This window comes from Ammospiza caudacuta, chromosome 23 (genome assembly GCF_027887145.1).
Source record: "Ammospiza caudacuta isolate bAmmCau1 chromosome 23, bAmmCau1.pri, whole genome shotgun sequence".
NCBI classification, from domain to species: domain Eukaryota; kingdom Metazoa; phylum Chordata; class Aves; order Passeriformes; family Passerellidae; genus Ammospiza; species Ammospiza caudacuta.
This window is the reverse complement of record NC_080615.1, coordinates 6,359,881-6,420,828: the sequence shown is the minus strand read 5'-3', so window position 1 is coordinate 6,420,828 and position 60,948 is coordinate 6,359,881. Positions and strand designations below refer to the sequence as shown.

Genomic DNA, 60,948 nt, shown 5'->3' with positions numbered 1-60,948 from the left:
TTGCTGTCTGCTTTATCTTACAAGAATAAAAAATGTACAGAGGTGTGACCGTGTTCACAGGGGTCTGAGGATGAGGGGAGAGATGAGGATCTGACTCCATGTTTCAGAAGGCTGATTTATTATTTTATGATGTATATTACATTAAAACTATACTAAAAGAATAGAAGAAAGGATTTCAGCAGAAGGCTGGCTAAGAATAGAATAGAAAGGAATGATAACAAAGGTTTGTGGCTTGGCTCTCTGTCTGAGCCAGCTGACTGTGACTGGCCATTAATTAGAAACAACCACATGAGACCAATCCCAGATGCACCTGTTGCATTCCACAGCAGCAGATAACCATTGTTTGCATTTTGTTCCTGAGGCTTCTCAGGAGGAAAAATCCTAAGGAAATTATTTTTTCAGAAAATATCATGGCTACATTGAGGAGGTTTACTACTGAGGTTAAACCAAGGTGCAGATAGGAGTCGCCTCTGGTTTTCCTGCTTTTGAAACTCCAAGTGTTGGATTCCTTGTGGAAAAAACCCCAAAAAACCCCAGAGAAGTACTAATAAAATGGACACTGAGGTAGTGACTAACCCCTCCTGGCTGAGAGGATCTGAAGGACCAAGTTTGTGTTCTAACAGTGCCCAGCTCCAGCTTGGTCACTAAAAAAGCTGCACCCACAATAACCTGCAGAGATGTGGGAGATTTAAACGGGGTTATTCTGCTTCCAGAGCAGGGGAAGGGGACAGGGAGGGCAGAGCTCAGTTCCACACCCCAGGCTGTCTCAGAGATCAGCAGCAATCCCTCCTCCTCCTCCGGCCTATTTCCCTGCGTCCTCAAACAGCGTCTCTTCCTTTTCATTTTTATTTTGTTTTCTTTTTTCTGGCGGGCACGCAGGGCTCTGGCTGCCGGGCTTTGTAGCTGCTGCTGCTGCTGCTGGCTGACCTAAATCTGAGCCGCGTTTGGAGCCGGAGCTCCGGCGGGGTTTGCCCGGTGGGGGGGGGATCCCTGCCGGGGATGCTCTGGCCCCGGGGGGATGCTCCAACCAACCTGGGGGATGCTCTGGCCCCGGGGGATGCTCGGGCACTGGGGAATGATCAAGCCCCAGGGGATGCTCCAGCCCTGGGGATGCTCCATCGCTATGGATGCTCCAGGCCAGAGATGCTCCAGCCCCGGGGGATGCTCCAGCCCTGGAGATCCTCCAGCCAGGGGGATACTTGGACCCTGGGGGATGCTTAGGCACCAGAGATGTTCCAACCCCCGGGATGCTCCAGCCCCAGGGGATGCTCTGGCCACGGGGATGCTCCAGCCCTGGAGATGCTCCAGCCTGGGGGATGCTCTGGCCAGGGGGATGCTCCAACCTGGGGGATGCTCCAGCCAGGGGGATGCTCCAGCCTGGGGGATGCTGGGGCACCAGGGGATGCTCCAACCTGGGGGATGCTCCAGCCCCAGGAGATGCTCCAGCCCTCGGGGGATGCTAGGGCACCGGGGGTGCTCCAGCCCCCAGGGAATGCTCTGGCCCCCAGGGGATGCTCCGGTCCAGGGGATGCTCCAGCCCTGGGGATGCTCGGGCACCGGGGGTGCTCCAGCCCCCAGGGGATGCTCCAGCCCCCAGGGGATGCTTCAGCTCCCAGGGGATGCTCCAGCCAGGGGGTGTTCCAGCCCCGGGGATGCTCTGCCCCGGGGGATGCTCCAGGCTGAGGATTCTCCAGCCTCGGGGGATGCTCCGGCCCCGGCAATGCTTTGGCTTGGGAGATGCTCCCTGCCAGGCTTGTGGTCGGTTCTCTTTCCTCTCCTGTGAGCTATTGCATAAGAGGGATTTGAGGGCTTCTACTTGGTTCTCCCCCCCTCCCTCCCTGCCTGTCTTCTTCCAGAATCAGTTCCTTGTTTTTGCAGTGTTTGGCTTGCTGGAGGTTAAAGCAGCCCCTTCTCCAGGCGGTGCTGCTCGCTGATCCCGGGGTCAGCGGGAGCTGCAGGGTATCAAGCCTAAGAAGGGCTTATCCTGTATTTTTACAGCTTCCCAAGGCCCCAGCTCCGGGGTTAGAGCCCTGGGCTGAGCTGTGGCGTGCGAGGGCTCAGGCACGCACTGCTCTGCTGCATCCACGGCCGGGCTGAGCTGCTCTCCCGGCTCTCCTGGCTGTCCCTGCTGGCTGCTGACAGCCACAGAGGGTTTGTCCTGCCCTGTCAGCTCCCCCTGTGCTGCTGCTGCGAGAGCTTCCCCATAGAAACAGCGCTGTGCTGGCAGATACCGCTCACATGGGAATAACGGGAATAACGGGATCGCGCGCGGCTCTGTGTGTGCTGGAAAGCAGCAGGGAAACGTGGAATATCCTGGGCTGGAAGGGAGCCAGCCCTTGGCTCTGCACAGACACCCCAACAATCCCAGGCTGTGCATCCCTGAGAGCAATATCCAAACACTCCTGGAGCTCCTGGGGCTGACACCCCAACAATTCCACCCTGTGCATCCCTGGGAACAATATCCAAATGCTCCTGGAGCTGTTGGGGTTGTGCCCTGTGACTGTTCACAGGGGTTTTTGAATGAGGGAAGAGACGAGGATCTGACTCCATGTTTCAGAATGTTTCATGATTTATAATTTTATGATATATATTACATTAAAACTATACTAAAAGAATAGAAGAAAAGGTTTCATCAGAAGGTTGGCTAAGAATAGAAAAGAAAGAATGAATAACAAAGGCAGCTCTTTTGGACTCTCTGTCCGAGCCAGCTGACTGTGATTGGCCATTAATTAGAAACAACCACATGAGACTAATTACAGATCCACCTGTTGCATTCCACAGCAGCAGATAATCAATGTTTACATTTTGTTCCTGAGGCCTCTCAGATTCTCAGGAGGAAAAATCTTAAAGAAAAGATTTTTCATAAAAAGATGTCTGCGACAGTGCCCTGCACAGGCACCTCAACAATCACACCCTGTGCATCCCTGGGAGCAATATCCAAACACTCCTGCAGTTCCTTGGGCTGTGTCCATTCCCTGAGGAGCCCCCAGCACCCTCTGGTTGAAGAACCTTCCCTGATATCCAGCTCAACCTCCCCTGAAGCATCTCAAGGCTGTCCCTTGAGTCCTGCCATGGTCACCAGAGAGAAGGGATCAGTGCCTGGCTCTCTGCTTCCCTGTGTCTCATCAGCCTGGATCTTAAAACACGTCCCAGTGCTTGGTTTGAGTTTTCATTCTCATCATCCCCTGAGTCCTGTTTGCCTGAGGAAGAACAAAGGGAAAATTCACCCTTTTTGGCACATTCTGTGAACATGTTCAGGAGAGATGGTGCTTTTTTTTTTTTCCCCAAAGTCTGGTATTCCCAAGGAAGGGCGGCTTGAGAGGGTGTTTGCTGTCCCTGGAGTGAGGCTGTGACTCAGGGTGTCCTTTCATTGGCGTTGCAGGTCAGCCTGAATGATTCCCACAATCAGATGGTCGTTCACTGGGCAGGAGAGAAGAGCAACGTGATTGTGGCCTTGGCCAGGGACAGCCTGTCCTTGCTGGGCCCCAAAAACAGCGATGTAAGTAACACACCCTGGCCCTCTGCAGGTGCACCAAGGTGGTGGTGGCTGCTGAGCTACAGCCTGACTTGTTCTTGTGTCCTGAGACACAAAAAAAGCCCACAAGTTTGGGTTCAAAGGCACAAAAGCATTAAATATCACAAAAATCCCCCACAAGTTTGGGTTCAGAGGCACCAAAATATTAAATATCCCCTGTGCTGCCCCATGGGTTCAAGGCATGGTTGGGAAATCTTTCCCCACCTTGTAATTCACTGAGTTTTCACCAGATCTGTCAGAAGTGAGATCAGAACTTTGTGCTTCTCACCGTGGGGCTTCTCCTTTGCAGGTTTATGTGTCCTATGACTATGGGAAGAGTTTCAAGAAGATTTCGGAGAGGTTCAGCTTCGATGGGGGGAACAGCAGCGAGGTGGCCATCGCCCAGTTCTACCACAGCCCTGCTGACAACAAGAGGGTGAGGGGGACATGGCAGCTGGGCCTCTGTCCCTGCTGTCACAGGGACAAAGATTGTTGGGGTATCTTCATGTTTTGGCCATCCAAGGGTGTCTGGACACCCCTTGGGCCAGGCACTTCTTGTGCCTTGGTGATGGTCAGAGTGTGGTGGGAGCAGGGAAAACTTTCCTCCTCCAAAGTTTGCCCTCCCAAAGGCTCCCCTGGGATGTGCACCTCCATCGCTGCCAGCCTGGGCTCTGCTCTGACCTTCTGCCCTGTCTGTCCCTCCACTCCCAGTATATCTTTGTGGATGCCTTTGCCCCGTACCTCTGGATCACCACCGACTTCTGCAACACCATCCAAGGCTTCTCCATCCCCTTCCGAGCAGCTGACCTCCTCCTGCACAGCAGGAACCCCAACCTCCTCCTGGGCTTCGACAGGTCTCACCCCAAAAAACAGGTGAGCACTTTGCTCGGGTGGGGAAGCAGCATCACACCCTGCCCTGTGGGATGTTCCTGTGGCCTCTCACAGCTGAGAGCCACCGCGCCTGGTGCTCTGTGGCTTCGTGCTTTGGCCATTCAGGGTGTCTGATCTCACATGCAGAGCTCTCCAAATCTGCCAGGTCACTCCCTTCCCTACAGTCTGTCCTGTTCTCACCTCTGGAGAATGAGGACACGATATGGGAGCGTGTTCACAGGGGTCTGAGGAGGGAAGAGACGAGGATCTGACTCCATGTTTCAGAAGGCTTGATTTATTATTTTATTATATGTATTACATTAAAACTATACTAAAAGAATAGAAGAAAGGATTTCATCAGAAGGCTGGCTAAGAACAGAAAAAGAAAGAATGATAACAAAGGTTTGTGTCTCAGAGAGTCGGAGCCAGCTGACTGTGATTGGCCATTAATTAGAAACAACCCCATGAGACCAATCCCAGATGCACCTGTTGCATTCCACAGCAGCAGATAACCATTGTTTGCATTTTGTTCCTGAGGCCTCCCATCTTCTCAGGAGGAAAAACCCTAAGGAAAGGATTTTTCATAAAAGATGTCTGCGACGCTCTGGCCATTCAGGGAGTCTGATCTCACATGCAGAGCTGTCCAAATCCATCCCTTCCCTGCAGTCTGTCCTGTTCTCACCTCAGGAGAATGAGGACACAATACCTGCAGGCTGCCTCTCTTATTTCCCTTCCCTTCTCCTCCATCCACGCTGCTCCCAGCCACATCCATCACCCCAACCACCGTGGCCATAACTCACCACAGAGCCCTGGCAGCTGAGGCAGGGTGACCTCTGCAGTGTTTCATGTGGGCCTGTGGTTTGCCTTTGGGTCCCGAGTAACAAATTGCTGCTTGAATACAAACACTTTTTTTTTTTCCCCTTCTGGAGCTGCTGGGTAAAGATTGAAAATAATTACAGCACCTTGAGATACACACTGAGTAAAACCTGGAGGTAAACAGTGGGAAAACAGGTAAACAGTGGGAAATCCTTCTGGCAGAAGGCTAAAGGATATTTATTTTTTTTTGCTGTTTGGGTTATCTGTTATTAACAGAAAAGCTGCTGTTGCTCCAGGAGCTGCCACATGAAAAGCCATGAGAGTAGCCATGGATGGACACGCTGGGTGTCTTGAAGGATTGGGTCTGTTTGTGTCCCAATCCTGCTGGCATCTCTCACCTTTGTTGTTGCAGCTCTGGAAATCAGATGACTTTGGCCAGACGTGGATAATGATTCAGGAGCACGTGAAGTCGTTTTCTTGGTATGTACTGCACCCAGCTCCTGTCCTTCAAGAGAAGAAGACACTTCTCCTGCACTGTTTGCTGCCCTGTGAAAATCAGAAATCTGGGTACCAGGGTGTGCTCCAGCCCTGCTCCCCTCACCCTGCACTGTGGGTATGGTGTCAAGTGACAGCCTGGCACCCAAGGGTGTGATGGTGTTGACAGGGGCCTGAGGATGAGGGAGGAGACGAGGATCTGACTCCATGTTTCAGAAGGCTGATTTATTATTTTATGATATATATATTACATTAAAACTATACTAAAAGAATAAAAGAAAGGATTTCATCAGAAGGCTGGCTAAGAATAGAATAGGAAGGAATGATAACAAAGGTTTGTGGCTCGGCTCTCTGTCTGAGCCAGCTGTGATTTGCCATTAATTAGAAACAACCCCATGAGACCAATCCCAGATGCACCTGTTGCATTCCACAGCAGCAGATAACCATTGTTTACATTTTGTTCCTGAGGCCTTTCAGCTTCTCAGGAGGAAAAATCCTAAAGAAAGGATTTTTCATAAAATATATCTGTGACACAAGGGTGCTTCCCATTCCCCCTACCCCATCTCCTTGCTCCTGCTGCCTTGTTCTCCCGTGTCACCGTGTCCCCTGTGCCCCCAGGGGCGTTGAGCCCTACGACAAGCCCAGCACGGTGTACATCGAGCGCCACGAGCCCTCGGGGGCCTCGACCGTCATCCGCAGCACAGACTTCTTCCAGAGCCGGGAGAACAAGGAGATCATCCTGGAGGACGTGCAGGATTTCCAGCTCAGGGACAAATACATGTTTGCAACCAAGTCTGTGGTGAGTGAATTCGCTGCCGAGGGTGGATGTGGTGCAGAACCACAGCGGGCAGGAGCATCTCTGCTGCGCCTCAGAGCCTGCAGAGCTCGCTGGTTTGTCACAGAAGTGTCGCCCAGCCCGCCAGCAGCTGCCACCCCTGTGGGCTCACAGCATGGCTGCCCGTGCTGCTCTCCCCGTGGTGTTTCCATGCCCCTGCCTCGGGCAGGCTGGGCAGAAGTAGGTCAGCCTGCAGAAGGCTGGGAGCAGGGAAAAGGCAGAGGGTGGCTGGGAACATCGGGGAGGGGGTGGCAGGGGAAGGGGGATGTGGCTCGGCAGCTCGGTGGTTAAAGGAGGCCGCTTGTCAGAGGAGATTACCATCAAACGTGGACCAGCTCCAAGCAGCCTCATGTGCTCCAGCCTGGAAGGAAAGCTGCATTTTCAGTCTGCTTGCCTAAGAAAAGAGGATGTGGGCGAGCAAAAGTGATCTTTTGGTCCCTTTGCAGCCAGAGCCTCTCTGTGCTTTTTAGTTCTTGGTAAAATTCGAACAAACCTGAAAGAAAGCAAGAAAGTGTCAATGCTTCCTCTGAGGGCCAGGCCTTTCTAGATCAGAGAGGGATAAAGTCCTGATCCTTCTAGAATGCAAGCAGCAGCTTTCTTTTCAGAAGATGCATTTCTCCCCTGCAGCTGCCATCGAGTACTTTAAGAAGGAACCCTTTATTCAGGGGTGGCTGCTGGCAGAACCAGGGAGGGTTTCCTGGGCAGTAGGTGACACCTCCGGCCCCCTGAGCGGGCACAGCGGTGTCTGACACAGGCAGGGAATGTTTGCAGAGCAATTTCAGTTTCTCAGAAGTCTCCCTTGCAGGTAGTACAGCCTGTGCCTCCCAGGGCCCATCCCCTTGGCGCTGTGCCTGCTCTGTGGTTTGCAGGAGATTTTATCGAGGGCTCGGTGCTGGTGCAGGGTGAAACACTGGGGGTGGTTTGTGTCTCTGCAGGGAAGACACGCCACTGAGCTCAGGGACAGCATCCTGAAAGCTTGAGGAGGGTTTGGGCACCATTTGGGGGTGCTTTGGAGCTTTTGCTGCTTCTGAAGCACTCAGGGGCCAGCGGGCAGCACGCCCTGCTTCCTCCTGCAGCTGTAGTGATTAAACATCAATAAAATCACCCGTATTCCACCCCACAGCAAGCACTGCTGGGAAACACCGAGACAGAGGGAGGCTGGCTGCAAACCCCTCATTTGGGAGTCACATCCCCAGGTCTGGGATGAGGCATTGCCTCCAAGCCTGGCTGCAGCAGGGGGGAAGGACAGGCTGGGTGGCAGTGGCGCCCAGGGCTCTGACTTCTGCTCCTTTCCGTGGGAGGCGCGGTTGCTTAGTGATACAGAGGATGGGGAAAAAAAAGCAAAAAAAAAAAAAAAAACAAACCAAAAACCAGGCCGCTTATTTTTGGAGCCTAGATCTGGGTTTAGGTCCTCACCATTGGCATCCTGTATGAAATAGGGTGCCCCCAGATTTTTTATTTTCTCGGCTTCGCGCCGGCGCCTTTCGTTTTGCGCAAATCGATAAAAATAGGAAGGAAAGGTCAGTGTGCTCTGAGGAGAAAGGAGGAACTAAACCCAGCCTCCTTACCCCCACCTGACTGACCAGGAAGGACAGTTTGTCTCCTTGCTGAGCCCTGGCTGTGGCAATTTAAACCCTGAGTGGGGATCACTGCTCCCAGCGTGGCGCAGCTGCCACGCTTTGCCCACATGCATGGAGAGGGAAGTCCCAGGCACTGGGGGATCCCAGTGGAGATGAGGGTGACTTTTTGGGGTGAGAGCCCCTCCTAACGTGTCCCTGTGCTCTGCACAGCGTTTGCTCGGCAGCTCACAGCCCCCCTCAGTCCAGCTCTGGGTCTCCTTCAACCGCAAGCCCATGCGGGTGGCACAGTTCGTTACCAAGCATCCCATTAAGGTAAGTGGTGCTTCCCGAGCAGCTTCCCAGCTCCCTGCCTTGCCAAGGACACCCTGCAGTGCCAGAAGCAGCTCCAGATGCTGCAGGAGAGGGAAGGAACCTCATATGACCCTGCTGGGGGGTGGCAGAGCCAAGGCCCACATTGGGATGATCTCGTTGTTTACACGATGGCACCTGGACAGTCACTGGGGATGGGGCTGGCAGCAAAGCCCAGACACCAGAGAGGGGCTGATCCCACTGCTCTGACTCTGCTTTTGGGGACTTTACCCCTTTCCATGGCGTGGGGTGCACTGGCACGACCTGGAGCATCCAGTTCTTGCAGGCTGAGGAAGCCCAGGGCACCGCCAGAGCTTGCAAAGAGTCCCTGATGTATGAACCAGATATGCTGTTGGTGTCCCCAGGCTGGTGGGATGAAGGAGGGCGTGAGAAGCAAGTTTTGGTGCTTGGCAGAGCAGTGGGGTGCACTCCCAGTCTCAGGGGGGTCCAGAGATACAGCACACATGGGGCTTGGGAGACCAATGCTGGGGGCTTTGAAAGGAATCACTGTGGGGGGAACACAACAGAAAAAACAAAGTGGAGAATTTTCACCTTCTGAGTGGAAAAAAATACAAAAAAGTAGAGGCAAGATAAGAGGAAATCCAAACCAGCCTGTGTGCACACACACACACAAAGCCTGTTCTTTGTGCCCCACAGGAATATTACATTGCTGATGCCTCGGAGGACCAGGTGTTTGTGTGTGTCAGCCACGACAACAACCGCACCAACCTCTACATCTCGGAGGCTGAGGGCCTGAAGTTCTCCCTGTCTCTGGAAAATGTGCTCTACTACAGCCCAGGGGGAGCTGGCAGCGACACCTTGGTCAGGTAAGACAGGACTTAGCAATGGTCCCCTGAATTGGGAATAATTAACATTGACTCCATGATTGCAGAAGGCTTCAATCTATTATACTATATTATACTATAATTTTACTATAATTTTATTTTGTTATACTATATTATTCTATACTATATTACTATTATACTATATTATACAATATTCTGTTATACTAATTTATACTACACTATATTATACAATATAGTATAATATTCTATTATAGTATATTATTCTATATTCTATTATTCTATTCTATTATACTATATTGTACTCTACTGTACTTATTAAGAAGTTCAGCACCCTTACAGTCCAATACAGTTTTACTGAATTGGTCAATCCATCCAAACACCATCCAGTGTCCAATTAAGAATTCACCCTTTGGTAAACGAATTTCCATAAAGCATTCCACATGTGCACAACAACACGTGCAGCAAGTGGAGATAAGAATGGCTTATCATTCTTTTCTCTGAGCTTTCTCAGAGCTTCCCAGGAAAACCCTGAGAGAGAGCTGTCTCTCTCTGTTCAGAGGATTTGTGATTACCACAAGGCAAATGAGAACAACGACCAAAATCCGCGATTTTTGCCTCTGCCACATCAACGCATTACCTTTGCCTGCCAATCCCCCACACCCCCAGCCTTATGGGAAGGGGTTCAATTCCCATTTCCCCCACCCCGCAGGTACTTTGCCAACGAGCCCTTCGCAGATTTCCACCGCGTGGAAGGCGTGCGGGGTGTCTACATCGCCACACTGATCAACGGCTCCTTCAGCGAGGAGAACATGCGCTCCGTCATCACCTTCGACAAGGGCGGCACCTGGGAGCTGCTCCAGCCCCCCACACAGACCCACTATGGGGAGCACATTGACTGCCAGGTACCATGGTGTGGTGGGACAAGGAGAAGACCCCCAAAAATAGCATTTGGGGTTGTGGTATATTAGTGATGGGCTTGGTTTGGAGAACATGTGCTCCATCATCACGTTCAACAAGTGATGCTGGGAGCTGCTCCAGCCCCCCACATGGACCCCTTATGGGGAGCACATCGGCCCCCCACATGGGGGGTGGGACAGGGAAGAGACCCCCCAAAAGTGGCATTTGGGGTTGTGGTTTATTAGTGATAATAAACTTGGTGATCTTGGAGAACATGCGCTCCATCATCACCTTCGACAAGGGCAACACCTGGGAGCTGCTCCAGCCCCCCACACAGACCCATTATGGGGAGCACATTGACTGCCAGATACCATGGGGAGCTGGGACAGGGAGAAGACCCCCAAAAATGACATTTGGGGATTTATTAGTGGTGGGCTTGGTGACTTTGAGGTGTTTTCGCTCTACAAAAAGAGGTTGAAACAGCAATGCCGCCATGAGGGAGTCCCTCCTGGCCTTTCCAAGCAGAGAGGACTGGAATACACAGCATGAGGGGTGGATGTTAACCCACTGTTCTGTTTCCCAGCTGTCCCAGGGCTGCTCTCTCCACCTGGCCCAGCGCCTGAGCCAGCTGCTGAATTTCCAGCTGCGCAGGATGCCCATTCTCTCCAAGGAGTCGGCGCCAGGACTGATCATTGCCACTGGTACTGCTTTTCCCTTGCCTTGGGGGTGTTGTTGCCAGGCAGTATTTAGTTTGTACAAGCAGGTTATAAAATGCAATTAAATGGTGCATTTTGCTGTCCTTTCCCTGCTGCAGTCCCCATGCAGTAATTACAGAAGGAACATTTCACTGCAGCACAGAGATGTGAGAAACCTGCTCTGCTCTGATCCTCTTTCCTGATCCTCATGAAGGGCTTCTTTAAGATTCAGAAATTCCTGTTTGTCTCGCTCTGTTACTGAAGAAAGCACACATTTTGTTTAATCATGTTTGTAGCCATGGGTTTTTCCCCCATCTGCTTTTCAAACTTGAAATAGTCCTTGAAATATTTGGTTTTGAAGGGATTAATTTATAGTGTGAAAAATCATCTCCTCAATCACAGATAAAAATAGTCTGGAGGTGTCTGGCTTCCTTTTAAGCAATCACTTTGCATTCCTCAAGAAGGATGATTTCTTCCTTTCTCCCAGGCTCTGTTGGCAAGAACATGGCAAGGAAAACCAATGTTTATATCTCGAGCAGTGCTGGAGCAAGGTGGAGAGAGGTAAGGCTGCTCTTACACCTGCCAGATCAGCCAGCGTGGTGGGGGAACAGGAAGAATTTTCCAGTAATATAAATGAGTTATATTAAAGGTGATTTTATATAAATACAGGAGCTGGAAGGTGCTCAATACCTTAAAATGAGGGAAAAAGGTTTTTAGATGAAGAATCAGGCGTGGGTTGGTTGGAGAGGAGCCTCTGGTGTGGATGGTGGAATCAGACACAGGAAAGCTCCCTCTGTTTTTCCTTTACACCTGGCAGAATATTTCCTCAGCACATTTGGTGTCTTTGAGATGGGACTGACAGCCAGGGCTTGGTCTGTGAGAGAGTCTGGAGAGGCTCTGGCTCCTTGCAGAGAAATGGGAGCTGCCCTTGGTTTATGGGGAGTGTGCTGCTGTTCACTGAGTGGATGTTCTGGTCTGTGGCAGTGTTTGTGGTGTGCCTGTGCACTCTGCAGCCAGTGCAATGTGGTGTTCCAACATCTGCAAGCCATTTAATCCTGGGAGCTGAGCAGCCTCCTCTCCTCCTGTGAATGCTGCGCGGTCAGGGTGAGGTCTGGGCAGCTGCCCTGGGGCTGGGGGCACGCCACAGGTCTGGCTGATGCCAGAGAGGGTTCAGAGGCTGCTCCTGGCTCCAGAACCCAGCAGGAGAGCAGCTGTGGGGAGCTGATAGGGCAGGGTATCCAAAACCAGAGACTTTCAGGTGCCAAGCTCTATAGGTGGCCATTGAATCTTAGTATGTATTGCGTAGGTGGCCTTTGAGCCATAGTAAAATCTATGTATTGTATAAGTGGCTTTGCCCCACTCCTAGTTCTTCTAAATGGGCTGCAGCTGTGATGTCCTTAATTGGGTGGCAGCTGTGGCTAATGAAGATAACTGGGATAAAAGGGGGTGGGCTGGTCGGGGAGAGCCTTGGAGGGGCCCTGATGAAGAAGTAGGAGCAACACTGCTGTGAAGAGCTGAGTGTGAGAAAACCACCCTGAAGGTATGGAACTCTAGAAATATGATAACAACAAAGCTCTGCAGGTTTTCCTTGGAGTGCAGTTGAAACATTCTGATTCAAATCTCCTGACTGATGTTTGTGTCATGAGCAGAGGTGCAGAATGACCCGGCAGAGGAGCTGAGCAGCAGCACCACAGCTCCTCCTGCTCAGCTTTGGCTGGGAGGCTCTGCAGATCACACGGGTGATTTCACAGCCCAGAGAAGAAAGGAACAATGCATTCAGTGCCCTGAGTGTCCCCAAGTGTGACAGCATGTCCTGTGAGCAGGGTTTGGCATGGACACGTTCCCTGTTTGCATCCCAAGGTGCTCTGGGCTCCCTGGATGGGAAAGCAAGGCTGATTATGTGCTGGAGGTGTAGGTGAGCGTGAGATCCAAGCTTCTGGCCATGGATGAATTGTCTCCAGGGCTTGTTTCTGCATGCCATGGCCCCACTTCTCTCTGGACATTCACAAGACCTTCCACAGCCTGAGGGAACCCAACTTCTCTGCAGTCCTGGGATGGCCACAAGTCACAGCTGGGTGTCAGGAAAGCCTCACAGAGGTGACAAATGAGAGGAGGCGTGATGGACTCTGGTTTTGTGTCATGGTGCTTCTTCCACTGGTTCTTTCCCTGCACAGAGCACAGGAAGAACAGAGTCCAGGGCTCAGGGCAGCTTTTACACACATCTCTTAGGGGAAATGGGCTGGCTGTTCTCATCTGCAGATGGTGTCCCATTAACACTTGAATCTCTGGTGCCTCCAGATACTTGATTTGGCTGAAGCGTTAGCTTGGCTCAGGCAGAGTTTCTGACCAAGCCATTCCCCTTCGGAGCAGAGCTCTGGTCACCCCTCAGCGCTGTCTCTCTTCCAGGCACTGTCTGGACCCCACTACTACACCTGGGGTGACCACGGTGGCATTCTGGTGGCCATCGCCCAAGGCACCGACACTGACCAGCTCAAGTGAGTGTCAGGGCACAGGGGCTGCTCTGCTGCTTGGCTGGGCATGGCAGAGAGTGCCCTGCAGCAGGACATGCCCCTGGCACCTCTCCCAGCCTCCTTTTGTATGCAGGTACAGCACAAACGAAGGGGAAACCTGGAAAGTGTTCACGTTCTCGGAGAAGCCGGTGTTTGTGTACGGGCTCCTGACCGAGCCCGGGGAGAAGAGCACCATTTTCACCATCTTTGGCTCCTACAAGGAGAATGGCCACAGCTGGCTGATCCTGCAGATCAACACCACTGACGTGCTGGGTAAGGGGACGGGTGGCAGAGCCATCTCTGGGGTGGCTGTGCAGATTGGAGAGAGAGCATCTCCTCACACCCTGCCCCAAGTGTCTCATGTCCATGTGGACACAGCTGCTGAAGGCACTCATGTGCTCTCCTTGTATTCCTTCCCTCCTCACTGAGGAATTTGTTGAAAAGGAAAAGAGAAAAAAAAAAAAAAATTCCTTCTGAAGGCTTGTGCCTATGAATGTTTTATAACCCATTTCAGCTTTGATTGCGAGGCAGCATTTTAATCAAAGCGCAGTTAAACCCAACAGAGGAATTTGCTTGACTAAAATTTATCACCGATTCCCTTGACATTTTGTTGGGAACAGATCTGTTTGGTAACCAGAACGAGTTCATTCAGATTCCCTGTCACTGCCACGGAGCTGCCTGTTCCCTCCTGTCACTGCGTGCCGCCGCACGCTCCCAGCTGGAGCTTTCCTTTTTCTGTTTTCTGGAAGTTTTGTGCCAGGGGAAGGTGGAGGGGGAGGGAATTACAGAATCACAGAATGAACCAGGTGGGAAAAGACTTTTGGTTGGAAAAGCCCCAACACGTCCTCATCAATTAAACCATGGCACGAGTGCCACGTCCAGGCTTGTTTTAAACACCTCCAGGGATGGTGACTCCATCCCCTCCCTGGGCAGGTGATTCCAGTGCCCAATCACACTTTAAATTAAGAATTTTTCCCTAATGTCCAACCTAAACTTCCTCTGGCACAGCTTAAGGCTGAGTCCTCTCATTCTCTCAGTGGTTCCCTGGGACAAGAGGCATTCCTGTGGTGTGGGGCTGGATGCCGGCACGCCTGGCACTCCTGGGTACATCAGCATCTCTCTGTCTTTAAACCTGGCATGCTGCAAATTCTCACCTTTCTGCACCCCAACCTTGTTTCTCCTCTCAGGGGTCCCTTGCACAGAGAATGACTACAAGCTGTGGTCACCCTCGGACGAGCGAGGCAATGAGTGTTTGCTGGGGCATAAAACCGTTTTCAAAAGGAGGACTCCTCATGCAACCTGCTTCAATGGGGAAGACTTTGACAGGCCTGTCATGGTCTCCAACTGCTCTTGTACCAGGGAGGACTTTGAATGGTAAAATAGCAATTAATTTCTTCTAGTCTGGATTGTAAATCCAAGATAAGTATCTGTGACCAATCGCTCCGAGTGAGCAAACATCCAATTTATGTAGCTCGGAATGTTGCCGCTTCATTTTATAGCAGAGAGGAAACTAAACAGACTGAAAACATCCTTTCATTAATAACAGGGCGTGAGACTTAATTAATGTCTTTAGAGCCTTTTGGGAGCCTCTGAAAGGTTCCACGGAAAAGGGAAGTATTGTTAATCCATCACCTTCCAAAGGAGAATGGGTAATTTCCCATCACAGACAGAGACCCACTAAAAATCTTTGTGATTCTGTAGCCACAGGGGTGCAGCTGGCCCTGCTGTTGCCCTTTGACTGCAATTCCCACAATCCTGACTCTGCTTTCAGGATCAGGAAACACGCTCTGGCAAACTGATGAAAAGGTCTGGGGTTAGAAAGGGAACTGCTTTTTGGGGCTTTCAGTGGAGCTCACACCAGGCTGCTGCTGTCTGATGCTGAGACCGAGTCTGGCTCACCACGAGCACACTGAGAGCAGGGCTGGTGGGATCCTGCCTCAGAATTCAGCCTGGGCTCCCTACAGAATCCCACTGACAAAACCTCTTTCCCCCACAGCATTTTCCAAAGAACAGCCACACTGTAACTCCCATTTTGCCAGCAGGAGACAGAGCAGTGACCCGAGCCAGCTCAGCAGCAGCACTGGGGCTGGCAGCCAGCTTTGCAGAGCACACTGCCTCAGCTCTGCCTCACCTTCCCCAGCCTGCCCAGCCGCGGGCAAAGCTGATTTGCAAAGTGTTCTTGAAACACCCTGTCTGGCTGGGAGGTGTTCTGTGCAGCTAAATACTGAGAATAAACAAAGGGTCACTTTGGGTTCTTAAAAATTCTAGGCAAAAATAGAATCACAATATAGCATGGCTGCATTTTTTGCTTTTCCCCGTCCCTCCCTGTGTCTTTCTTCTCCTTGCAGTGATTTTGGCTTCAAGCTGAGCGATGACTTGTCCTTAGAGGTTTGTGTCCCTGACCCTGAGTTTGCTGGGAAACCCTATGACCCACCAGTCCCTTGCCCTGTTGGCTCAACCTACAGGAAGACTCGAGGGTATGTGCTGTGCTTGGGAGGGCAACCTGATATTCCAGTTTATCTTACTGGTGATTAAAAAACCCCCAACAACCACAAGACCCACAAGAGTAGCAGCAAACAAACATTTTAATCCGAGCGCAGTTAAACCCACTTAGGACATACATGGCAATTAAACACCACAGCTTATTCTGGCTGCACAGGGTGGTTTGTTCACAGTTTTTTTTTCCATGGAATAAACGAATAAACTGGCTGTCTCTGTGTGTTGCAGCTACAGGAAGATCTCTGGGGACACTTGCACGGGCGGAGACGTGGAGTCGCGGCTGGAGGGGGAGCTGGTGCCGTGCCCGCTGGCGGGTGAGTGTGCACCAGGAGCTGCTCTGGGCACAAGGGCTCCATTCATAAAACCTTTGGCTGGTGCCTCAGGGACCAGGCACGGAGTCCCAGAGGGCTCTCAGACAAAACCTGTGACACAGGAGCCTGGGTGGGTTACAAATCACCCTGTCCTGTGGCCGGAGCTGCTGAGGGTCCTGCTCAGGAGCAGTGGCTGCCCACAGTGCTGAGCCCTCTGAAGCCCTGAGGAGCAGGCTGCAAGCAGGATCCCCTTCACCCTGGTCACATCCTCGCTGTAGCTGGCTTGAACCCAACCAGAAAGACAGGAATTATTTCAAAGACATCCCCATTCTTGGGAAGGTCCCCTTGGGAAGGTGTGACTGTGTTCACAGGGGTCTGAGGATGAGGGAACAGAAGAGGATGTGACTCCATGTTTCAGAAGGTTTGATTTATTATTTTATGATATATATGATATTAAAACTATACTAAAAGAATAGAAGGAAAGATTTCATCAGAAGGCTGGCTAAGAGTAGAAAAAGAAGGAATGATAACAAATGTTTGTGGCTCGGACTTTCTGTCTGAGCCAGCTGACTGTGATTGGCCATTAATTAGAAACAACCACATGAGACCAATCACAGATGCACCTGTTGCATTCCACAGTAGCAGATAACCTTTGTTTACATTTGTTCCTGAGGCCTCCCAGCTTCTCAAGGGGAAAAATCCTAAGGAAAGGAATTTTCAGAAAATATCATGGCTACAGGAAGGTCCCACTCTGAGACAGCCACCATGTGCAGCCACTCTGGGGCCAAACCAGGGCAGACCTTCATCCCTCACACCTCTGCCTGCCAGAATTCACCCACCCCGTGCTTATTTTCTCCTCTGGAGCATACAAGGCACTTTAGCAATCCCGTGCCCCTGTGCTGCCAGAGTTATTTGCATTCTGCTCATTAGAGCTTTAATTTAATCTGCCGTCACGAGCTGCGTGATCAGCATTGCTGCTTGCTGCAGCTCCAGGGCCTCAGGCAGGGCAGGGGCTCCTGGAAGGGCTGGGAGCTGAGCAGAGCAGCCAGACCCACCAGCAGCAGGCTCCCCTGCACCGCCCTAAAATTTTCCAGCGTGCAAAAAGATATTCCAGGTGTGGAACAGCACGGGGAAGCATCCCCTGAGCTGGGACTCCTGCCAGCTCTGCACTCAGCTTTACTCCTGACACGTTATTCACCCCTCTGAGCCCTCTTGAGCTATTTGGAGAGCTGTGTTGGGCATGCTGAGAAGGGCCCTGCTGATTGCAAAGTAAACCTGCTGTCCCCACGGACTGGCCTTTGAAGTGCTGTGTTCCCAGAGATGGGCTGGGGATCCGTGCTGGCTCGCTCCATGGTAACACTTTCATGTACAGGATCTGTTTCATATCTCCCTATAATCTCATTAGGCATGCACAGCCAGAGTTACTTACTGACATTAGCTCTACTCATTAATAGCATTATTGGACTGGACTGGTGCTGGGATAAAGCCCAGGAGAATTTGTCCTGGACCAGGATCCCATTACCTGGGTTGGGCTCCACTGGGAAACAAAACCCGCTCTGGGATATTTCCTGGGGCCAGTGTCCCCAAGGACTTGCAGAGTTGCATCACTCCTGTTCTTTTTGATGTTGAGGATTTTTAAGGAAGAGGAGATCTGTGACTGTGTTCACAGGGGCTGAGGATGAGGGAAGAGATGAGGATCTGACTCCATGTGTCAGAAGTCTTGATTTATTTTTTTATGATATATATTATATTAAAACTATAGTAAAAGAATAGAAGAAAGGGTTTCATCAGAAGGCTGGCTAAGAATAGAATAAGAAAGAATCAATAACAAAAGTTTGTGTCTCAGAGAGTCTGAGCCAGCTCACTTTGATTGGCCATTAATTAGAAACAACCACATGAGACCAATCCCAGATGCACCTGTTGCATCCCACAGCAGCAGATAATCAATGTTTACATTTTGTTCTTGAGGCTTCTCAGCTTCTCAAGAGGAAAAATCCTAAGGAAAGGATTTTTCATAACAGATGTCTGTGACAGAGATCAGTATTTTGTTTCTCATTGGCAGCCCGCAAGGGGTCGGGGCAGGTTCTGTGCCTCCTCCTCCTCCTGGACCAGACAATGCCCACAGTGTGTGCCCAGCCCCATGTGAGGCTATTACCACATTCCCATTAACCTAATCCCACTGAGACAAAAGCTCTTTGCCTCCCCGAGGTGCTAAACCAGGGGTGAAAACCACCTGCTATTTTCTTTCTTTTGCCCCTCGAGCAGCCAAGAGCGGCCACTAAACAAGGCGTTGTTGTTGCAGAGGAGAACGAGTTCATCCTCTACGCCACCCGATACTCCATCCACCGATACGATCTGGCCTCGGGCGTCAGCGAGGAGCTGCCCCTGGCCGGGCTCAGGGGGGCTGTGGCCCTGGATTTTGACTACGAGCACAACTGCCTCTACTGGGCTGATGTCACTCTGGACATCATCCAGGTGAGCTGGGAGCAGGGAGGCATCACCCCCTTGCCGCCCGGGTGTTGCATCCACACCCTGAAATGCAAATGTTTGTCCTGGTGCTCCTCCCTTCCAAGCTGTCTGTCCCCGACCTTCAGGCTTCAGGCAATTCCTCGTCTTTTGTTCTGATTATTTTTCATTTTTTTTCCCCAGCGTCTCTGTCTCAACGGCAGCTCTGGGCAGGAAATAATCATAAGCACCGGGTTGGAAACAGTGGAAGCTTTGGCTTTTGAGCCTCTCAGCCAGCTGCTCTACTGGGTCAACGCTGGGATTCCCAAAATCGAGGTACAGCTCTGCCCACCCATGGCAGTGCATATTTTATTATTAAGGAGCAGTAATTGCCTGCCACAGATTCTGTGTCATTTCAAGTAGCAAACACACCTTGTCCTGGCTTTGGTTTTGGGTCTAGGTTGCCAATCCAGATGGAGACCTGAGACTGACTGTCCTCAACTCCTCAATACTGGAGCGGCCCAGAGCCCTGGCTCTGGTTCCTCGAGATGGGTAAGAAAGGAAAAATCACAAGTATTTCCCTGTTATTCCCAAGGAAAACTGCTGCTCCCTCACCACCTCCTCCTCAGGGAGCACAGCTTGGTGAGGTGAAAATGGGGGCAGGCACAGCACAGTCCTGCCCTGTGGAGCCCACTGTCACCACTGCATCCCGAACTAAGGCACCAGCTCCCTCAGAGCACAGATCACCAACTGTTAATTCCTTCCTGCCCATACATATCCATTGGTAAATAACTTTTCCTGCCCGTAAAACTGGTCTGGTCAGTGGGGGAAGCTGCAGTGATGCGTGAGGAACTGAGCAGTGCTCGAAATCAAGAGCCCAATCCGAGTTACATCTTTTTGGGGTTTGGCCTCGGCTGTGAGTGTAAGCTCTGACAAACCAGAGCAGTTCACGGCAAGGTAACCTGCAGCTGCACTCCCACCACAGAGCCTGCAGCTCAAAAGCCTCTGTGCTGCTCGTAAATCTGCTGCTGGTGGTGCTCATTAGAATTGCAGAGCTCCCTGTTCAAAGGCATGTCGGGCAAGAGGAGCATTCCGGAATGTGGAGCATTCCACCCTCTGCCTCTGCTAACCCCCATCCTTTTGATGAGCTGCTGTCACCGTGTTCGCAGGGGGCTCAGGTGGAGGGAGCAGATAAGGATCTGACTCCACGTTTCAGAAGGCTTGATTTATTATTTTATGATATATATTGCATTGAAACTATACTGAAAGAATAGAAGAAAGTATTTCCTCAGAAGGCTGGCTAAGAATAGAATAAAAAGGAATGATAACAAAGGTTTCTGGTTCGGTTCTCTGTCCAAACCAGCTGGGCTGTGATTGGCCATTAATTAGAAACAATCAACATGGGCCAATCAAAGATCCGCCTGTTGCACTCCACAGCAGCAGATAACCATTGTTTACATTTTGTTCCTGAGGCTTCTCAGCTTCTCAGGAGGAAAAATCCTAAAGAAAGGATTTTCCATAAAAGATATCTGTGACAAGCTGCTCTGTGTGGATTCAGACTAACCTCTCTGCCTGCTGCCAGGTTGATGTTCTGGACGGACTGGGGGGACTCCAGGGCTGGCATCTACAGGAGTGACATGGACGGGTCCCTGGCCGGCTGCATCGTCTCGGAGGGCGTGCGCTGGCCCAACGGCATCTCCGTGGATGACCACTGGATCTACTGGACTGAGGCCTACATGGACAGGATCGAGAGGGTGGATTTCAATGGCATGCAGAGATCTGTGATCCTGGACAGCCTCCCTCACCCCTATGCCATTGCTGTATTTAAGGTTTGTTTCCCCCGTTGTTAGTTTTTCCATAGCATGCAGGCTCTGAGGCTGGTGCTGGGGGAGCACGGGGCACACTGAATTTTGGAGGATAGGGATGTGGGTTGGAGCCCACTTTGTCTCTGTGTCTGCTTCCCTGAAACATTCCCACAAATCCCTGAATTTGAAGGAAAGGGATGTGATTTGGAGCAGGCATGACACTTTGTCTCTCTGCTTCCCTGAAACATTCCCACAAATCCCTGAATTTGAAGGAAAGGGATGTGATTTGGAGCAGGCATGACACTTTGTCTCTCTGCTTCCCTGAAACATTCCCACAAATCCCTGAATTTGAAGGAAGGGGATGTGATTTGGAGCAGGCATGACACTTTGTCTCTGCTTCCCTGAAACATTCCCACAAATCCCTGAATTTGAAGGAAAGGGATGTGATTTGGAGCAGGCATGACACTTTGTCTCTGCTTCCCTGAAACATTCCCACAAATCCCTGAATTTGAAGGAAAGGGATGTGATTTGGAGCAGGCATGACACTTTGTCTCTCTGCTTCCCTGAAACATTCCCACAAATCCCTGAATTTGAAGGAAGGGGATGTGATTTGGAGCAGGCATGACACTTTGTCTCTGCTTCCCTGAAACATTCCCACAAATCCCTGAATTTGAAGGATAGGGATGTGGTTTGGAGCACACTTTGTCTCTCTGTCTGCTTCCCTGAAACTTTCCCACAGATCCCTGAAACCAGCAGGGAAGTGCAGCCCAATCCAGGACCAGCATTCCCAAGCAGCTGCGCTGCAACATTTGCCACTCAGCAGATCACTCTGTCACTCTCATTCCTGCTCAGATCCCACGTCAGGCCTTCCTCTTCCTCTCCCCCTTGGGTTGGGGACACTTTTCACTCTCTCTTTTGCGGTGTTTAGGGTGATGAGTGCAGGTGGCAGTGATGAGCACGGCCCTGCAGGTGCCTCTGCTCACACTGAGAGCCAGGCCTGTGTTTCAGAATGAGATCTACTGGAATGACTGGTCACAGCTGAGTATTTTCAGAGCATCCAAAACCAGCGGATCCAGGATGGAGATCTTGGTCGGCCGACTGAATGGGATCATGGATATGAAGATCTTTTACAGAGGAAAGACAACAGGTAATGATGCAGATGATCCTCCATGGGATTCAGGAATGTTTTCTTTCCCCATTTCCACTGGGCCATCCTGGCTTGCATTTCCTGACCACCCATTCCTGCAGGGCTTGAGGCTTTCAGGAATGAGTTTCATCAGGGCTATATTCTGCTTTTGGCTGCCAGGAGAGAGAGCTCCTAGGGCATTTGGCTGTGGTGGCACCTCATGGTTTGTGTCAGATCCTGGCTTTTCCATCTGTGTTGTATAGACCAAAAAACCACAGGATTTCAGGGCTGCACTAACTCTGCCCTCCTTTAATGTCTGTCTGCATTGTGCCAAGGCAGTGCTGACCCCCGTGGGCTGTTCATACCCATTTCCACATGGGTACCAGACCACTGAAGGGCTCCAGACTGGAGGGGCACTCTGGGGGTGTATCTGACATCCTTTGGTAGACCTCCAAAGCCACTGGGATGAGCTGTGTCCCTTAAAGGCCCTCAGACTCCCTGGAGATGGCTCTGGACATTCCTAGGGGTGACCTCAGCACTCAGCCCTGCAGAGATGGCTCCTGAGGGAGTCTGAACCCTAAGCAGGTGGCACTGGGGTACCAGTGCCTGTGTTCTGGGGTGCCAGTGACACTGGGACTCCTGTGTCTGTGTCCTGGGCTGGCAGGTGACACTGGGGTTCTCATGCCTCTGTCCTGGGATAGAAGGTGACACTGGGGCTCCCGTGTCTCTATTCTGGGGTGGCAGGTGACACTGGGATTCCAATGCCTCTATCCTGTGGTGGCAGGTGACACGGGGACTCCCGTGCCTGTGTCCTGGGCTGGCAGGTGACACTCGGGCTCCTGTCCCTCTGTGCTAGTCTGGCAGGTGACACTGGGATTCCAATACTTTTATTCTGGGGTGGCAGTGACACTGGGGCTCCTGTGCCTCTCTCTTGGGGTGGCAGGTGACACTGGGATTCCCATGCCTCTGTTTTGGGGTGGCAGGTGACACTGGGGCTCCTGTGCCTCTGCCCTGACTCTGTCCCCTTCCTCCTGCCCTGCTCCAGGGCAGAACGCCTGCATCACCAAGCCCTGCAGCCTGCTCTGCCTGCCCAGGTCCAACAACGGCCGCAGCTGCAAGTGCCCCGAGGGGGTGGCCAGCACGGTGCTGCCCAGTGGGGAGCTCAGGTGTGACTGTCCCCACGGCTACAGCATGAAGAACAACACCTGCATCAAGCAAGGTAAGGCCCTGCATCAAGGGAGGTGAGTTCCTGCCTGGCTGAGGTGGCTCCTGCCATCACCAGAGGTCGGTGTGACCTGTCCTCTGGCCCGTTTCTGGAGGCACAGCCTCATGCCAGCTTGTTTCTGCTGTCCCTCCTGCCCCAGAGAACACGTGCCTGCCCAACCAGTACAGGTGCTCCAACGGGAACTGCATCAACAGCATCTGGCAGTGTGACAATGACAATGACTGCGGGGACATGAGCGATGAGAAGAACTGCCGTGAGTGTCCTGCCCTGGTGGCATTGGCCAGGCTCAGGTGTCTGCTCTGGTGGCACCTCAGCGCCTGGGAGGGGACAATCATGAGTTTCAGTCCTGGTCCCCAGACAGAAAACTGACCCCTGTGCGCTCTGCTTTGCATGGAGCGCCTAAAAATGGCATTAAAACACAAGAGCAGGAATTCAGGTTGGGCTGGCGGGATTCTGTCCCTGTCTCTCCTACCCTCAGGCAGCAGAAACCATTTTCTTACCACCACCTTCTCCTCCTCCTCCTCTTCCTCCTGTCTCCATCAGCAACCACCGTGTGCGACACTGAGACCCAGTTCCGCTGCCAGGGCTCGGGGACCTGCATCCCCCTGTCCTACAAATGTGACCTGGAGGACGACTGTGGGGACAACAGCGACGAAAGCCACTGTGGTGAGTGTCCCTCCTGCCCTGGGCACGGGTGGGCAGCTGCTCTCTGTTGCTCTCTGTGCTGCTCAGAGCTGCTCCTGCTCTGGATGCTGCTCAGGGATGATGGAGGGGAGGATCCCACTGTTTGCCCTTTCTCCTCCTCGTTTACACCTCATTTACAAATTTACTCATTTGCTCAGGGCTGGGAAATGGGGGACAGGACCAGCATTTCCAGGGTGTTTGGGAATTAGGGACGTGTCAGAATCCAGCACCATCATGTACCGGGAAGTGAGGGACAGGACAAGAGAGCAAGGCCGTCTGCTGGTCCTTCCCCTCGCTGCGTTCCAGCTGGGAGATTTCTGTGCCGTCATTATCCACCTTTCCTCTCTGCTCCTTGGGCATTCCCGTGCCCTGAAGCCCAATATTTTGTTTGCAGAAGCTCACCAGTGCAGGAATGATGAGTTCAGCTGCAGCTCAGGGATGTGCATCCGTCTGTCCTGGATGTGTGATGGGGATAACGACTGCAGGGACTGGTCTGACGAAGCAAACTGCACTGGTGAGTGCTCAGCTGTTGCTCAAAAACCTCCTGCTGCTCCTACTTTTTGTTTCCAGCCTGGAGGCATCAGCCAGTGCCTTGTGCCTCAGTTTCTGTGCTTGTTAGAGCACCTTAGGGTGATGTGATGCTCCAAATCCAAGGATTTCCTTCCCCCAGGTTCACTGGGAATTTGCTGGCAGCTTAGATGCTCACACAGTAACCCAACTTTGCTTTTTACCTGCAAAATTGCACCCACAGGCAAAGCTCTGTAGGATGGGAAGTGGTTTTGTGGCTGCTGAGCAGCCAAAGGGCTCTCCTGCAAGAAGAGCTCATGTTGCAGGGAGGCAGAATGAGGCTGGTGGGCACTGGCAGCTTTTCACAGCTTTCACTCTGTTTCCTTGCCATTAATCAGGGGCAGAAAACAGGCACGCTTCTCCGCAGTTAGTTGATGTGAAGAAGAAGCAGGTTTAGTTTGGCAAGTTTAGTTTGGCAGTTTTAGTCCTCCTCTGGCAGCCTCATTGCTCCACGGGCTCGAAAACCTGAAGAGGGGGTCCCACATAGAAAACCCACTCTTGGTTTAACTTACAGCTCGTTGTAAAGCAGCCTGGCTGGCAGAAATAACCTTGCTCCTACTCTGTGCCTCCTGTGCAGCTCCTGTGAGCCTCGCTGTGTGCTTGGAGTGGAAAGTCACAACACTCCACCCTCCTCACCACCACAGTGCTGCTGATGTTCCTCAGCAGCCTCCCGAGGTTCACACACCCACACAGAGCCCTTTTCTCATCAGATAAAACAACAGATAGCACTGCACTGGCCTTTTCCACTAGAAACAATCAAGCAAAATTATCAGCCAAACCAAAAACCTCAGTGCTTGCATGGGAAGAAACTTCTCAGAGCAGGCAGAGCACCAGTCTGTCAGTGAAAGACACAAAGTTGTATTTATCAAGCCATACATGTGATATTGAAGGTAAAAGATACAAGGTTGTATTTATCAAGCCATCCATGGGATATTTAAGGTAAAAGACACAAGGTGGTATTTATCAAGCCATACATGGGGTATTTCAAGCCATGTATGTGATATTTCAAGATAAAGACACAAAGTTGTATTTATCAAGCCATACATGTGATATTTAAGGTAAAAGACACAAAGTTGTATTTTTCAGGCCATCCATGGGATATTTCAAGCCATACGTGGGATATTTAATGATAAAAGACTCAAAGTTGTATTTATCAAGCCATCCATGGGATATTTAAGATAAAAGCAGTGCTTTCCATGGCATGGGGAGCCTGCAGGGACCAGGATCTGGGAATGCTGGCAGCAGCCTGGAGCCTTTGGGACAGAGAGTGGCACCAGCTGTGCTGTCCTTGGGCTCTGGCAGGAGGATTTCAGAATTTAAGAGATCTCTTTCAGGTCTTTGAGCTCCTCTTTGCTCACCCCTTGTGGCATTTGCTGTGCCTGGAGCACCCAGGGCTGATCCTGGTCATTAGTATTCCATGAGTGTGGCTTTGTAAGGAGGTTTAATTTATATTGGTATCACTTATCTCTCGCATGAGTTTCTCCAGAGAGAATTACTACAGGAGAGGAACCTACTTCAAAAAGCGTGTCAGGTTTGTAAAGCCCCGAGTTGGAATTATCTAAGAGGATCACAATTATTTGAGGAACATTCCGTCTGACTTCACCGGGCTGCAATTATTGCTCTTATCTGAAATAATTACATTTCATGCTGAATACCTAATAGAATATTACTGCCAGCAGATTGTACTATTTGGAAATATCTGCGAGTGCATGTCACTCTCTAACCTGAAACTCAGGATCATGCCATTTAATTAAGTTGAACACTGATTTTCTCAATAACTCTGAGTGCTCTCCTGCTTGAGAAGCAGGATTTGTCTCTGAAGTGACAACACAAACCAGGCTGCAACCCAGATACCCCACAGGCAGATATTTTTCCTGACAGGAGCCTAAGGAAAACCCCCAGGGAGAATCGTATTTCTTGTTTGCTTTGGCAACATAGAAGAGCCTTGTTTGCCTTAATTAAAAGCTCTCTCTGACTGTTCTGCCCTGCACGGGGGACTCTGCAGCCCTGCCAAGCCCTGCTTGATCTCGGTGACATTTCTCACCGTCTCTGGCACGGTGCCACCGCTGTCACCTCTGCCCACGCACCCCAAGGGCTGAGATCAAAGGGACAGAGGCTGCTGGCTTTGGGGAGAGCTTTGGGACATCTCTGCCCTGTCAAAGCCATCCCTGAGCACAGCAGGCTTGTGAGCGAGAGTGGCACAGAGAGGGGAAGACCATGCGAAAGTGGGAATTCTGAGGGAGTTCTCCTGCCTGGGCTCCACGGGGTGGCTGCTTGTGCTGGGAGCCTGGTGGGACATGCTGGGGCAGGGGAAGGAGCAGGGTGGGACCGTGTGGGCTGACGCTCTCAGCTCCGCGGGGACGCGGTGACAGCCACGCTCAGGTGTCGCCCTGCTCCGGTTCCAGCAGTTTATCACACCTGTGAGGCCTCCAGCTTCCAGTGCCACAACGGGCACTGCATCCCGCAGCGCTGGGCGTGCGACGGCGACGCCGACTGCCAGGACGGCTCCGACGAGGACCCTGCCACCTGTGGTAACCTGGCCTGTGTGTGTGGGGGGGCCTCTGCATGGATGGGAGGGATTTCTGCACTCCCACTGAGATAAAACAGCGGCAAATTTAGGGGGAGAGCACCACACCCCTCCAAAAGCAGTCACAGTGCAGAGAAAACCTATTGTAAATCAAAGGGGAGAGAATGATGAGGAGGACTCTATGGGTATCAGAAGGCTAATTAATTACTTTATCATACTATACATACCAAGGGATGTGTATAGTATGATGAAATAATTAACATTTTATTTATATAATTTGTATAATATCATAATTATTTATATAATTTATCTAAAATACTTTGTTTATATAATAGTGTAATTCTTTTATTTATATATTATTTTATTTAGATAACTTATCTAAATTATTTTTATTTACTTAATACAATAATTCTCTTATTTATATTTTTATTTATATAGCTTATCTAAATTATTTTTATTTATGCAATATCAATTCTCTTATATAATTCATATAAACTAGTCTATTTACATAATATCATAATTATTTTGTTTATAAAATTTATTTATATAATTTATACAAATCATTTAATGTATATAATAATTAATTTTTATTGCATTTTGTTTATGTAATTTATATTCTTTTATATAATATTATAATTCTTCTATTCCTAGAATATTTTTATTTAGATAATTTATATAGATTATTTTATTTATAGGACATCATCATTCTTTTATTTATATAATATTTTATTTATATAATTTCTATAAATGAATACTATCACACACACTTCTTGGCCCTGATAGGCCAAAGGAGCAAAACATCCTCACTTTGGGTAAGCAATCTCCATACTGCATTCTAATTTAGCACAACACAGGCACAGCAAGCAAGATAAGAATTGTATTTCTCTTCTTCTCTGCTTGTCTCACAACTTCTTTCTGTTCAGAAGGCATCTGAATACCACAGACACCCTGGCTTTTTTTTCGCTAATTAAAACAACCATAACAAAACCCAAAAAAACGCACAACGTCCACCCAATTCTGCCTTTCAGAGAAGAAGTGCAACGGCTTCCAGTGCCCCAATGGCACCTGCATCCCCACCAGCAAACACTGCGATGGCATCAGCGACTGCTCCGACGCCTCGGACGAGCAGCACTGTGGTGGGTACCAGGCTCAGGGAAAACCCAGGTTTTGCTTTCAAAAAATAATTTTTGAAAAGGTTTCAAAAAGCTAGGGGTTTGTCTTATTTTATCCAGAAAATCTAAAATATGTAGTTTAAGCATATTAGGTACTGTCTGAACCGCCTTTCTGCTGGTAAAAAAGCAAAGCTGCATTTATTTTTCTGCTCTGCCCAAGCCAGGAATGGCAGTAAAGGCACTTCACTGCACTGGGAGTAAAGCCCTGGGAGATAATGGGCCCACTGTGAAATCAGCAGGTCAGCAAAAGGCACAGCCTGGGGGACACTGCCAGGGAGGCACCAAACCCCTCCTGGTGCCTGTGCCCACCCTGAGGGCTGATCTGGTGAGGATCAGGGACACAGCTCAGACCATTTGTGTCGGGAACTCTCTGTAAATCCCCAAAACCCTCCCTGAGCTGCGCTCAGACCCGCACAGCCCCTGGTGGGTGACACTGCAAGGACAGCAGAGGTGCCAGCCCCGTCCCCCTGTCCTGCCCCGTCCCCGCAGAGCCCCTGTGCACCCGCTACATGGATTTTGTGTGCAAGAACCGGCAGCAGTGCCTGTTCCACTCCATGGTGTGCGACGGCGTCGTCCAGTGCCGCGACGGCTCCGACGAGGACGCCGCCTACGCTGGCTGCTGTGAGTGTCACCAGTGTCACACTTCTGCCAAGGGAGGGTGGGCACAGCATGGGAACAGAGCCCTGGGGAGAGCCAGGGTACCAGGGATGCCAGCTGTGGGTGCTGTGTCACCAATGTCACAAATGCCCAGGGGAGGGTGGGCACAGCATGGAAACAGAGCTGTGGGTGGGCTACCAGGGATGCTAGCTATGCTGGGTGCTGTGAGTGTCACAAATGCCCAGGGGAGGGTGGGCACAGCATGGGAACAGAGCCCTGGGGAGAGCCAGGGTACCAGGGATGCCAGCTCTCCTAAGAGATGGCTCTAGAGCTGCTTAGAAATCCAGGCTTGCTCCTTCCTGCTCAAGCTTTCCTGAAGCTCCTGATCTTTACACCCAACCTCTCCCTGCAGCCCAGGATCCCGAGTTCCACCGGACCTGTGACCAGTTCAGCTTCCAGTGCCAGAACGGGGTGTGCATCAGCCTGGTGTGGAAGTGTGACGGGATGGATGACTGTGGTGACTACTCTGACGAGGCAAACTGTGGTGAGCAGCACCCCCAGAGCCTTCTGCCACTGCAGCTCCAGCTTCCTTTGGATTCCAGGAGCATGGAGCAGTGTCTTCCTCATGTTCTCACTCGTGTGTGTGTGAGTGTAGCGCATCACAGCCTGTCCTACCTGCAGATCGGTGTAGTTTCCCTCCTGCTGCAGGCAGGTGAAGTGAAGCCTGCAGAAAACCTGGCACATCTTGTGCTTGACTGACTCCTCTGTGACCATATTTACTGCGCAGCCTGCCAGCCCTGAGCAGACAGGCAGTTTGCAGCCAAACCCAATATTTACCACTGTTCCCTGGGTGGCTGTAGGAGCTGTACCCAGCCAGGCGAGGCAGCTGCAGCCTCATTTCAGAGCTGCAGGGTTTGCTCCTCCATTTCTGCCATGCTCTGGTGGATCCTGCTCTGGTTCTGAGATCAGGATGGTGTCTTGTGACCGTGTTCACAAGGGTCTGAGGATGCGGGAAGAGATGAGAGTGTTGACTCCATGTTCAGAAGGCTTGATTTATTATTTTATTATATATATTGCATTAAAACGATACTAAAAGAATAGAAGAAAAAGTTTCACCAGAAGGCTAGTTAAGCTAAGAATAGAAAGGAATGAATAACAAAGGTCTGTGGCTCGGACAGAGAGTCTGAGCCAACTGGGATGTGATTGGCCATTAATTAGAAACAACCACATGAGACCAATCATAGATGCACCTGTTGCATTCCACAGAAGCAGATAATCATTGTTTACATTTTGTTTCTGAGGCCTCTCAGCTTCTCAGGAGGAAAAAATCCTAAGGAAAGGACTTTTTACAGAAGTTGTCTGTGACAGTGTCTGGCCACAAAGAACACAGACAAAACAGTGATAGTGACAGAGTGAGGGCTGGGAGTAATGGGAGTGCTGGGGATGATGAGGAAGGAACGTGCTTGTGCTGCTCAGGTGATGCTCCCACCTCTGAGCTGTGCTGAGGTGCCCCTGTGGCTCACAGGACTCTCCTCTCCTCACCAGAGAACCCGACAGAAGCCCCGAACTGCTCCCGGTATTACCAGTTCCAGTGTGGGAATGGGCACTGCATCCCCAACCGCTGGAAGTGCGACCAGGAGAACGACTGCGGGGACTGGTCTGATGAGAGGGACTGCGAGGGTAAGGACACACTGACACGGACATGACAGGGACTAGGACCTGCTGAAGGATCACTCTGCCTCCCCACAGCCCCCAAAATGCCCCCTGAGGGCACTTCCATGCCCCTTTTACTCTGTATTCTTGGATATCCTGAACACCGAAACCATGCAGGTGAAAACACTGGGTTTGTGATGCCTCACCTCCTTCCCCCTCAGCCAGCAGGGAGCTTACACAGGAGCAGGAGCTCAGCTCAGCTGTCCCTGGTGTATTTTTAGGCTCTCCAGTTCATCCCATTACCACGCTGATCCCCCCGACGTGCCTGCCCAACCATTTCCGCTGCAACAGCGGCGCCTGCATCATGAACGGCTGGGTGTGTGACGGCTACAAGGACTGCTCCGATGGCTCTGATGAAGAGGCCTGTCCCACCCCAAGTAAGCCCTCCTCTCCCTCACCCCTTCCCTTCTCCCAGATCACATCAGTTTCGTCATGTTGAGATATTTGAGGTCAATTAAGGCGTCGTTGATAATTTTCAGGATTTGGTGGTTTTTACGAAGATTGAGGGCCATTGGTTGTTTCTGTATGTGGATATGAGGATGATGAGGATGGATAGGGTGAGTGATCCTAGGTAGGCTTTGATTAGGCTGGAATGGAGGGTTTATTTGTGGTGTGAAATGTCCCCTGGCTCTGGGGTCACCCTCCAGCAGTGCCACCAGCTGAGACAGTGCTCCAGAGCAGCACATTCCTGTGGTGGTGGTCACAGGGGTCCCAGGAAGAGATGAGGATTTAACTCCATGTTTCTGAAGGCTAATTTATTATTTTGTGATATATATTATATTAAAACTATACTAAAAGAATAGAAGAAAGAATTTCATCAGAGAATGGAATGATAACAAAATCTTGTGACTGACCAGACAGTCCAAGACAGCTGACTGTGATTGGCCATTAATTAGAAACAACCCCATGAGACCAATCCCAGATGCACCTGTTGCATTCCACAGCAGCAGATAACCATTGTTTACATTTTGTTCCTGAGGCCTCCCAGCTTCTCAGGAGGAAAAAATCCTAAGGAAAGGATTTTTCAGAAAATATCATGGCTACACATTCCCTGCAGAGCCGAGGCTTTTCCAGCCCTCTGCAGTCAGCAGAGAGGATGGCCAAGGCGTCATCCCCATCCACCTGCTGATGGAAGGAGGTTGCCATCTAGTGGAGTCGGGGCTTGGGGACAGCGCTGCTCGCTCCTGGTGGCGGTGCCAGCCCTGGAGCTCTCCTGTCTCTGTCTCTGTGTGCAGGACCCAACGCGACAGCCACGTCCCCCGCGCTGCCGGGGCGCTGCAGCCGCTTCGAGTTCGAGTGCCAGCAGCTGCACAAGTGCATCCCCAACTGGAAGCGGTGTGATGGAGTCAGGGACTGCCAGGACGGCACCGACGAGAGGAACTGCCGTGAGTGCGGGCAGGGACCGGGGCACGCCTGCAGCTTTCCCCTGGAGAGATCCCTGTGTGTCCTGGAGGGCTCAAACCCCTGCCAGGGGGCTCAGAGACCCTGGCACAGAGCCCCAGACCCCTGTGCCTTTCATTGAGCCCTTGGAAAAAAACAATTACCAACCTTATATGAAGAATTACAAGCCATGGCAGTTTAAGTAGAATAATAGTGAATTTATCACAGGGTGAAAAAATAGATTTTTGGGGTTTTTAGAATGGGGGTTCAGGGGGTAATACGCAGGGATCTGGGTGTGTCCAGCCTTTCTTCTTCTTCTTGGCCTCCATCTTCTGCTGTGGTGGTGGCACTTTTGGATTGGTTTAGAGTAGAAGCTCACTGTCTAACATAGGTGATAGGTATTGGGAAGTTATGGTAAATATTGTACAGGTAGTTTTTGGGTATAAAAAGATAACACTGCCTCTGAGGTAGGCAGAGTGCCTCTGACTGTCCTGCTGAGTGGACCTCAGCTGGAAAGGAGAAAAAATCTTATAGATAAGAAACAATAAACAACCTTGAGAATGAGAGCTAAAGAACTCTGACTCTTTTGAATGCTGAGCTGAGAAAAGAGACTTTCTAAAATATCTCAGAGTCTGACCAGCTAGAGAACCTGAGACTAGTGAGGACAGGGAAGCCTCTAAGGAAAAAAATCCTCTACAGAAAACAGAAATCCTTTACAGAAAAAAAAAAAAAAAAATTTAAAAAAAAAAAAAAAAGGATAAAAAGTCCAAGGGGTGCTATTCCCATTAGTCCAGTTGTTGTTTTTCATGGGATGAGCTCCAGGTTCCTCTGAAGGTGCAGCCAGCAGGAGACACCCCAGAGTGTGCCACACTCCAGAGTGTGCCACACCGGCCTGAGCTCCATCCCTGACATGCAGCCACCTGCAAACATTCCAGTGCTGCCGAGGGAACTTCCCTGCCTCCAGTCCTGACCTGTTGTGCCTCTTTTCAGCCACTCCAAGCAGCCTGTCCTGCCCCAATGGCTTCAGGTGTGAGGATGGGGAGGCCTGCATCCTGCTGCCGGAGCGCTGTGATGGGTACCTGGACTGCTCAGACAGCAGCGATGAGAGGAACTGCACAGGTGAGCAGCATCCCCTGTCCCATGCCTCACTCCCTGCTCCCTGTCAGCACACAGATGTGCTCTCCTGGATGTGTGGTATTTCCCTCACAACGTCCTTCATTTATCTGCCTCTGTTGTCCAAGCATTTATCACCAGCCGGGACAAACTTCCCAGCAGCTTCTGCACTGACAATTTGTCTTCCAGCAGCCTCAGAGACAGGAAAAAAAATAAAATCATTTTAGGATGGATAGGAGCAAAACTGGCAATTTTACACAGCCCACGGGTGAAATGAGTCTCCTGCTCTGCCCTGCTTTGCAAGGTGACCCTGGGGATGTGGCACATGCCCTGCTGCCATCCCTTGGTGTTCCTGTGGTGGCAGAGGGACAGAGCCCACCCTGATAGCAGGGATTGATCACTGCCTCCAGCCAGCCATGAGCTTCAGCAGCTCCCCCACAGAACTGCTGGGGGGGCTGGCCATCAATCAGGTTTAGTTCTTTAATTAAATATTGATTGGGAGAGGCTGGCAGGGTCAGGGGAGGGGGAAGGAGCTGCTGAGGTGCACAACTCAGCTGCTACACCAAGGGAAAACCAAACCATTCCTTTTCCCTTGGAAAAATTGCCTTGCCATGCTGTCCATGGCCCCATGTGCTTGCTGGATTTAATTCCAGCTGTTTGGGGAAAGCAAAACAGCAGCAATTTGCCCCTGCTCTGCTTGGTTTCTGTTCAGCACCAAAGCTGAGCATCCCAGCAGAGCCAAACCACAACAGTGGGATTTGGGCTCCAGAGACAGAGGGATTTGGGCACACAAAGAGAGAGCAGGGAGTGACCTGGTGGGAGCAGGACATGGATTTGGGACATTTCAGATCAGCACCTCCCTCCTGGGCTGGGTTCCATGGTGATTTTATCCCCCAAATGCCTCTGAGAAGGTCAGGCAGTGATTCAGCCACAGAGTTTGTGTCCAGGCAAGCCCCAAACCTGAATTACCAGCCTTTGCCTGGTCCTGCTGCTGAGCACAAGATGTGATGAGGGAAAACACACAAAGAAAGGGCCTGGATGGTGACAGGGACAGCACAGACTGATCACTGCAGGAGAAGGGTGGCAGCGAGCAGTTTGCACTCACACAATCCCAAAATTCCTAATTATTTCATCAGCAGCCACACTTTCTTTCCTTAGGGGAAAGGGGATGCTTGCCTGATGCAGCATAAAGGTATTTTGGGTAGAACTCAGAGCACCAGGGATAAATCCCTGCTCTGATCTGCCCTCTGTGAGCCCAGGATAAATCACACATCTCATTTAAAGGGTGCAGACACCCCTTCAGTCAGTGCTGTCCCTGCCTTCCCTGTTGTTGGTGTCACAAACAAAGCTCCTGTTTCTCTCCTGGGCACAGGGTTTGTTTCCCTGTAGTTAATCCCCTTTTCCCATTCTCTGCTCAGATGACACAATCGTGTACAAGGTGCAGAACCTGCAGTGGACAGCTGATTTCTCTGGGGTTGTCACCCTGACGTGGGCTCGGCCAAAAAGGATGTCCTCAGCCTCCTGTGTCTACAACATCTACTACAGGTACCTCATCCCTCCCTGCTGCTGTGGCAGGTAAAGAGGACAAGCATGAGCACAGGTGTGCCTGTATTTACTGCAGAAAACTGCACAGAATCAGGCCTGAAACTTTGAGAGCTCCTTAATCAAGTTCTGCTTGGAAAATGTAATATTTGGTAGCAAAAGAGGCACAAAATAGGTGCACCCAGAAGGAATTGTGACAAATTGCATTGGTTTTCTCCTTGACCATGTACTCAGGCAGTAAAGTTGTTATATTCATTGTTTTTTCCACTTGGGCCTTGTCTTTGTGGGACCATTAACAGCAAGAACAAAGGTAATAAATTTGAGCACAAGAGTTACAGAAAAGCTCAGGGGCTTATAAGTCACCAAGGCGAGGTTAGTTCAGACTTTCCAGCAGCATCTTTTCAAATTGCAGTTGTGGCACTACCAAAACGAGCAGCAACCTTTTGAAATGGTTCCATTTTTGGGATAAGTACATATGTTCCATGGTAAAAAAAAGCCCATCCTGATGGGAGATGTGTGGCTCTGTCCCTCAGGATGGTCGGGGAGAGCATCTGGAAGGTCCTGGAGACCCACAGCAACAAAACCAACGGCGTTCTCAAAGTCCTCAAGCCCGACTGCAGCTACCAGGTGAAGGTGCAGGTGCAGTGTCTGAGCAGGGTCTACAACACCAACGACTTCATCACGCTGAGGGCGCCCGAAGGACGTAAGCACAGCTGCTGCTGCCACCACTGCCTGCCACACTGGTGCTAAATTGTGTTGATTTGTGCTGCTTTGGGATGAATTGTATTTTTGTATTTGCAGGGAATGCCCCAGCCAAGGCAGGAATGATGCATCTGACTCCGTGTTCTCAGAATACTGTTATACTATAGCACTATTAATGTATTATATATATAACATATATATATGCAATACATTATATATAGATCATTATAATTATAATCAGTATAATTATTGCATATACTACAATATATTAGTTATGTTATATAATATATATAATATTAATATATTATACTATAATACTATTAATATATATAACATATATATACATTACATATCTTATTAATATAATTACTATATTTTACATATATTACAATATATTAATTACATTATATTATTCTTAATAATATATTATATGTACTATTAATATATTCCACTATAATACTATTATTACTATATTTATAATCCTATGTTATGTTCTCATAATATATCTCCATGTTCTCAGAATACTATATTATACTATAATACTATTAATATAGTATATATACAATAGATTATATATATTAATATAATATATAATTATATATTACAATATATATTATTTATTGTGTTATTATTAATATATTTTTATATACTTTATTAATATATATACCATAATACTATATTTATAATACTATATTATACTAAAAAATACTATACTATACTATAGAATACAGAAAATATACTGAATCCTGAAAAGATAATAATGAAAACTCGTGACTCTTTCCAGAGTCAAAAAACACCTTGGCCTTGATTGGCCAAAGAGTCAAAACTCAAACCAGAAATCCAATGAAACAATCTCCAAACACATTCCACACAAGCAAAACAGAGGAGAAGCAAATGAGATAAGAATTGTTTTCCTTTTCTCTGAGGCTTCTCAGCTTCCCAGGAGAGAAATTTTTTCAGGGAATGTGAATGCCATAGGGCTGAAAAGTAGAGATATCCCTGCTGTGAACAAGAAAGGTCTTTCCTTGGGCTTGGGAATTAATCACCGGATCCCCAGGCTGGAAGAGAGCTCCAAGATCATCAAATCCAACACCTCAACTAAACCCTGGCACCCAGTGCCACATCCAGGCTTTGTTAACACACCCAGGGATGGGGACTCCACCACCTCCCTGGGCAGAACGTTCCAGAACTAGAATTTTGCTGGACTGGGAGAAAGGGCCATCCAGCCCTTTGCCCTGATTTTCAGGGAGATGCTGCTTTTCCACCACTCTGACTGTCACTAATATTTCTCTTTCTCTCACCAGTGCCAGATGCTCCTCTGAACCTGCAGCTGTCCCTGAAGAGAGAAGCTGAGGGTGTGGTGCTGGGCTGGTGGAGTCCCCCCGTGAACGCCCACGGCCTCATCCGGGAATTCATCGTGAGTCCTGCTGGCCCTGGGGACATGGGGACACCAGCACACAGCCAGCTGCACAGGGGTGGGCCTGGAATGGGATATTTTGTGGAGGAAATCTGCTGGGAACTTCAAGCATGTTGGGAGAAGAAATGCTGTGGGCAGCACCACAGCCCTGGAGTTCTTAATTTCTCTCTTTCTTAGATGTCGTGTTTCTTTCTGCTGGCATTTTATCTCAGAGGGATAAACAGGTCTGGGATAGAGACAAACAGGTCTCTCTGCTGACCTGTGCTATTTTTGAGCCCTCATGCCTTGTTTTGGTGCTCCTAGGTGGAATACAGCAGCAGTGGATCCAAGGAGTGGTCATCCCTCAGAACCACCAAGAACTACACGGAGATCAAGAACTTGCAGGTCAACACTCTCTACACAGTCAGAGTGAGTATTTCCAAAGCTCCCTCTCAGAGGGAACATTTCCAGACCTCTCAGAGCATTTCCGAAGCTCTCAGAGTATTTCCAAAACTCTCTCTCAGAACATTTCCAAAGCTCCCTCTCATAGTATCTCCAAAACTCTTTCTCAGAGTATTTCTATAACTCTTTCTCAGAGTATTTCCAAAGCTCCCTCTCATAATGAGTATTTCCAAAGCTCCCTCTAAGTAAACTCTCATTCCTGAGTGGCCTAAGTCCTGCACAGCCAAAAACTTGCTAAAAAAATATTTTATTAAAAAAAAAAAAATCTTGTTAAAGCCCTGCCCTTTAATGCCAACCCACACCACCACTGCTAATGTTCCAAGCCCTTGATTTGCTCCTTTGTCCCACAAGGCCAGGCTGGATTACAAAATCCTCCCTGCTAATTGCCCATTCCAATGTCACTGCAGTTGCACTGGATGTGGGCCAGAGATAAATTGGGTCCTTGGTGTATCAGTGGGAAAAGAAGCAGATCTGCCTTTGGGGAATGTCTGCACAGGGGAGAGGCTGAGTAATTATAGACAGAAGTAATAAGGAAAGGAAATGAGAAGTCTGCACAGTGAGCCCTGGGAAATGAGTGCTTTGCCATTGTCCATCCTCCTGAGCTCTTGGGGAAGTTCACTGCGAGGGGGGATGAGTCCCCTCCTCCAAATCTGTTATTCTTTCCTCCCATGCTATTCCCTCCCAATATAACCCATCCCCAGATAAATCTTTGGAAGTATTTCAGGCCTTGCATGTTCTTCCCTGGCGTGGCCCTCACCCACTTTATGGCCCATGGAGTCCCCAGCTCCTTATCTCGATGGGCTCCTCAAAGATCCCATCAGAGAGCAGTTATCTGCAAAGAGGCTGCACCTCCCTCCTCTTAGATCCCTTTAATTGACTTTAAGCACTCGGCTTTATCTCTGCATTAAGCATTTTATTGCCGAGTAATTAAGCCATTGTTTGCTTCCAAGTCCCGTTCCCAGGAGCCCCGCCAGGTCTGTAACCTTGCTCTCACCTCCTCTCTCTGTTTGCACTGTGAAATGTTGCTCATGGTCCCTCTCCCTCTGGTTTCCAAAGGTTGCTGCAGTGACCAGCCGAGGGGTGGGAAACTGGAGTGAACCCAAGTCCATCACCACGGTCAAAGGCAAAGGTAAAAGTTGTTTGGGTGACCACAAGGCAGAGGAGCAGCATCCAGAGCCACCTCCCTGCCCTTTATTCTCCCTGCTGAGCCTTTCACAGCTTTGCTGTGTTGAAAATGACCTCTAAAAAGTGAATTTTTCTCTCATCCTGAGCTGCCTCAGAGTTCAGTGGCATCTCTGGAGGGGGTCACTGCCTCTTCCTTGCACAGGGGATGGATGTGATGCCCTGGAACTGAGCAGGAGCCTGTCCTCCCTCTCCCAAGCTGCAGACAGATTCCCTCAGACTTTTGTAGGCCAAATTCTGCCTCCAGATAGACAAGAAATTACCAACTCCATCACTCTCACTCTAAAAGGATGCTGGCTCATCCTTCTCCCTCTTAGGTCACAATTATTGTGGCTCCTCCTGCAGGTTCAGACCATAAAAACAACCACAGCTCCCAAGAACTATCACAACATCACAGCAGAGAAACTCAAACAGCACAGTAAATCATTTCCTTCCCAACCTGTTTTTGCTTTTTAAGAAAAGCCTTTTGAAGTCGTTTGTATTCATGCCAAGTTTTCCATCCAAACTTATGTCCCTGCATCAAAATTGTCAGCTAATTTGGCAGATGAAAGAAGGGAAAGAAAACACCAGGCTGCTCAAAGTGCAGGATCCAGATAATGTGAATTACCTGATGGTTAGAAAAACAGAGGTGGAAGGAACAGAAACAGCTCTGACTTCAGGTTTTGCAGGAGGGCTCAGCACCAACAGCTCCTGATGCTCCTCAGCAGCTCCTTGGAAGGGCAGGAGCTGTTTCCTGGGATAGGAGCTCACCCTGCTGAGTTCAGAGGGAAATCCCTTTGCCCAGACCCCTCCAGCTCCAGCCTGCACTGAGCAAGGCACAGATAAAGCAGCTTTTCAGTGCTGGAGTTAAAAATCAGTGTCTTTTCTGAGGGGGACTGGCTTAGGCAAGGTTGGGATGTCCTGTTCTGGGAGCTTTTAACACAAAAATCTGTATTTTATCTGTCCCCTTTCAAGAAATATTTTTATTTCTTTGTGCTGTGCTAACATGTCTTTTCTCTCTTTCCTCCCAGTCATTCCTCCCCCTGTCATCCACATTGAGAGCTACACTGAGGACTCCATAAGTTTCAGCCTAAAAATGACCACGAATATCAAGGTAGGAGTTTTTCCCCTTCCATCTGACCTGGGGAAATGGCGAATAGAGGCTGGGAGAATTTGTCACCCGCTGAAGCATTGCAATTACCAATTATTTCGTGCAAAATCATTTCTTCCTGCTCCCAGACTGCCCTGGGGCTCTTAATTGGGATGGAAAATACAATGCAAGGACTGTCAGGGGTCTGACAGTAGCCCTGGTTCCCTGTGTGCACCAGCTGAGCTGATGGCTCTGTGTCCTTGGCCTTGACAGGTCAGTGGCTACGTGGTCAACATCTACTGGACATTCGATAGCCACAGGCAGGAAAAAAGGACTCTGGTTATAGAAGGAGAAAAGTCCATCCAAAAAGGTAAATTCTGCTCAAAATAGAAAGCTTTGCTTTGGTCAACACTAAGCAGAAGGATTTGTGAGAGGTTATTGGATTATTTTATTTCTTTTTTGCTACTAGTAGTTCTCTTTAAGCAATCCTGTTTAAATCTGGACAGGACAAAGCAGCAAATTCTCTGTTCTGAGGACCTGGAGATTTCAAAGCAGATTTGGGATTTACCCCCAGTGCTGCACCAGTCCTTTCTCATCACATGGGGTTTTGTTTGTTGTTCTGTTTTTAATCTGCCAAACGGAGCAGAAACAGGACAAGGATTTCTTGGGCTTGCACACAGTAATGACATTTCTGGTTTGGGAAAATCTCAGTGTGGATTTGTGAAATCATCCAGGCACAGAAAAGCAAGGCTGGATTGGATTCCAGAGTCTCAGATGCTTTAGTATAAAGGAAATTACTGCAAAATCATGAAAGTACAGCCCAGGAGAGGCAGGCTCCTGCCTGTTTGTGATGCTGACCCTTCCCTCGTGCTCACACCCCGCTCTTGCTGTGCTTTGCCTCACCTAACAGTGCCTCTTTCTCTTCTTGCTCAGTGGCCAATCTGACAGCTCACACCCCCTATGAAATTTCTGCTTGGGCTAAGACAGAGCTGGGTGACAGCCCTCTGTCCTTTGTGCACGTGGTGACCGGTGGCACAAGGCCAGTGTCCCCCAGCCTCAAGGCCAAGGCCATCAACCAGACGGCCGTGGAATGCAGCTGGACTGGCCCCAGGAATGTGGTAAGGCACCAGCCCTTCCCTCAGAGCAGCTCACAACCCCCCTGAAACCAGGATAAATTGTTTGGGTTGAATTCCAAGGCCCTGAAAATTTTGGGGATGATGAGGGAAGGAACCTCCTGCCTTTTAAACAGAAGCAAAGCAAGGTTTCTTGTGTTTGTTGCAGTGAGAAGTGGCTCAAACACAGCGCAATGCTCCAGCAGCCTCTGAATCAGCTGCTGTCACCTGAGCTGAGCTCAGGGGTTTTGGGTTGGGAGTTCAAAGGAAAGTGGGCAGATTGAACTTGGGCAAGACAGAGGGAAAAGCAGGAAAAGGGTCTTTGCTTCATGCCCCTAAAAAGTGATAGCCAGTGGGAAATGGATTTATAGAAAATTATCAAAATCTGACAGAATTCTATTTCCTAATTACAATACATTATAAGCATTTCTTAACCTATCAACTTTTACCACACCACACTGTAAATACCTTAAAACCAATAATCTAAAATTACTCCACATAAATCCTACTACAGTTCATCTTTCATAGTCCTATTTCTCCAAAATATCCAGTCTTATATACAAAACCATCCTTTAAAACTTGTTTCTAGTTCCATTTCCCTCTCAAAAATATGTCCTATTCCATGACATTTCTAACTCAACATTTCTCCAAAGTATCTAGTCTTATGTAGACAACCATCCTTTAAAACTTGTTTCTTGATCCATTTTTCTCTAAACAATATCTGTTTCTAGCTCCATTTCTTTCTCTACAGTATCTGTTTCTAGCTCCATTTCTCTCCCAACCATATCCATCCTATCCCATGACATTTCTAACTCAACATTTCTCCCTTTTATTTAGTCTTAGTTATAAAACCATCTTTTAAAACTTGCTTCTAGTTCCATTTCTCTCTCTACAATATCTATTCCTAGTTCCATTTCTCTCTCAACAATATTTGTTTCTAGTTCCATTCCTCTCTTGACAATATCTGTTTCTAGCTCCATTTCTGTCTCTGCAATATCTGTTTCTGCCTCCATTTCTGTCTCTACAATATCTGTTTCTACCTCCATTTCTGTCTCTACAATGTCTTTTTCTAGCTCCATTTCTCTCCCAACCATATCCATCCTATCCCATGACATTTCTAAGTCAACATTTCTTATCTCAAGGTTTACACACAGATACGCGCCACGTAAACCTCCCGTCAGACTTTGAGAATTCTCCACAAATCCATTTCCCACAGCAGCCAGGGGATGCTCTGGGTTGTGCCAATCCCTGCTGTGCTTTTTCCTCCTCAGATCTATGGAATTTTCTACGCCACGTCCTTCCTGGAGCTGTACAGGAGCCCCCACAACAGCACCACCAGCGCGCACAACGCCACGGTGCTGGTGCAGCGCGACGAGCAGTACCTGTTCCTGGTGGGCTCCCCATCCTCCTCCTCCTCCCCCTGCCCGCCCCTGGCTCCCCCAGGACGCTGCCCTGACCTCTGTGCCTCCCTCCCAGGTGCGGGTGGTGTCTCCCTACCAAGGGCCCCCGTCTGACTCCGTGGTGGTGAAGATGATCCCGGATAACCGGCTGCCGCCGCGCCACCTGCACGCCGTGCGCACCGGCAAGACGTTCGCCGTCATCAAGTGGGAATCGCCCTACGACTCGCCCGACCAGGACATGGTAACCCCTCACAGAGCCTCCTGCTGGCCCTGTGAACGCTAAATCCTGCCCCAAAAACAGATCCTTGCCTTTTGTTTTCTGGAGATAGCTAAAAACTCTACAACTTTGTGAAAGTTGTAATGACGATATGTTTGTTATTGGAGCGCTGGACACATGTGGAGATTACTTTCTTTAAAAGACATGTGTACTTTTGGGAACTTCAGGTTCCCAAAAAGGGAACTTTCAGGTCCCTTTTTATCTCTCTCTTAAATACATATGCATACAATTTCACACTAGGTTCATACACATTCATTTTTACGAATCTTGCGTGATGTTTGCTGCTGGTTCTTCTTTATCAGAAACAATTCTTAGGTCAGATTGACCTGCTTTCACAGCAGTCTCTCTGTCTGCCCCCCTTACCTCTGTCCTTCATTGAAGCAGTTTCCCTTGAGCTTGGGCCTTGCAGTCAGGCTACACAGACTTAAAGATGTACGTTTCACCTAAATCAAAATGGATTTCTGCTCTGCAGAATTTTTACTCTGTCTCATTTTCTTCTGCTGGAGAAAGCCTGAGGTCAGGTCTGTGCTCCGCATAAAATCAAAGTGCTGACACCTCCAACATCTTGGTTTCCTCCCTGCTGGCCATCAGCTCAGGAGTGTAACACAAAAAAAGAGCCAGGTCTGGGATATCTGTTGCTGACCATGTCTAAAACCAGCCCTGGGCATGTGCCAAAACACCTTTCTGGGCTTTGGCTCTGCCCAGGAGGGTAAGGCTGGGCTGGGGCACTGCTCCTGCCTCAACAAAGCCCAGTTCTGTTCTCTGCCACGCTGGAATACACTCAGGTCTCGCTCCATTGAAGGCCGGTCATTTTCTCAGCAAGCTTTCCCCTCCCATTCTGCTCCAGAGACTTTAATAGCAAAAGTTTGGAGGTAGAAACCTTCCCAGCAGAGCTGGAGGCTGACAGGGCAGGGGTTTGCATTGCATCCTTGTGATTCACTGAGAATACAGCCTGAGCTTTTCCTCCTGCTCTCGTCTGTTCCACTGACTGCATTTTCTCTATCAGTAAATGCTGATTTTCCGTAATTTTCTGTATCAGTAAATGCTGATTTTCTGTATCAGTCTTTTTCTGTATCAGTAAATGCTGATTTTGGGCAGGGATCCAGAGAGAGGCTTGGAATTTTGCTCCCCAGGTTTTCTGTAAAGCTCAGCCTTGATTTAAAGCAAATTTTACCCACCCTGTTTAATGTCCTACCACTGTTTAGCTGAAATTCTGCAGGAAAATTATTTTTTTTTTTCCATCCATTTCCTCCCCATCCAGCTCTATGCCGTGGCAGTTAAAGATTTGGTGAGGAAAACAGATAAAATCTACAAAGTGAAAAGCCAGAACAGCACGGTGGAGTACACCATAAAGAAACTGGAGCCAGGAGGGAAATACCACGTGATTGTCCAGCTGGGAAACATGAGCAAGGAGTCCAGCATGAAGATCAACACAGGTGAGGGACACAGCGCCCACCCTGAGGCTGCAGGAATGTTCCTGCAGCTCTTGGTCCTCTCCCACAGGCAAAGCCCAATTTTGGGAGGTGGTTACACCCCAAAATATCAGCACTGGAGAGGAAGCTTCTCCAGTGATACCCAATGTTTTCCTTCTGATAAATGGAGAGGGGAAAGGCACTAGTTTGGCTGTGTACACATCGCCAAGTACCACCACAGCCCTCCCAGTGAAAAATCCCTCCTGCATCCTCTCCTCCAGCACATCCCTTTTCCAAGCAGAGTATTGTGCTGATCCCTAGAAAACCCCACTAACTTTCAGAATTTACTCCATTTGTGTAAGAGGAAAGTGCCACCAGTGCTACAACCTCACCTGCTTCCACTTTTTCCCATTTGCAGTCCCTCTCTCTGCACCGGACGCCTTAAAAATCATCACTGAAAACGACCATATTCTGCTTTTCTGGAAGAGTTTGGCACTGAAGGAAAGTAATTTCAATGAAAGCCGGGTAAGTTTTGCTGTGCCTCCTGCCCTACAGAAAATCCTGGAGCAGAGTCAGTGCAAGGCTCCTTTCACAGGCTCTGAAATCCATCCTGTCCTTGGTGAGCCCTCTAGAAGGGCTCACTAAAATTCATGTCATGGCTGAGGCTCTGAAGCTGATAGATCCAATCAGTCACCTTTTAGGAACATAATTATCCTGCTAGAAAAGGACAATTGTCCCCTGTGTGAAAGGACTGAGGAAAGGACACTGCCCTGCCATGCCAGGAAGTCTGAAAAGTTGTTATTCAGACTTGGATAGGAAATCCGTGAAATGTTGTCTGTCAGAGCATGGGCAAGGAGAAAACTGCACCAAAAAAACCCTCTCCCTCCTGGACTCTGCTTGGATGGGCTGTGGTGTGTGCTAAGGATAGAGTAGAGCAAACAAACCAAACCAGAGTCATGTAGGTTGGAAAAGCCCTCCAAGATTGGGTCCGAGCTGTGTCCAGTCCCCACCTTGTCCCCAGCCCAGAGCGCTGAGTGCCACCTCCAGTTGTTTCCTGAACATCCAGGGATGGGGACTCCCTGGGCAGCCCTTCCGATGTTTAACAACCCTTTTAGTGAAGAAATCTTTCCTAAAATCCTCCCCTGGCACAGCTCGAGGCCGTGCCCTCTCATCCTGTCACTTGGCAGAAGAGAAATCTCTCCTCCCTAAACTGGCCAAGGTCAGGGCACACCAGCAGGGCTTCCTGGAGGAGACTCCACCCTGCTCCCTCCCAGCAGGGTTCATCAAAGCCAGATCCAGGAGGAAAACCAAATTTCCAAGCCCTTTTGGAAGGAGCAAACCCGCCCTCTGCAGCTGAGTGACTTGGGCTTTGTGTTTCCCTCAGGGCTACGAGATTCACATGTTTGACAGCTTGATGAACATCACAGCCTACCTGGGCAACACCACAGAGAACTTCTTCAAGGTGTCCAACCTGAAGATGGGCCACAATTACTCATTCAGTGTGCAGGCACGGTGCCTGTACGGGGGGCAGATGTGTGGGGAGCCAGCCACGCTTCTCTATGACGAGCTGGGAACAGGTGAGTCCCCATTTCCTCCTCATCCTCCTTAAAAAACACTCAGGAAGCCTCATAAATTCTTTAGGGATGTGTCGCCCTGTTCTTCTAAGTTCTCCTAAGCCTTCTGATGTTTAAATTCTTGTAATGGAGTTTCTTGCGCAGTTTTATGTAAATAATTATTGGTTTACATTCCTCTCTGGAGGAGGAGAAATTTGATGGACTGTTGGTTTGTCCAGTGTCATTGCAGAGGTGGCAAGTTCATCCTCCAATCTGTCACAGACACATTTTAAGAAAAATCCTTTTGTTAGGCTCTTTTCTCCTGAGAAGATTCAGCTTCTCCATGTTTTGCTGCTTTGGAATGTGATTTGGAGAATTGTTTACCCAGCATGTGAAATTGTTTTTACTTGATCACCAATGTCGAGGCTGTGAGCAGCCACAAGATTTTATTATCATTCCTTTCTATTCCTTGCTGGCCTTCTGATGAAGTCCTTTCTTCCACTCTTTTAGTAAGTTCTAATATATAAATTTATTTTAATATAATATATAAAATAAAATAATAAATCAGCCTTCTGAAACATGGAGTCTGTGGCAGTGTTTGCAGGGGTCTGAGGATGAGGGAAGAGAAGAGAATGTTGACTCCATGTTTCAGAAGGCTTGATTTATTATTTTATGATATATATTACATTAAAACTGTACTAAAAGAAAGGATTTCATCAGAAGCCTAGCTAAGAATAGAAAAAGAATGATAGCACAAAGGTTTGTGGCTGACCAAGATAGTCCAGACAGCTGGACTGTGATTGGCCATTAATTAGAAACAACCACATGAGACCAATCCCAGATGCACCTGTTGCATTCCACAGCAGCAGATAACCATTGTTTGCATTTTGTTCCTGAGGCCTCCCAGCTTCTCAGGAGGAAAAAATCCTAAGGAAAGGATTTTTCATAAAAGATGTCTGTGACAGGAGTCAAGATTCTCATCTTTTCCCTTGTCCTGGGACCCCTGCGAACACCACCACCCCAATCCGCTGTCACATTTGAAAGTCTATAAACACTAGAGGCAGGAAATAAACTTCCTTTCTTTTCCCTTCTTCTTACCTTGGAGTTCCAGTGTCTGTGTTGTTTTATTTTGTGTCCCATTGTGACCAGGGATGTGCTCAAACAGCACTTGTGTCCCTCCCTCACCAGGTAAAGACCCCTCAGCCACCAAATCGGGTCAGGCCACGGACGTGGCTGCCATCGTGGTGCCCGTGCTGTTCCTGCTGCTGGTGACCCTGGGCATTGGCTTCGTGGTGCTCTACATGAGGCACAGGAGGCTCCAGAGCAGCTTCACTGCCTTCGCCAACAGCCACTACAGCTCGCGCCTGGGCTCGGCCATCTTCTCCTCGGGGGATGATCTGGGTACGTGGCCCTGGTGGCACCTGGGGACAGCACTGGGGCCGTGACATCGGGGCAGGAATTAATTCTTTATCGCGGTTTGGGACACTCTGGCAGCACAACCTCGATGGGTTTGGTCATAGAGTACAAGTCAGAGAATTAAAGAGTCGTTAAACTTGGAAAAGATCTTCAAGATCATCAACTGGCAAAAGTTTTCCCAACCAAACATTTTTATCAAATAAGTCTCTCTTTCCGATGCAAATTGCTTAAAAACACACTGAGGATGTGAAATCAGGGCAAGAATTAATTCTTTATCACGGTTTGGGCCATTCTGGTATCACAGTCTCTATGGATTTGATCTCCGAGTACAAATCACAGAATTACAGTGTTGTTAAACTTGGAAGGATCTTCAAGATCGAGTCCAACCAGCAAAAGTTTTCCCAACAAAATGTTTTTATCAAATTAAGCCCCTTCTTCTCATGCAAATCACTTAGAAATGCATTGATGATGTGAAATCAGGGCAAGAATAATTCTTCTATCATTGTTTGGGCCATTCTGGCATCACAATCTCTATGGGTTTGATCTCAGAGTGCAAATCACAGAATCATGGAATAGTTTAGGTTGCACAGACCTTTAAGACCATCAAGTCCAATTGCCAAAACTTTTCCCAACCAGACATTCTTACCACATTAAACCCCTCCTTCCAATGCAAATCACCTAAAAATGCATTGAGGATGTGAAGTCAGCGCAAGAATTAATTCTTTGTCTTGGTTTGGGCCACTCTGGCATCACAATCTCTATGGATTTGATCTCAGAGTACAAATCACAAGACCTTCAAGACGATCAAGTCCAACCGCCAAAATTTTCCCAACCAATATTTTTATTAAATTAAGCCCCTCCTTCCAATGCAAATCACTTAAAACCAGATTTTAAAGTGCTGAGGATAAAACCCAGATTTTTTAAGTGCCCCCTAACAGCTCTGTTTTGGGTTTGTTTTCCAGGAGATGAGGACGATGAAGCCCCAATGATAACTGGATTTTCAGACGACGTCCCCATGGTCATTGCCTGAAGCTCATTTCTGACTGTACAAAACCAAATGGTGTAAATATTTTATTTGATAAAAATAGTTGATTGTTTATTTTAAAAATGCACTTTGAGTTGCAATACGTTATTTTTATATGGGCCAAAAAAAGAAAAAAATAATAATAATTTTAAGAATACACTTTGTAGTAATCAACTGTGAATTGCAGACTAGGTTGGTTGAGTAACAAATTGCTTTGATTTAACATTAATTTAGTCTTACAAGGCTATGCTTGCTGGGCATGCTTTTAAGTCTGTGAGATATTTTCCGTTGACTAAATTGGCTACTCATTTTATTTTTCTAAGACAAGAATAAATTTATTTAAAAAAAGAAAAAATTCAGGAGATTATATATGTAGAGAGAGATAATATAGTCCCTGAAGGTTTTGCTTTTACTTTAGGACAAAAAAAAAAAAATCCTTTGGACTTTGTTTTATATGAAAGTATTTTTGTTGTGTTAATTTATTGGGAAATCTGGTGAGGAACAGATTTCCAGAGTCGTCAGACATTGTACACATTCTTGTGTAGAACATGTGCCACTTTATCTCGCAAGGCAGTCGTATCTTGGCATCCCCATCATTGTCCTTGCCATGATAATAAAACCCCTCATTTTCACTGACTTTTTCTCCCTTTTAAAGACCCAATCTCTGAGCAATCTTAAAGTACAGCAGCATATTTTTTAGGGGTGATTTTTAGCTTCCTGCTGCTGTGGGAAGTCAAAAATATCCCCACACCAAATGTGGGGATTTGCTGCTGCTGCCCCTGCCCATCACATGGGGCTTGATTAATCTGGAGCTTACAACCACCACATCACCGGAACAAAAAACTGCCACTTGCACCTTAAAACTCATTTTCCAGGTATTTTTAGGATACCCCTCCTCCATGGAGCTTCCCTCAGCACAGTGGTGGGATGGAAGGGGGAATCTCCAGTGTGTGCAAATCCAGATTTTTCACACTCGCCCAGAGCAGTAATTACTAGAAATTTAAATTAATTTGGCCCACAGCAGGGATTTGATGCTCCCTCATCAGAATTTCCAAAAAGCAGCTGTAGTTTTACCTACAGCTTTGGAAATAATATAAATACACACACACACACACACATACATGTTATTTTCTCATCTCACATTCCCAGCAGACACAATACTGGCTGCAGAGCCAAATGCAAAGAGTCTGCTTGCCACTTGTTTGGAGCTTTGATTTTGTGACAGCAAAATGTGAATTTCACCAAAAAAATGTGAACCTCACCACTACCTGCCAACCCAGGGGCACGACAGGAGAGGACGTTCAGGGCTCTCCCCTGGCTGTGCTGGATATATGCAAAACTTCTCACCAGGAAATGCAGCACACTGTCTTGTCACACTGTTTTTGTGAAAAACAAAAGGTATTTTTGCTGTGTAAATTAACTTATAATTGCAGTCTTCCTACAGATGAAACGAGAGAGGCCAGCTATGTTTTGATATGTGACTGATCCGTTTAATTTCACAATAGAAAAAATGTATAAAAAAAAAAAAGTTGAGGTCTGGATGGTTTGATACTCTAGAGAAATACTGACTCTATTTTCAATTACTGGTGTTAGCATTCCCATACTGGTGACAGATTTTTTTTCCTCCCCACCAAAGCTGGGACCAAACTAGAATCAGATTTTTATAAGAAGCAGCAAGCTCGCAGAGTTGCAATATTTTTACCTTGTCAGTGGATCAGGTGCTGTTCAGGAGTTGAATTTTTGAGGAAAACCAACGCAGTACACACAGCTCAATTTGTTATAGCTACACAGAGAGACCAGACTCTGACCCAGAGGCTAAACCAGCCTCAAAAACATAAATCAAAAGATTTTATGCAGGAGAGGAAGCCTAAAAACAGAGAAAAGGAGTATTTAACCCCTTCTTTATAAAGCAAAATTTTTTAGCACAGGTAACTGAAAATTACAATGTAGCATCCCAAAATCTGGTGCCTCTCTGGTAAGGGTTAGGAGGGGTTAAATTCTGATATTTTACTCCCCCAGGGTAAATCCTGCTGCAGTAAAATGAGCAGAATTTAGAGTCTGGCCCAGGGGGACCCTTTTAACCACTTTATATCCTGCAGAAATCCCTTGGCTGGAGATTTCCAGGCATCACCTGGGGGCCAGGTCACTCCTGGCCACTCTGAAAGGCTCCTGGCTCGGAGACAATTGTGTAGAACAAAGCATTTTGTACCCAAACCCAGCACTTTTGGTTAAATCCAACTCCCAAACACAGCATGGGCAGAGCAGAGCCCTCTGTGGAGCCACCCAGGGGCTTGGGGACACTGCAGAGCCACTCAGAGGTGTCCCCAAACCCTCCCCTTCACTGCAAAAATCACCACTGTGCTCTCAGCAAAGCAACTTTCACAGGGCTAGTGTATTTTATATGTAGAGATAGAGGAGTCTGGGCTCCAGGTGGGGAGAACCCCATGCAGTTCTGGGGTAAATTGTATATTTTTATGAACTTTTGAAGCACGGAATCTTGTTCACGGAGACATGCAGGGGGTGGGAGGGTTCTGCTGTAAATATGGAACGTGGATGTATATTTTGTTCTGGTTTCGTTTTCAGTAGCCTTATGTGACGTGACATGACTTGCTACCCTAAATTCCGGGAGGTGGTTTGAGTTTGCTTTATAGGAATGCAGTAAAATGTTTGGATCAAAAAAGGGTATGGGAAATACCCTGGTTAGGAGGAACTTCCAGCAGTTAATTTGTGTTTGCACCCATTTCAGAGGCCCATGAGCACTCTCAAGTCCATTTGAACAAAAGACAAAAGTTGAACACAAAAATCTGCTGAGGTTTTGGACCGTGAGGCTTCTTTTGCTTTGGCTCAGGCTTTTTGCGAGGTTCTCTTTTTTTGTGTTGGGGGTTTGGTTTTTACAAGAAAGGACAAGTAGGTACCATTTCCAGGCTGCAGACCTATTAAAAGTCAATAAAAGGCTCTTTTCAGTCTGAATAAACCCCATGTGTGGGTTGTCAGCCTGTGACCGTGTTCACACGGGTCTGAGGATGAGGGAAGAGATGAGGATCTGACTCCATGTTTCAGAAGGCTTGATTTATTATTGTATGATATATATTATATTAAAACTGTACTAAAAGAATAGAAGAAAGGATTTCATCAAGCTAGCTAAGAATAGAAAAAGAAGGAATGATAACAAAGGGTTGTGGCTTGACTCTCTGAGCCAGCTGACTGTGATTGGCCATTAATTAGGAACAACCACATGAGACCAATCCCAGATGCACCTGTTGCATTCCACAGCAGCAGATAACCATTGTTTACATTTTGTTCCTGAGGCTCCTCAGGAGGAAAAATCCTAAGGAAAGGATTTTTCATAAAAGATGTCTGTGACACCAGCCCTGTAAAATCTCCTGAACCCAGCAAGAGCAGAGCCCACGCAGGAAGCAGCTGGAGCAGGGGTTTGGCCAAGGGCCTGAACACCAGGAAAAATGCAAGAGAATTTCAGAGAGGGGTGAAATTTCGGGAGAAAACCCCTGCCTGCAGATATTTAATGTGCAGAAGAGCCAGCTCTCCCTGACCTAACCTGCTCCAGGTGCTCCCACCTTGACACAGCCTTAGGAGAGAGCTCAGCCCCAGGAAAAGCCACTTTTCCTTGGACACTGATCAGATTATGGAGATGTTTGGGAGCTCAGAGGCGGCTGGGAAGGGGAGGGAAGAGCAGACAGGCAGAGCTGGCTGCCAGCACCCACATCTTGTGGCCTCATGGCCACAGGAGCTTTGTGTTTGTGGTCACCTTGGTGGTCACCAAATTTCACGTAATTTCACGTTATTTCACTGCTCCTGTCACCAGAGTCACCAAACCCCTCACATTACCCACCAGGGAACCCCAGCTGAGCCGAGGGAACCTCCCTGAGCACAAGTCCCATTCCTGGCAGGGCCACAGCTCAGTGTGAGCATCTCCATGCTTGGAATCAGAATATATTTAATGACAAACTTCACCTGCTCGCTGATGAAACAGCAAAATGTCATTTTTCCAGCAAAACCTTTTCTGAAAGAGCTTTCAAGTCTCCTTCAAATGGACTTGAGAAGGGAAATGGTGCAATAACTCAGCTACTCTTGGACCCCAAGAGCATCTTTGCTCCTGGAAATAGCTGCAAGATTCTAATTAATCCTTACAAACCTGCATCAGTCCACAAGCAGCCAGCCTCTAATAGAGGTAGTGTCACCTTTGAATCAGGTTCTTTAAGTGAAGTTTAATGTTGTGCTATTTCAATTGCTACTCTGTGTCCTTTATTTGTTTGGTTGTTTGTTTTTGTTTTCATTCATTGATTTCTGCTATGTATTATTGCACAATTTTGAAGGAATTTTTGTCTGTCCATATTTTTTTTTCCCCACTTAATGATAATAATAAAAAATGGATTGGGTAAACAAATCAGTTTCTGTGTTCTGAAATTATCCAGCATCTGTGTGTCTAGTGTAGGAAAAAGGAGCTTTTTTTCTGAACACAATTTTGTTTTACAAAACCTGACAGGATTTTAGAATCACTGAATGGTTTGGGTTGGGAAGGACATTAAAATAATATAATTAAAAAATTAAAATTAAAAAAAATTTAAAAATTATTTTAAAATTAAAATTAATTTAATTTCTGACCCCTGTCATGGGCAGGGACACCTTCCACTATCCTAGGTTGCTCCAAGTTTCATCCAACCTTGGGCACTTCCAGGAGACATGGAGCTGCTCTGGGCACCCTGTGCCAGGGCCTGCCCACCCTCAGAGGGAGGAATTTCTTCAATATATCTATATATATCCAATTGAATATATATATGTATCCAATCTAAAATATCCAATCTCTAGGATATCCAATCTAACCCTGCCCTGTGTCAGTCTGAAGCCGTTCCCATCCCTTCAGTGCTCCCGATCAAACGGCAGTGACAGGACAAGGGCAGGGAGAATCAGGAAAATTGAGTTTGGTGCAGACCCTGGGAGGTGCCACCCTCATTCCCAAGGCAGTCACGTCTGCCTGTCCCTTCCCTCAAGGTCACCAACACCCCCAGACACCAAACACCATCTCCAACCTGTCCAGGCTTCACCTCCACGTTTGCCCAGCACCACCTCAGGCGTTATTTTCTGTGTTTCAAACCCATTTCCAGGACAATCCCACCCCTGCACCTGAGCAGCCCAAATCCAGCAGGATTTTTGCTGCCAGGGAAGGTAATGAGCAGGCAGCAGCCTCCTCACACGTCCTCATTTCCCAGCCCAGATAATTGGAAAGGCAACATGTGATCTTGGTGGACATAATTGAGGCATGCAGCATCCTAAGTGTTGCACTTCATTAACATTTAGCTTAAGGCAACGTTAACAAACTGATTCCTTGCTCCCTCGGTCCTGAATAAAGCTGATTTTTGTTTCCTAGTGCTGCTGGAATGGATTGTTCCCCCCAGGAGGTACAAGGAGCTCCACCTCATTCCAGGCACCCAATTTCTGCCAGAGGAACTGACGTGACTCTGAAGCCTCAGTGCTGTGACTGAGAAAACTTTAATGGAATAAAAGTTTGCCTCATCTCCCAGCAAAACCTGCAGGTTTCTATGGATAGGGAAGGTTTCCACCCTAAGCTTTTATTGCCTGTAACTTTTTTCCCCACTATGGTGAGAACCCATCAAAGAGGAAGATTGCAGTTCCTGAAGGAACTTTGGATGGAGCACGAGGCACAAACCCATCACAGCTTGTCTGGGCACCCTGTGCCATCCTCACAGAGAGGAATTTCTCCCTGGTATCCAATGCAAGGCCTGCCCACCCTCACAAGGAGGAAATTTCTCCCTGATTCCTAATCCAGGGCCTGCCCACACTCCCAGGGAGGAAATTTCTCCCTGATTTCCAACCCGGGCCTGCCCACCCTCACAAGGAGGAATTTCTCCCTGATATCCAGTCCAACCCTGCCCTGGGTCAGTCTGAAGCCGTTCCCATCCCCTCAGTGCTCCTGATCAAACAGCAGGGACAGGACAGGGGCAGGGACAATCAGGAAAATTGTGAGCTGGATCCAGGCTCCCCTCACTCTGCCACTCCTGAAAATTCACCACTTTCCCCCAAACAACATCAGGGGCTGCTTTCTGCAGCCACAGGGAGGGGAAGATGTGGATCTGCCTGCAGGAGTGAGGAAACCAGGTGGAAATACAGCAAAAAATCCCTTCCCACCAGGGGTTAACTTTGTTCAGACTCGATGGGCTCTGATGTTGAGAGCAGCTGAAGTTCTGGCTCGCTGCTCCCCCTTTGAGCAAGCACCACCAGTGCTTGTGCCAGACTCCTGAATGATTGTGTTTAGCCTTTCTCAGCTGGGAAGATGAAATAACTGAGGATATTTCACAGCAGAACTCAAGCTGGATTTGGGGATGGAGGAGCCAAGAGCTCCCAGATAGCCCAGCTGAAGGAAGGAAGGAAGGAAGGAAGGAAGAGCAGGTCTGCGGGAAGGAAAGATTCATGCTAACCATCAACATCTTGGCTCCTACCACAAACCTCCCAACCTGCCAAGTGTGGGATGCAAGAAAAATGGCATCTTCCAGGATGTGAGGTTTATTTCTTTCCTGTAAATTCCAGGCATCCAGAAGCACACAACCTCAAACTCTCAGAGCTGGGCTGACGTCATGCTCTGAAGATTTTTCCTCCCCTGGCTCTGCAGACCTGGATTGATTTAGGGAGTAGACCTGACCTCTTATTTTTCAGAGCACCTGCGTGGGGCTGTGCTGGAAAGAATCCCAGGGTGATGGATGATCATAAAAAAGGAGCTAGACAGCAGTTTGGGAAAGGAAAGACACTCAGTGAGCAGGAGGTGATGAAATTCATCCTGAAGCTACAACCTGACACTGGCTGCACAGGAGGGGAATGTTTTAGAGTGGAGGGCCTGAGGCAGAGGTGGACAAGAAGTGACATTCACGTCACCAAGCCTCTCATCTCCAGGCTGGCCTGGCCAAAAGACAACACTTATTTTCCCTGGATCTTTCTGTAGCTGGTGAGGGAAGCAGATGCTCTCCAAGGAGGAATTTGGAACCTGGAGGTTTGGGGTTTGAGTGAGCCCTTCTCAATCATTTTTGTGCACTTGGGAGAATGGCTGCCTGTGCATTTTGCATTTCCCCAAGCCTGAGAGAGATCCCAAAGGGTAACGAGAAGATGGAGAAGAGGCTGGAGGTTCCTGCTGGCCTGGGCTCTGTGTAACAGCGGGCAGGATCCATCCCTGCCCAAGCTGAGAGGGTCACTCCAGGCCTCGTCCGCAGCCAAGAAGAGGCACAGCAGTTCAGAGAGTGCTTCCCTCATCCCAAAATAGGTCAGACTCTCTTTGCTGTACTGGGAACTCAGCGGCGACTGCCTCACGCCGAGCCTGGGGACTGTGAGACACCAGAGCCGACGTGAAACGAATCCCAACCCAGATCTGGGCGAGAACATCCCCCCTGCAGCCAGGCAGCTCCTGAGGCACGCACACCCTGCAGGCTGGAGAGAAGCCCTGGCCAAACATCTTCTCTTTGTTAGCACCTCTCTCTGCAGAGAGCAGAGCCACAGTTCCCCTCCCAACACCCTCCCCACCCCCCTTTTGGGGCTGCTGGCTCCTTTGGGGTTAGCCTGGCTCTGAAGTGACCCAGCTTTCCTTCCTCCCTGCCAGGGCTTTCTCAGGATCCCTCAGAAAGCCAGGAACAGAAGCCTGGAGGCCAAACCCCAGTTGTGTGCTCGGTCACGGGACCAGCCTGGTTTCCTGTCCAGCTCCACTCTGCAGTAGCTCTGTGGAAGCCACAGCCAGCCTGTCTCTGTCCCCCGCAAATCACCACGGCAGGCTCGGAGCTGGTGAAGACAATAGCGTGTTTGGCTCGTTCTTCTGCATCAACACCATTCCCAAATGTACTTTTCCCTCCTAAACTTATTTAACCTCGCAACCAAGAGCCACAGGGATGGCGAGCTGTTTGTTCTGAGCCCAGATCTCCCGGGAGAGCAGGCACAAAGAATAGAAGGCAGCCTGGAGAGATGGGAAGAGGGAAAATCCAGAGCGGGATTCGAATGCGCCGCCCTTGGAGACGGTGCCAGTGACCTGCTAAGGGTCCAGCCATCATAAATAAATGCTGCTTTTATTGTCTGGCCAAGCACGGTAATGCCTGAGCCGCTTCCAGCGGGTGGGGCCGGGCTGCTCCGTGCTGAGACAAACCAGATGTGGCTCACCCGTGCTGTGCTGTGGGGGATCCGTGCTGAGCCCCTCAGATCAGGGGTTTGTCAGTGCCCTCCCAAAGCTGCCCAGGATCAGGGGTTTGTCAGTGCCTTCCCAAAGCCCAGGATCAGGGGTTTGTCAGTGCCTTCCCAAAGCCCAGGATCAGGGGTTTGTCAGTGCCTTCCCAAAGCCCATAACTGGAGCCAAAAACTTCTGCCATGGTGGGGAATCCTAAGTGAGACACGACATTGACAAGGAGTGACAAAGCCATGGGGTGACAGTGCCATGGGGTGATAACACTGTGGGAGGACAAAGCCATGGGGTGACAACACCATGGGACAACAAAGCTATGGGATGATAATTCCAAGGGGTGACAATGCCATAGGGTGATAAAACCAAGGGGTGGCAATGCCAAGGGGCAACAATGTCAAAGGATGACAAAACCAAGGGCTGGCAAAACCATGGGGTGACAAAGCCATGGGGCAGCAATGTCAAAAGATGACAAAGCCACGGGATGACAATACCATGGGGTGACAATTTCATGGGGTGACAAAGCCATGGGGCGACAAAGCCATGGGATGACAATACCATGGGGTGACAATTCCATGGGGTGACAAAGCCATGGGGCGACAAAGCCATGGGGGTACAATGTCATGGGGGGACAATCCCAAGGGGTGACAATGCCATGGGGTACAGCCCAAAACCTGCAGTGATTAGAGCACCGCGCTCCTCTCCTTCTCCACAGCCCCACCAGACACTCTGCACTGGTCCTAAAACCCCCCAAAAGCCCGACCCCAGATACACTTATGGGAGGGTAGAGCTGAGAGGCAGCTCTGCCTGTGCCAGAACCGATAATTCACTTTTTAACCTGTTCTTTTGGCCGGTTCAGCCCAAAGCCAGCAGTTCCCAGCTGGCCCTACTGCCACCCATGTGCAGTAGATGGCAGCAGAAGCTTTAGTCACTGGCCACCAAACCCCAAAGAATCCCTCCTCCTCCTCCTCCTCCCCCCACCTTTTTTTTTTTCTTTTTTTGTTTTACTTTTTACTTTTGGTGGCCTCAAAAATTATTAGTTCCAGATGAGCTCCCGCCATTGTAATAGTCCATTTAACCCGATCCACTCTGGGCAGAGTCAGTGCAAGTTCAAATGCAGCATTTTCACGTGTAAACCACACATCAGAGACATTTTTTCCGCGCGGCTCTGGGCACTCCTCGCGCAGCAGAAAAGGGGAAATGCACAAGGTTAAACCTCACACACACACACACACACACACACACACACGGCCCCGGCCGTGGGCAACAATGGCACTTTGTCAAGGCAGCGCTGCCAGAGCGGGGCTGAACTTCTGAATTGAACCAGGAACCTCAGCACTGCTTCTCCCTTTGAAGATTAGCACTAATAAGCCAAACCAGTGGGTATTTTGTTTTATAAGGAAAGAGCATTTCAAGTCACGTACGCTGCTATTGTTGGACACAAAACATGTTCTGTCTCTGCCTGTGGTGACTCCAGCGACTGCTCCATGCTTGTCTTTTGCTGGGATTACCTTTATTTTTATACTATATTAAATTTACCTCCCACCATCTCTCAGGCCTGTTAAAATTACGGCGTTTCCCAGGGCTAGCTACACATACATAGTTAAAAACCCCATTTTATTACCATATTATTTGATTATCATATTCAAATTTTAGGCCTTTTTTTTGGACGAAGTATTAAGAAACAATAATCAAAACTACCAGATTTCCCTCCTACTGGAATAACAGGCGCATCTCATATAAACAAGCTCCATGTAAGAGGTGCATTAAATGATTTGTTTCTGGTAAACGAAGACAGCTCTAGCACAACACATGGAAAATTTCATGTTGTTTGCTTTTGTAATTCACTGTACACACAGCCTTTAATCTGAGGATCTCCAAGCACTCTGCACAGTTTAATTAAGGCCCACAACTGCCATGTTGGGGAAGTACATTAAGCGCTGTTCTGCTGATTCTTTACAGATGGGCAGGCTCAGGGGCTGAGTTGTGCGCTCCAAATTTCCCTCTCCCCACCCTGGATGGGTCCTTAAAGCTTTTCCATGTGGCCTTCCCAATGACAACCAGAGAAAATAGCTGAACTTAAAACCCTACCCAAACAAGAAAACTTGCTTTCACCCAGGGCTGAGCCTTCCAATGACGAGTTGTACCTGCAAAGCATCTGACTGCATTCCCACTCCCTTAATTCTGGTGGAAAACCATGTGGATCAGCACAGGGCCTGGGTAATTCTGTGATTCTGCCTCAAATACTCCCCTCACCCTGCCTGCAATGGGTTAAACCCCAAACCCACGTACCAACGTGACCCCAACATCGGGTCAGGAGCCAGACCCCGTCCCAAACTGAGACCTGCCGGGCCCCAGCTCGTCTGTTTTGCTGCAGAGCTGGGAAGAAGAACATCCCAGCATCTTGGCTCCCAAAGCCCCATTTTTCCACGGCATTCTCTCCGGCGGGATCTGTATGGAAACCGCTCGCAGTGCCCGAGCCACGGGACAAATGAATGGGAATTCACCCTGCCAGTGATATCCATCATGAGACACAAGGCTGCACAGGGGAGGGGCACGCTGAGCCCTAACCAGCTGCACATGTACAGTGTCTGCCTCATCCAGCCCCTGGCCTGGGGCACTGAGCAGTTGCTGAACCCTGGGAGAGGGATGGGGAGCAGCCGGGTCAGCCCCTGCTCCCGGCCGGTGCCCTCACACCTCGGCCACCAGTTCCTCGCTGGCCTTGGGAATGGGCAAGCAACCAGCTCTGGCCAGGGAATGAATAGGTGCTGAAGTCATTGAGCTTTTCCCAACATTGTTCCAGCCCTGGCTGCGGAGCAGTTCTCCATCCCTCCCGTGTTCCTTCCCCCTCTGCTCTGCGAGCTCCTTTGTTCTCGTGTTTACAGCGGCATCGATTTGCTGTCAGAAAGCAACATGGCCTTGGAGTTTCCGTACACACAGCCCAAAGCCAGCCCCTGGAACCTGCCCCTCTCACAGCCTGACTCCCTCCACGGGCTGCACTCAGTGTTTCAGATGTCACTGCCCCTTCCTGCTCCTCTCAAACCTGCTGGGAGAGTGGGGGCACAAACCATGGCCCCACCAGAGCCCCAGAGAAACACCTGGGCAGCACCAGCTCCTCCTGCTCCTCTTTCCCGTCTTGAAAACGTTCACACTGATCCCTTCAGATTTTCAAAATCTCAGACATCTCTCGTGTTTTCCTCTTGTGAGTTGAGAAAATCCCCTCCCTGCTGCCTGAACAAAAGTCTGGGTTGGTTGTGCAGAGTAAGCAGCCCCAGCACTGCTGTCCTCGCTGTGTTTGCAGAATGGATAGAAAACATGAAAGGACAGGGCATAAACCATCTCCCCCCTGCTCTGCCAAGATGAAATCCAGCTTCTGGGTCCCTCCTAAAGATCCTAAAGAGCTGAGGGATTGCTGCTTTAAACCATGGGACCATGGGCTCCATCTCACCTCACGAAGGCACCTGGGGGAAGAGCTGCCAGGGTCTGCATGCTGGGTGCTGCACCAATTTCCATGACCTGCTAAGAATTCCCTGCCTCTCTCAGCTTCCAGCCAGTGCTGCTCCAGGTTTTAGAGCAGCAGCTCTCTGCTCAGCTCTATTTATTGCCACCTCACAAACCTCTCATGGCCATTCCCCTGGCATGTGGTAACTCAAGTCCCTTTAGTGGCTTCTCAGAGGGCTGAAGCTCCCGTTTTCACCTGGTTCCAGTTTCCAGATCCCCTCTCTTTTCCAAGCTCCATTGCTTCTACCTGCTTTTGTTCGGCTCTCCTGTGAAAGGAGGGGTTGGAAGGGGTGACAGGTCTGTAAATATATCGGATTGTCTCTGGGAGAAAAAAGGTAGAGCAGAAAGAGTGATGGATACACTCTTCCCCTCCTTGCACTTGGGACAGATGAAGGAAGATGGCAGATAATTGCTCTTTATTGTGCCCCGGGTTCACCTTAAGATGAAGGAAGCGATAAGATTTCAATTAATGCCATTTAAGATTTCTCTGCAAGCTGTCCTGCTCCTTTCTTGGCTCCTTTCCTCCTCTGAAACTCTGGTCCTCAATGCTGCTTTTGTAACCCCACGGGAGCTCCCTAAATGGGCCACATCCTCACCTGGTGAGCCCTGGCAGGGCTGCACCGACAGCACTGGAGCAATGCTAATTTAGACCAGATGCCAATCCCCCTGCAGCCCCGCTCTGGATTTATTGTAGGGCAGGATAGATAACATACTTCATTATACAAAGCAGGGATCGTTTTCCAGCTTGCCCAAGAATGAACCGAGGAGCTTTTCTAATCAGCTTAAACTGATCAAGATATCCAGGCATGGAAAGGCTGATATGATATCCAGGTTTCTGTGTAAGGCACCTAATGCTGAGCTTTCTTACTTTCCCGAGTGACTGCATCAAATTCCTTGGGATTGCTTCCCTGAAAAAGGAGAATGCAGGGAGCTGCAGCCCAGGGAGCTGGCACCCTGTTGAATAGCACACAAACGCACTGGGGCAGGGAGAAATCTTCACTACACTTTGGTTCTTTTAAAGGAAAAAAAATCAGAAAAAAATATACTAAAAGAACTAAATGGGTGCACGAAGCTGCTGCATACCAGAAACATCTGAATTTTGATCTCATTTTACCTAAAGCCAGAAGAAAGCACTGAATCACCAAGGTATCCCAGAACAAGCCCCAACATCTTGAAAACGTTCACACTGATCCCTCCAGATTTTCAAAATGTCTCCTTACAAATATCTGCTGGCACGCAGTCACAACATCCTCCTTTCTGCCTGCGCCGCTGCGGAATAAAGCAGAATTTCCATGCAAAGAACGACTCCACAGCCTTCCTAATTCAAATAAATTATATGTATGCATTTATGGCTACAAACAGCAGTGAAACCCCCCCTTACAAACATCCAAATAGCTGAAATTCTCTGCCCCCCCTGCAGATCCACTAATGTTTATTGTACCCAAGAGCATCCATTTTCGCTCCTCGGCTATATATACACGCATGACGTTTCCATATGTTCTGCAGCTCAGCTCCCTGGTAACATCCCACCCTCCAGGGGAGGGGGAGAGCCTGGAAGCAGGGGGGGAACTCAGAGAGAGACCCCAGGTCGGGCAGGAGCAGTGGAGCTGAGATTTTGTGCTTCCTCCTCATCCTCCTCCTCCTCCTCATTGAGCACCTGAATGCAGCCACACAGAGATGCCACAGCAAAAACTGATTTTCCTGCCCATGCCCTGAAGCAGAAAACCTTCTCCTGATCTTTTTTTTTTGGGGTTTTTTATACAATAGCCATTCCCAAGGTGTGAAATCTGCGGGAGGGGGTGGGGGGCAGGTTGGGGAAGGGGTGCTGCATCTGTGAATATGATTACAGGTTTAAAACGTGTGAAGTCTTTTCAGATTTAATGAACCAGAATGAGACTTTCATTTTGGCTGTGCATATTTTGAACCCTAATATATGTTTATTTAGTCTAATTAATTACCTACCTTTTTTTTTTTTTAATTTTTCCCCCTCTGAAAGATACCTGCTCAGCTCTCCCAAGTATTTTGCAGTACCCACACACAACAAAGGCTGTTCCTCTGCAATGCACTGGCTGAGACCTCCTCCTTCCTGGGCTCTGCATGGGAGGAGGAGGCTGATTTGAGAAGGAAACACTGCTCTCCAACAGATTAGAAAATCATTTTCCCCTCCTGGGTCGATACTGAGGCG

At 48.9% G+C, this 60,948-nt stretch overlaps 1 protein-coding gene across 1 annotated transcript; it reads left to right on the top strand.

Moving 5' to 3' along the window:
- The first annotated feature begins 3,382 nt into the window (after positions 1–3,382).
- SORL1 (sortilin related receptor 1) lies at positions 3,383–51,469 on the top strand. Its single transcript, XM_058819035.1, has 47 exons — positions 3,383–3,499; positions 3,825–3,950; positions 4,226–4,387; positions 5,613–5,680; positions 6,314–6,494; positions 8,321–8,422; positions 9,116–9,285; positions 9,974–10,166; positions 10,745–10,862; positions 11,344–11,417; positions 13,263–13,351; positions 13,461–13,639; positions 14,554–14,740; positions 15,715–15,843; positions 16,094–16,179; positions 18,479–18,651; positions 18,826–18,957; positions 19,082–19,173; positions 20,204–20,450; positions 21,435–21,573; positions 22,598–22,771; positions 22,917–23,030; positions 23,321–23,443; positions 23,856–23,975; positions 26,434–26,559; positions 27,584–27,691; positions 28,217–28,348; positions 28,737–28,868; positions 29,870–30,004; positions 30,259–30,414; positions 31,273–31,422; positions 32,408–32,536; positions 33,949–34,075; positions 34,606–34,775; positions 36,079–36,191; positions 36,495–36,599; positions 37,689–37,761; positions 38,825–38,907; positions 39,157–39,253; positions 39,817–40,001; positions 41,267–41,386; positions 41,472–41,636; positions 42,934–43,108; positions 43,503–43,609; positions 44,469–44,661; positions 45,826–46,038; positions 47,016–51,469. The coding sequence occupies exons 1-47, from the start codon at positions 3,410–3,412 to the stop codon at positions 47,081–47,083; spliced, it is 6,330 nt and encodes a 2,109-aa protein (XP_058675018.1). The 5' UTR covers positions 3,383–3,409; the 3' UTR covers positions 47,084–51,469.
- The last annotated feature ends 9,479 nt before the right edge of the window (positions 51,470–60,948 follow it).

Coding starts and splice junctions, on each gene's coding strand:
- SORL1 (XM_058819035.1), top strand. CDS start 3,410: ATGGTCGTTCACTGGGCAGGAGAGAAGAGCAACGTGATTGTGGCCTTG. Junction 15,844..16,093: donor ACCTACAGGAAGACTCGAGG/GTATGTGCTGTG, acceptor TGTGTGTTGCAG/CTACAGGAAGATCTCTGGGG. Junction 31,423..32,407: donor CACCGACGAGAGGAACTGCC/GTGAGTGCGGGC, acceptor GCCTCTTTTCAG/CCACTCCAAGCAGCCTGTCC.